The sequence below is a fragment of the Nicotiana tabacum genome, chromosome 11 (assembly GCF_000715075.1).
Source record: "Nicotiana tabacum cultivar K326 chromosome 11, ASM71507v2, whole genome shotgun sequence".
NCBI classification, from domain to species: Eukaryota; Viridiplantae; Streptophyta; class Magnoliopsida; order Solanales; family Solanaceae; genus Nicotiana; species Nicotiana tabacum.
Genome location: NC_134090.1, coordinates 150,799,160 through 150,871,248, shown reverse-complemented (window position 1 = coordinate 150,871,248; position 72,089 = coordinate 150,799,160). Strand labels below are relative to the sequence as shown.

General features: G+C 37.1%; 2 protein-coding genes and 1 pseudogene across 5 annotated transcripts; all 3 read right to left on the bottom strand.

Moving 5' to 3' along the window:
• Positions 1-13,816: 13,816 nt before the first annotated feature.
• On the bottom strand, positions 13,817-16,936 carry LOC107812224 (F-box protein At5g07610-like). Of its 2 annotated transcripts, XM_016637276.2 has the most exons (3): positions 16,679-16,936; positions 14,124-15,292; positions 13,817-14,023 (listed from the first exon to the last, which is right to left on the bottom strand). In XM_016637276.2, exons 2-3 carry the CDS (start codon positions 15,286-15,288, stop codon positions 13,968-13,970), a joined length of 1,221 nt encoding a protein of 406 aa, XP_016492762.1. In that variant the 5' UTR covers positions 15,289-15,292; positions 16,679-16,936; the 3' UTR covers positions 13,817-13,967. The 2 variants fall into 2 exon arrangements, with proteins under 2 accessions (XP_016492762.1, XP_016492760.1); XM_016637274.2 differs by having other exon boundaries at positions 13,817-15,292.
• Positions 16,937-24,377: 7,441 nt separating this feature from the next.
• Positions 24,378-32,466, bottom strand: LOC107806681 (F-box protein At5g07610-like; annotated as a pseudogene).
• A 2,514-nt stretch (positions 32,467-34,980) lies between these two features.
• Positions 34,981-38,357, bottom strand: LOC107812223 (F-box protein At5g07610-like). Of its 3 annotated transcripts, XM_075225567.1 has the most exons (3): positions 38,159-38,357; positions 37,056-37,089; positions 34,981-36,369 (listed from the first exon to the last, which is right to left on the bottom strand). In XM_075225567.1, the coding sequence occupies exon 3, from the start codon at positions 36,360-36,362 to the stop codon at positions 35,124-35,126; it is 1,239 nt and encodes a 412-aa protein (XP_075081668.1). In that variant the 5' UTR covers positions 36,363-36,369; positions 37,056-37,089; positions 38,159-38,357; the 3' UTR covers positions 34,981-35,123. The 3 variants fall into 3 exon arrangements, with proteins under 3 accessions (XP_075081668.1, XP_016492759.1, XP_075081669.1); XM_016637273.2 differs by lacking the exon at positions 37,056-37,089; XM_075225568.1 differs by lacking the exons at positions 37,056-37,089; positions 38,159-38,357 and adding an exon at positions 36,757-36,799.
• Positions 38,358-72,089: the final 33,732 nt, after the last annotated feature.

The following is a 72,089-nucleotide window of genomic DNA, read 5'->3' as shown; positions in this document are numbered from 1 at the left end:
GCATGCAGCAGCACTTATGCGCATAAGGCCAACCAGTTATCATAAAGTCTCCCCATTACAATTGGCTTTTGGTCAGGAGCCAAATATTTTCCATCTAAGAATTTTTGGATGTGCAGAATATGTTTCAATTGCTCCACCAAAACGCACAAAGATGGGTCCCCAAAGAAGATTGGGAGTATATGTTGGTTATGAATCTCCTTCTATTATTAAATATTTGGAGCTTATGACAGGAAATTTATTTACAGCCAGATTTGTTGATTGTCATTTTGATGAATCAGCTTTTCCAACATTAGGGGGAGAAAATAAACAGCTAGAAAAAGAGATAGATTGAAACGTATTATCTCTATCTCATTTAGATCCTCGCACAAATCAATGTGAACAAGAAGTTCAAAAGATCATTTATATGCAAAACGTTGCAAATCAATTGTCATATGCATTTACTAACCTTTCACGGGTTACTAAATCACATATTCCAACTGTAAATGCTCCAATTCGAGTTGATGTCCCAACTGGATAGTATGATGATGCAAATGAGTCTAGGCCACGCCTTAAACGTGGTAGACCAATTGGTTCAAAGGATAAGAATCCCCGAAAAAAGAAAGGAGCAAATGATCAAGTTGATCATAACATAGCAATTGATAAGACCTCACAGGAGGTTCTAGTACCTGGAAATAATTAAAATGAAGAGATATCAATAAGTTATGTCTCTACGGGGAAAAGGTGAAACCGAAATAATGTTGTTGTTACAACAATTTTGTGTATAATGTTGCAGTTGAAATAATGCAACAAGATGAGGATCTTGAGCCAAAAGCTGTCGATGAATGTAGACAGAGAAATGATTGGCCAAAATGGAAAAACGCAATTCAAACGGAATTGGCTTCACTCGAAAAATGTGAAGTTTTCGGACCAATAGTCCGAACACCTGAAGGTGTCAAGCTAGTGGGTTACAAATGGGTTTTTGTGCGAAAACGAAATGAGAAAGGTGAAGTCGTAAGATATAAAGCACGACTTGTGGCATAAGGATTTTTGCAAAGGCCTGGCATTGATTATATGGAAACATATTCTCATGTGGTAGATGCAATTACCTTCAGGTATCTAATAAATCTGACAGTCCATGAAAAACTTGATATGCGGTTGATGGATGTTGTCACAGCCTACTTATATGGCTCACTGGACAATGAAATTTTTATGAAAATCCCTAAAGGATTTAAAGTTCCTGCAGCACATAAAAGTTCAAGAGAAACTTGTTCAATAAAGCTTCAGAAATCCTTATACGGATTGAAGCAATCAGGGAGGATATGGTACAATCGCCTTAGCGAGTATTTGCTAAATGAAGGGTACAAAAATGACACTATTTGCCCTTGTGTCTTTATTAAGAGGTCTGGATCTGAATTTGTCATCATAGTTGTGTATGTTGATGACTTGAATATCATTGGCACTTCGAAAGAGCTTCCAAAGGCTGTAGAGTGTTTGAAGAAAGAATTTGAAATGAAAGATCTTGGAAAGACAAAATTTTGTCTTGGCCTCCAAATTGAGCATGTACCAAATAGAATTTTTGTCCATCAATCAACATACACTGAAAAGGTTTTAAAGTGATTTTACATGGATAATACACATCCATTGAGTACCGCAATGGTTGTGAGATCGCTTGACATAAATAAAGATCCATTTCGGCCTCAAGACAATTGGAGCATTGATGTATCTTGCCAACAATACTCGACCAGATATTGCTTTTGCAGTGAGCTTATTAGCAAGATTCAGCTCCTCTCCAACAAGAAGACATTGGAATGGTGTTAAACATATATTTAGATATCTTCGGGGAACCATAGATATGGGATTGTTTTATTAATGAATTCAAGTCAGAAATGATTGGCTATGCCGATGCAGGTTATTTGTCTGATCCACATAAAGCCCGATCTCAAACAGGCTATTTGTTTACATATGGAGGTATTGTTATATCATGGCGTTCAATGAAACAAACAATAGTTGCCACATCTTCAAATCATGGTGAGATAATAGCCATTCATGAGGCTAGTCGGGAATGTGTTTGGTTGAGATCAATGACTCAGCATATTCAGGAAATGTGTGGTTTTCTTATGAAAACAGATAATCCAACTACACTATATGAAGACAATGTTGCATGCATTGCTCAACTGAAAGGAGGATACATCAAAGGAGACAGAACAAAGCACATTTCACCAAAGTTCTTTTTTACGCATGATCTTCAACAAAATGGTGAAATTAATGTTCAACAGATTCGTTCATGTGAAAATTTGGTTGATCTGTTCACTAAGGCATTACCAACCTCAACATTTGAGAAGTTGAGACAGAAGATTGGAATGCGCCGTCTTCGGGAAATAAAGTGATGTTTTCATGAGGGGGAGTAAGATACGCGTTATACTCTTTTTCCCTTAGCCTAGGTTTTGTCCCACTGGGTTTTACTGGTAAGGTTTTTAAAGAGGCAGCAAATAAAACGTATTACATATATGTGTACTCTTTTTCCTTCACTAAGATTTTTTTCCTACAGGATTTTTTCTTAGTAAGGTTTTAACGAGGCACATTATCTATGGACATCCAAGGGGGAGTGTTATGATAAATATCACATTATGGTGGATGTCTACTCTTCTTCCATGATTTTCATCTCAAATGCTTAATGACATATTCAATGACATATTTTGTATGTTCAATGACATATTCCATGACATATTTTCTTTCACTTTTTATGCCTATATAAAGGCCTTATAATAGACAGGAAAATACACACAATTGAAGAAGAAAATCTCTTCCTTCTCTCTATCTCCATTTCTTGTTCATGTTTTACTAAATTGTCTTTATTTCCTTGTTCCATATTGTTACTTTGAGTTATATTTCATAATAAAGAGCAATATTAAATTTAAATTATAGCCTAATGAATCAAAGTCTTTACCACTTAAATAGAAAATTTCAGTCTCAATAAAAACGCATCTCTCTCCTTTATATTAATATCATCATGCTCGACCGTTGATGCCTCTCCCTCTCTCCTCATTCAGTGCTTGGTATTTGCATTGAAGCTCTAATGCTCATATTGGGAGGTAAAATGCTCCTAACAAAAGTGGCTCCATGCGCATGATTTGAACTCGAAACATTTGATTAAGGATAAATAATTACTTACTATTTTACCATAACCTTTGTTGGTTGATGAATCTTTAGCTCAAACCAACAACGTAACATTACATGAGAATGAAAATGCAGTTGGACCCCTTGTATTTTTCAGTTTAATCATTCGATATTCAGGACAAAATCATTCACTTATTTGATTAATTCAAATTCATACCGTCAAAAATCTATTAAAAGAAAAATAATTTTCAATCATAAATTTCTCTATTTCCAAATTTCGAACTCAAACCTATTTTAAGGGAGATGAACCCTATTTTAAAATAATGAGTGAGAGGATGCCCAAGTTGTGGGAGTGGGACCTGAAAAAGTGTATCCAACTTTAGCTGGAAACAAATTGGAATATTATAAAAATGACTAGATTCTTTTGTGTTGACTTTACAATGCAAATTTGTCAGTGTAGATCTAATTATACACAACTTTAAGAATAGACTATAGAGATAGACCCTTACTGAGGGCATCAAATGAGTTGTTCAGCAACACATATGGCTCTGCACTTTGAATCACTACATGACTACTACGTAATCATTAATCAGTGTATATCTGTATTATATTTATTAATTAGTATTAGTACCAGCACGGATGCGCGGACACTAATCATGCCAAATATTTAAGTTATTTGGATTGTATGTAAATAATCTTAAAATTTACACTTTCTCAGTAAATATAGATAATCATTGGATATTAATTACGTGGAAAAAAATTAACCATTTCTTCTATTTTTCTTCTTTGATATCATTCTTGCCGGTGTCATTGGATCCTAAAAATAGTGAGAAAGTAAAATAATAACTCTTATTTATGGCAAAACAATCAAATGTTGAGACAATGAATGACTCTTTGGATAAGACTTAACTCTTTTACTACTACTTGAACTGTTGAAATCTCTTAAAAAAATTCTTTCTTAAAATTTCAGTTTCTAAAATATTATTTTTCAATAATAATGATTTTTATAATAATATAATTGAAAATATTATTCTTAATTCAAAACTCATTTAGTTGGCTATCCTAAAATATAAAAAAATTCTTTAGCTAGTGAATTTTTGTTACTCCATTTTGATATTTGACATTAATCATGTTAGATATCAGAGTTATTTGAATTATACGTAAATAACTTTAACATGTAAACCTTCTAAATAATTATAGATAATCGTCAAATATTAATTAAGAAATACTACATGAAAAAAGACTAACATTTTTTCAATTCTCGTAATGATAATTTTATTTTTCCATTATTCTCATAGGTGTCATTGGAACCTAAAAATAGCCACAAAGTGAAATAATAACTCATATTATGGCAAAGCACAAAGGTTAACATGATATAAACGATTCTTTGATTGCGACGTGACTCTTATACTACGACTTGAACTCTTATTTGGTATGATTTTATCTTTCAAAAAATATTTCTATTTTGAAATTCCAATTTCTAAAATTTTATATATAAATATTATAATAATATTTATCTTTATAATGATGCAAGTGGAGATATTATCCTTAATTTAAAATTTACTTTAATCGGTTATCTAAAAATTTAAATGATTCTTTGGCCGGATTTATCTCAGTATGACTCCAATTTAAGTTTATCGATATCTCTAGCCCCAGAATTTGAATTTTTAATAACTTATATATACAAAAAAAAATTGAATCATTAAATATTAAATTAGTTGATTATTATTATAAAACATTGCATATATTGTCTTAAAATTGTCAAGTGGTTTATTTTTCGACACCATACTTGACTTAACCTCAATGCAACTACTCAAATTGCATTCCAATTCAAATTCAAATATCATATCCGTTTGTTAGTAATAGTGATTTTTAAAAAATGACACATAATGTAAATTAAAAAAAATAGAGAAAATACATAAGTTACCCATCAAACTTGTCCGAAAAAATCATTTGCACACCTTAACTTTACGGGCGACCTATGTCCCCCTTATTTTTATTTGAGGTGAATTTAATATCACCCTAAATGGTGACGTGGCAAAGGCAGTAATTTCACTCTCCCAAACTCGCGTGTAAGAGGGAAAAGATTAAAAATAGACATATATTTTTACCGTGTGCGTCCCTTTTTCTTTTACTTCTTCATTTCTTATTTTTTTTTTTTTATCTTTTCATTTTCTCTCTCTACCTTTTTTCTTCCCGTAACCATTTCCTTTTTCCCATCCAAGATACTAATGTATCTCCATTTTCCGTCATTGTATCTGCCTCAATCCCTCTACTTTTTTTCTTTTTTCTTCTTTTTCTCTTCTACTTTTTCTTTACCTGGGTAGAAATACTCTCCACCGCCTTTTAGCAATAGCAATACCACGTGTACTTTCTACACCCATATATATATACTTGTACTAGCTACAAAAAATCATGCCTTTTTGATTTATTTCTTGTAATATTTCGTTGAAAAAAATTGAATAAATAATGTAATCTGGCCTGTTTGGACATAAATTTTGTCGAAGCTTGAGAGATTTTAACTGACTGGAAAGTTTGGGATTTGCCGGTTTCATTTTTTCGACGAGGAATTTTCCCCTACTTTTTAAAGTTGAAAGTGTTGGATCTTCCATGGTGGTGTAGGTGGTGATGAAGATGACAAAGAAAAAAAGAGTTCAAAAAAAAAGTAACGAAATAAGTGGGAAAAAAATAAAGGAGCTTTTGACACGTGGCGCGAGTGTACTACACATCCCACCACAAGACTGACTATGTGTCACCAATGGAATATTAAATTCGCCCCAAACAAGAATATGGGGGACCTAGGTCGCCCGTAAAGTTAAGGTGTGTAAATGATTTTTCCGAACAAGTTTGATGGGCATTTTATGTATTTTCTCAAAAAAATATTCTATGATATCCTTATCTTATAATCTATGTATTTGAGTGGGAAAAAAATATTTAAAATCGATGAGATTAACTTTTAAATTTTTTATACTCAACAAAGATGAAACATAAGAAGAAATTTGTTGTCATATTTTATTTCTCGTTTTTTATCTTTCTAATTTTTTTTCAATATTTATTTTCTTTTATCTTATTTTTTATGTCACTATTTCTTTTGTTACAAAAAATTAATTTATTTCACTATAAACGGATGAGTTTTAATAAATTGTCTACATATTTACTTTAATTATATTTTTAGTCTTTGGTAAAATTATTTCATATTTTTCTTTTAACTTTATCTAATCGGCCTAAATAGGTGCTCACCCGACCACTTAAATTAAAAAATTGGATGATGTGTAATTTATATATAATTCATATAATAATATGTGTATAATCATGTGTTGTCGATATATCATCTATTTATATTAGCTATATAAAGTAAACAATAAATATGGCCGGATATTATGTAAATATTCCATAAGATTTCGGTTTTTTGAGTTTATCCATGATATAACTTCTATTATAATAATTTTAAAACTCTCTACTAATGTTCAAAAATATCTTATCTTTTTATTATCTATGAATTAAAAAAAGTAAAGGGTTTTTTCGAAATAATTTGTTACATTTTAAAAAAAAATATTTCACGTCATACCAATTTTTTCTTTATATATACTCTTTGTTACAATTAAAAGTTGTTGTAGAAACTATAAATTAAAACTAATTTCTCTCTTATTGAGTTTGAAAAAAAAATTCACATAATCTAATGATTCAAAACTAATATTCTTCAACGAAAAAAATATTATACCCTTGCAATATTGGCTTGACTACAGCTAAATGAAGGGGCCAGCTTATACCCTTCAATTTCTTGAATGTGCTAAATTGAAATTAATGATAGCAATTGTATAGCCAAAGTTTTGTTATTTGTTTGATGTCCATTTATGCAAATTGACTCTTCAAACAAATATTCTTCAAGAAGAAAAAAGAAATAATTTTTTTTTTAATATTGACTGATTTTGTGATGTTTCTTTCTCCAACATGTATGTTTACATTATTATATATGTAAATAAATTTTTATTTGGTTTTGTAAACTCTTTTTTATTATTTAGATAAACATAGGCGTGTACCTTATATATTATATTTATTTTAAAAGAATTTCGTTTTATTCAAATCTAGCTACAGTGTTTCAAAGAACTATACTTATAGGATTTTAAATGTGAAAGAGTTTTATAGTTATATGGAGTATTTTTTTTTTTTGCTAGAGGCGAAGTAGTATTTAAATAATTAGAAAAATAACAAAAGTTCCTAACATGATTGCATATGATCATTAACCGAATTAAGTATGATAACATGATAAAAAAAAGATAAATTTTATTTTTAATTTAAATTCGAATTTTAAAACTTTATCTATAAATTCAAAATTATCTTTTAATTCAAATTCCACACACACACACACACACACACACACACACACACACATATATATATATATATATATATATATATATATATATATATATATATATATATATATATATATATATAAAAAAATCAAATATAGAATAAAGTTATCATATACTATTGACATTTATTAGCATGCCACTTGGCTTAATCATAATGTCAATTATATATGATAACTTTCTAGCTTTAATATATATATAGATATATAGATTAGAAAGCTCACCTACCAATTCTCACCAATCAGTTATACAATAAATGGTCGTTTGCTATGATGGATAAGTAAAATTAATCCTAAATAAAAATTTAGTAATGTATTATTCCTTGTTCGGTTACTAATCCTGAAATTAGTTATGTCAGGATTAAAAATAGTATTGCGATAACGTATAACTATCATGGATGGAATAGTAATCTCAGAATAAAATAGTGAAATTGACAATTCCAGGATTAATACAACATATCAAATAATCAAGAAGAAATAATCTCAATAACTAATCACAACATAATTAATATCAATATAATTAATCCTAGCAAAACTTGTCTTCCAACCAAACGACCCCTTAGGCTTTAAGATAGATTTACATTTATTTGATTTACCCAGCTCAAAAGGTATTGAAAATCTGATTAGCATAAAACCAGTGTTAATGAAAAAAATCACAATAAATTAGGACACTAGAATAATAGGTCTACAACCGTAAAGTGTATGATAATGAAACAGACTACAATCTGAACTTTTTGTGCAATTATTTATTACCTTAAAATTTTGGATTAAAGAGAGCAAGAGGTTTAAAATCAATTTTGAGATAGAATATGGCTCACAGCGTGAAAGAATAGATTCTGTACATAATGATGTTGTTTAATTTAGAGATCATATATCTTAATGCTTACTTTACTCGTTTGCATCATTGACGTCATTAATTCCCAAAGTTTATCTTTTACAAGAATAGGGATCTTAAATATATTTAACAACTTATCAATTATCATTATACCAAGTTCACTTCTTCTTAGTCGATTTAACTTCTTAATTGGTTTGAGTCGACTTTAACTAGAAACGTTATGTTTGTACGTAAAGTTAAACTTATAAAGTTTAAATTTTGGATTTGTCTTTGTCATTCAGAAGAGTTTATTGCAAAAGGCCTAGCAAATTGAAAATCGTGTAATTATATTTTAAATTTTGGCCGTTTTGCTGCTAGCTATCCCGTTTGGGACTCCTATTCCTCTTCGTTGAAGACCGTGTTCTTGAATTGAGCTTGTCGTATCCTTCCCAACCCAAGATGACAAAGCGGTAACGGAACAACGGCAACCCAAAAGCTGATATAATACTCACTATTCCTGATGTTGAACTTTTCCTATTGCTCATTTGATATTTGAAATGAAATAATTACCAAAAAGAATTGGTCCAATTTGACAATTTTTTCTTCTAATTATTACGCTTTTTCATGTGCCACTTGTGGAACGTGTTCCTCCTTACCCTCAACTTATTTTATTGGCCCAATAAAATATAGAGCACAAAATGGTGCGGTTAGTCAAGCAGCCAAGCATTATTTAATTTCACTCCACACAAGAGAAAATGACATAGTTACGCCTAGTTTTATAATTAGAACTCAATCTCAAGCAAGTAAAATTTGTCGCTATGAACTTTAATAATAATAATAATAATAATAATAATGTAATGGGAATTTCATAATTGCATTAAATTGGATGTAGCCCTATGCTAATATTTTAATGAATAATTTTCAGGTCATATACTTCTTCTTTTTTCATCCGGTCTCATTTTGTGATCCCGATTAATATGTATTTGCGTCGTGTAAGACTCGTTAAAAAATAGTTAAGAATAGAAAATTCCTATACACATTTCCATAATCCTTAAGAAAATAGATCAAAGAGTACCTCTATCATATTTTCTCCGATATTATTGATGAGTTCACCTCATTTAAATAAATTATCATAAGAATTTACATGAACTCTTGTTTTTTTTTCCTATTCACTTTCTTTTAATTTTCCTTCTTCTCTTTCCTCTCTTATTCTCTACCGAAAGATGTTCTACTTGGTAGAGAAATATGGAATTAAGTACCATTTACAAAAGGATTTAAGATGCGATTTCTTATGCACTTTTTGGGTTTATAACTACGAAAAATAAAAGAGAAATTTTTATAAAGCACTATCTTTTAGTAGTAATTAGCCATCTATAGATATCATTTGCTATATTACGGATTATAGATTTTATGTGGTTATAAGTTGTATTTGATGTATTTAAGCTATTGTATTCATGAATACAGTAGTAAAAATAGGCGTGAATCAGGGAAGTCCAGCTAATCAGTTGTTGTATTCGAGTGTATTCGACTGTATTCATGGAGTGAAACATGGGATTACAGCTGGACAGATTATTGTATTCGACTGTATTCACGACGTAGAATAGGGGATTACATTGTTTTTAAAACGGGAAGTGAATCAATTAACATAATAGACTCCTAATATAACTCAACAAACTCAATTATAACACACAAATTTTGTATTTTCAGTTATAAAAACGATTTTCAACCGAAAAATATCACATAAACATAGCAATCTTCAGAGAAATTATATAATACATCTGAATACATAAATTATATTAATTAAAAAAACTTATGAATACATTCATGGCATATAACGAGACAGTGAATACGATGAAATACATAGAATACAGCAGGATACATTGAAATATAATGAAAAAAAGATAGAGAATACAATAAAATACATGGAATACAGCGAGATACATTGAATTACAATTAAAAAAAAAGACAATGAATACAATGAAATACAGCATAATACGTTGAAATTACATTGAAATATATTAAAAGAAATGTTCTTCTTTATCGCGAAAGATAAAGTTGTTGCGTTGATGTCACGTAGAATTGCTCTGGATTGATGAAGTTGATTTGAAACTGAATCAGGGGAAGGCAAATCAGATGGACTACCAAGAGAAGTATATGTCAAGACCTCAACAAAATGTGCAGCAACCATTAGAAAATTCACTCAAATGCACGACTCACTGTATATATGTCTCGGCTTTGGGCAAAAGGAAGAGTTTAGTCTTGATGAGGGCACAATACGACACTTGCAGGTGTATGTATCTGATTAAAACTGATGTAGAATGGTGCTCTAGGACTTCAACAAATTTGTAGAAAAGAATTGATTTTTCCATGGCAATTCATATGCTGAAGTGTTCATATTCCACGGAATTTGCATAAGATCTTGAATTGACACATTCCGTCATTGGCACTAAAACAGCCGTCGCAGGCGGCGAAGATAAATCCACAAATCCTCCTTCCTCATGCTTCTGCTTCACTACCCCAAGAGTCATCTGTGAAAATTGCTCCTCAAAATTTCCACCCTTTTGATTCTCCTCAACGTGAACCTTTATCGGCGGCAAATTCATAAAAGACATAGACCCAAACTGTTTGGAATCTTTCATACTTACACATAATATCACCAATAAAGTGTTTGGTTACCTTTTGAATCTTTCATATTTTGCACAAATCCGATGGAAGGAGGAGGAGATCGGAAATTTTAATGGGATGTAGGAGAGAATGGGATGTATCAAAGTAGAGAGAGAAAGAAAATAATGTATCTGATTAGCATATTTAGTGTCTTAGGGCTAGGAGGTAACCAAAATTAAATATTTTGCTATAAACCTTAAAAGGTATCTATAGAATATAATTTTTTTAAATGGTATTTATTTAAAATAAATAAGATGTTAACCTTTGCTACATGAGGTAAAAAATCTAAAATAAAACCATTTTGTAGGGTTCTTAGTATTTGAGGTACAAATAAATAGAAGGTAATAATATATCTGCGGTGATTATACCAAATGTTAAAAGGAACTTTAAATTGTAATCTAAAAAGTTAATTCATTGCTAGAAGAATTAAAAAGGGACCTTTTACTAAATAAATGATACAAAAAGGGATAATCAACAAAATTACAGAGAAAAGTTAATTATTAAATAGCCACTTTTTGAATTGGCTATTAGGGTTTAGTAAATTATATTGGCAAATAAGTCACTCATTAATGCGAAAATATGTATGGACAAAAATACCCTATCTAAAATACGGGAGAACTTCAACAATCGCTATTGGATTTCAAATATTTACAAGTGAAACTCCAACATAATATACTGAAATTCGAAAAACTCTCTACATGTAAAATTCCAAGTAGTGAATTTTGGAGCTTTTACATATAAAATTTCAGCCTACTATACTGGAGTTCAAACATTTACAAGTTCAAAGCCTAGCAACAATTACTAGAGTTCAAATCTTCATAGGTTCAAACCCCGGTAACGATCACTGGTTACTAGGGTTTTAAACCTTTATAGGTTCAAACCCCAACAACAATTACTGAGGTTCAAACAATTATAGGTTCAAACCCCAGCAGTGATTATTGAGGTTCAAACAATTACTAGAGTTCAAACCTTCATAGGTTCAAACCCCGGTAACGATCATTGGTTACTAGGGGTTTAAACCTTTATAGGTTCAAACCCCAGCAACAATTACTGAGGTTCAAACAATTATAGGTTCAAACCTATTGAGGTTCAAACAATTATAGGTTCAAAACCCAGCAACGATTACTGGGCTTTGAATCCTTTTTATATTGCTTCACTCATGATATCTTATTTTAAACTCTAGGACACAGTCGTGAAATTCTAAATTCTGCAAGTTGAAACTCCAAGATATTATCCTTGAGTTCAAGAAAGTTATCATGGGTAAAACTCAAAAATCAAAAAAAAAATTTGGGAATTCGAACTCCAGTACCGATTGCTGGAGTTGAGTTTCGTATTTTAGCTGGGAACAACAATATCAATTTAGTCAAACTAGTGGCTACTTTGCTATGTTTTTCAAAAAGCTAGCTAAAATCTAATAGCCGATCCAAAAAATGGCTAATCCAACTATTTTTTTCAAAATTTCACTATATATGTATAGCCAGAAAGTTTGGATATATACATAAGCCAGTTGTTATTGGACAGTTATTGGGGAATACATTGTGATGCCCACGACGCATGGCGGGCTGATGAGGACTAGCAGGCTTCTAAGCTCAAGCTTCTGAAAAAGGGATGCACATGTCATCTTAGGCGAATCCCACATCGGAATGGGAGAGGAAAGTGAAGAGTTTTATAAGGCATGACACAATTTTGAGGCATGACACAATTTCACATGGTACACATACTTTTGAGGCTCGATATAGCGTAGCCCAAAAAATAAATTCATGCGGACCTAGGTTCAAAGGGAACAATACATATAATGGACTTGGGTCATGACCGACATCTGCTGGACTGGGGGAATGTTAAATTATAGCCCACAAGGGAGGTAAACATAGCACCAAAGATTCTGACACTTTTATCTCCTTTAGTAGGCCTATCCGACGACCGACGTGAATCAATATTAGTCGAGCCAATGAATTTTGAATAGTAGTTGCCTAAAGTTTAAGAAAAAAGGGGGAAAGAAAAAATTAAAAGGATGGACTGCTACAAGATAAAGAAGTTTCTATGCCCATCATTCCTGGAGAGATCAAATATTTTTTTGATAAGGTAAGATTGCCTGGAGAGATCAAATGTCGTTGTAGATGTAGTGGCTAATTGACTCAATCGACAACTAATACTACATGAATAGGAAGTTTAGGGTCAGAGATAACAATTCCGTTAGGGCAGAAAGTTATACTATGCAAATAGGGCAAAAACATATCTTTTAGTTAAATATCTTTTGATAGGGGTCTTAGTGTAGTGGTAAAGAGTATCAAAAGTTCTTTAGGTCACACATCCAATTTTTTATGGACAAACGTTTTCCCAAGATAACATCCTTGAAATACACACACACACACACATAGTCTGCAGTATGGTGAGTAGAAGAGGAAACAGGGAGGGGATTACAAGGTCACAAGTTCAAATTTTATTTTTTCCCGAATTCGCTCATAAAAACTTCTGGCTTTGCCACTAAATATCTCCAATTATATATATACAGTCCGCAGTAATAGCTGATAGCAACTTATGATGCTCTGAGCAAGGCAATATCTGCCACTCTATATGCACAGACTGTAGTAATAGCTAATAGAACATATGATGCTGTGAGCAAAGGCAGTGGAGAGAGCAGAACAGGGAACAGACTTACCCCACAGTCCGCGTGTTTCACATATAAACCTTTATCACAAAAAAATTATGGTTGATGTATCTCAGTATAATATTTGAATCCTAAAGTTATATTGTTGGATTTGATGTAAACACCAGAGAATGATTCTGCCTAAAAACCAGACTATGAGCCAAGGTATCCTGTCCATTGCAGGTTATGGGTTTCAATTACAACCCGCTCATAACTACCAACAAACAAGGAACACCACAATATTCATTCACACTATAAAACTAAATAACTAAAGAGTTGAGCACAATCTTTTTGTGCAGATAAAACATTGAACTCATTTTTTCAGTAAAGGTTCTATAACATTTATACTGAATCCCCAAATGAAACTACGAAAGCTAAGATTTGAAATTTAGTTTTCTAGCATTTTTGAACAAATCTTCACATGAAATACCTGCAATATAACTTCTTTTCAGGAGAAATTCACTTTTTAACCGGAATCAAACTTTCATTATAATGATAAGCGCTAGCATGATTAAAGCGTAAAGTATCACCTATTTCACCAGGCAACTCGCGGACTACTTCAACAGTTTTAAGCACTAAGTTGTAGGCGATCAACTTCCCCGGAATAGTAAGCAGTAGGACTGAATCTTCCTCTTTCTCTCCTCGAATAACTGACAAAATGGAAAATGCATATTGTGTGCCAGATGATGTCTGCTGAACCATCTCAGGAAATGCTGAAATTAACCGAGCAAGATGAACACGATATTTTACTGACCACCTCCAGGTATCTTTGTCTAACTCAAGCACAATAAATTTCTTGGCATGTAGGCTTTGAACCTGAATAAGATGCAAATGGCCGCCCCATTCCCCAAAATACCTAATCTTTTGGGTACAATCTCCCTGAGGCCTTGCTGGCATATTTTTCATGGCAATTTCCTCTGATTTAACATCAAAGGAAATGAAGGAGTATTCACCAATCCAATGAATTGCACCATTCCAAAACACTCCACTGTCAAAGTGCATACCAAAGGGTCGAGAGAAACGACAACAAGATCTCCATGACTCACTCCCTGGCACATACACACTCACTTCGATATTCGAAGAATAGGTATTTACATGCTTAATACGCACAGCTTTGTAATATGGTGGTTCTAAAGGATCAACTATCAGATTATAACAGACCACTTCAGAATATTTGTTATCATAGGGTGTAGGCAATAAATGACACCCTTTATTTGCAGGATTGTAAACAATACCACGTCTGATATTACTTACACCGGTTTTGCAAGTGATCACACACATTAACAGGCCATTGCAAGATTGTGTAATCTTGACTTGCGTATCCTTGACTTGCAGATCCTTGAGTGTATCTCCTAATGTTGCAGCCATGTGGTCAACTAGTTGAAGAGGAGGGAGGCTAGTTACATTAGCAGTGAGTGGAAGGGATTCAACTTTTTGGAGATTGGTTAGGCAATTGTAAAAGTAGATCCCAGACGGGGTTAGAGTATTAGAAAATGCAAGAGTACGACTATGACTGAGCCTAAATTGCATACTGGTAATGATTGAGAACCAAAGTTTGCATACTGGACTGAACCTGATGAGAGATCTTGCAGGCAAATGGAGTAGAATCTGAGATAGAAGGTCTGCATTTCCAGCAATGACATCTACCGCTGCAGTAGCAGCAAGTCTTTTATGCATGTGTCTCTCCTCTACCATCAGTCTAGGATTCACATAGAACAGAACATTACTTGTATGATAACTGATAAGCCAGTCAGGGTAGGAAAGAATTTATATTAAAATTTACTTGCAGGCAGAAGCTGTAGATCAAACAGTCATCATCTATAATACCAATAAGCAGGAGGAAACGTAAAAATGACATTACTACTAAGCTAATGTTTAAACTTTGCAGCGGTTGTTCAGCTTCAAGCAAAGAATCAAAGAGCAATAACTAAAGATTAGTTGCTGGACCCAAATACTGCAATACAATTGTATCAGAGTAATACTCCAGCATATCACTTATTATCTTGGTAGAAATTTGATATCGTTTTTCCTCCTCGGCAAATCATTTTCTTTTTACACGAGGAACTGTGATGTCTTTATACAGATACTAAAAACGCCCTTTAGAGGGGAAAGAGAGATTGTTAGTGTGGAGTGTGGACATGTATAGTTAGGTTCCATGTCCATACAAGTCGAGTTGATTTTTTTTTTTTATTATAATTTAGAAGATATATTTTGGCGACTCTTGGAATTCCTTGGCATTCTTGATTGACGCCGAGCTAACTATAGCGCAAAGCAAGATGCTAGCAATCACACATTTTGGATGACTTGTTGAAACAATTTTCTTTTCCCACCAAAAGGGGAAATATGAACTCATTCACTAATGAGTTACTTACGGGCATAAGTCATTTTCTTTTACAAGTATCCCAACTCTACTCTGTATCACTTGCTTTAATCTCAACATTTCCACCACAATATAGCCAATCTTTGAAAAGGGCCAAATATACCCCTAACGTTAAACTTGGATTCAAAACTACCCCTAATTTGGACGGAATGCCACGTGGCACTTCCGGATTAAAGAGACCCACCCCAAATTTTATTTACCATACTAACCCACTCCATAACCCGACCCAGGGACGTAGCCAATGAAGAAGTTATGGGTTCATTTGAATCCAGTAACTTTGGCTTAGACCCTATATATGATCCAGCTAATTAAGTGCAAAAATAGCTTTTGAACCCAGTAAATTAGATGCGATGTGGTAGAATTTCGAATTTGAACTTATAAAATTTAAATCTTGAATCCGCCTCTGACCCGACCCAACTACTCTTCATAAATACCCTATGGTAAAACATTTGAAAATGATATAGAAACAATTTCCCAAGGTAAAACATTCTTCAGAAAAATATTAATTCATTGAAAATTAGCATATACTCCTACCATATAAAAATAAAAACCCTATCTTTTAAATAGAGACATCCTTTTTGGTACCCTTTTAGCCATCTATGAATCAAATAAAAGGAAAATTGGATAGACCCAGAAAGATTTAACACTATATTAATGTAATAAAGAGAGGGAAAGGAATTGAATAAATGAACATAGTGCTCTTACCGTTTGAGAAAAAACAGGAAAGGGCAGCAACTGAAGCAAGAATTGTCAAAGAAGCTAAATTCAACCCATTGATAACAACAAGAATTGGAGCTACGTGCCTTTAGTCGTAATTTTTATGGCTTTTTACTGAATAAAGGGAAACGAACAAGAGAAGAAATGAAGGCCGTGAAAAGAGTATATTTTTCCTTTTTACATTTCTTGTTTTGAGTTTTATGAAAAGAAGTGGGAAAATGGTGTTAGGTATTCACTTTTCGCGGTCATGCTTCAAAAAAAAGAGGGTCCCGGTTAAAATCCCATTACCATTTGGCGCTTTTAGTCCACACAATTTATATTAGTAATTGAATTTTGCTATAAATATATTATATTATGGATGTTCATTTAGTACTCTGTTGTAAATAAGCTTTCTGAAGAAGCTTATTCATATGGGACTCCACCGTAAATATATTTATCTATTTAGCACTATATTGGAAATAAGCTTCCTGAAGAAGCTTATCACTTCGGTACCCGGTTATGGATAAACATTACCCCCAGTAGAAGTTTATCCATACCGGGTATAATAAGCTTATCTTTTCAGTACCCGGTTATGGATAAACATTACCCCTAGTAGAAGATTATACATACCGGATATAATAAGCTTATCCATTCAGTACTCCGTTATGGATAAATATTGCTCTCAGTGGAAGATTATCCATATCTGGTACAGCAGCTTGTAGTAGCAGCTTACACAACAGCTTGTAGTAGCAGCTTACACAGCAGCTTGTAGTAGCAGCTTACAGAGCAGCTTGTAGTAGCAGCTTACAGAGCAGCTTCCTTTCTTCTATAAATAGAAGAGATTTCAGTTCATTATGTACATCAGTTTGAATTCGAATAATATATCAGTTTCTCTCTATACTTGTCTTTACTTTATAGTCTTTATTTCATAACACGTTATCAGCACGAAGCTCTACCATCTCGAGCAAATATTTTGAAAGTATCTGAGGTAAGAACTTTCTTTTCCTAAATAATGTCAAATCTTTCTAAACTTGAATTTTAGCCCTAGATATATCGGGCAAAAGCTACATGTCTTGGGTGCTTGATGCTGAAATTCATCTTGATGCGATGGGTCTGGCAGACACCATCAAGGATAAAAATCAGGCATCAAACCAAGACCGTGCCAAAGCAATGATATTCCTACGCCATCACCTTGATGAGGGCCTGAAAATGGAATATCTCACTATTAAAGATCCAGTCATACTGTGGAATAATTTGAAAGATAGATATGACCACCTGAAGATGGTCGTTCTTCCACAGGCACGTTATGATTGGACTCATCTAAGGCTACAAGATTTTAAATCTATCAGTGAGTATAATTCTGCTATGTTCAGAATTATTTCCCAATTAAAATTATGTGGTGATAATATTACTGATCATGATATGTTGGAGAAAACTTTCACCACTTTTCATGCCTCGAATATGCTCCTGCAGCAGCAATATCGAGAGATGGGATTTAAAAAGTATTCTGAACTTATCTCACATCTTCTTATAGTAGAGCAACATAATGGGCTATTAATGAAAAATCATGAAAGCCGACCTATTGGTTCTTGTCCATTCCCTGAAGTGAATGAGACGAACTTCCACCAAGCTAAACGTGGAAGAGGTCGTGGCCCCAGTCGTGGTCATGGCCGTGGTCGGGGAAGAAACCCCAATCATGGTAATAATAATGCACCAAAGAAGCCTCCTCACCACCAGCAGTGGAAAAGGAAGGAACAAAAGCATGAAGCGGTGCAAGCGCCAAATGCAGAAAATGCATGCTATAGATGTGGAGGAAAAGTGGCACTGGTCACGTACTTGTCGTACGCCAAAGCACCTGGTTGAGCTTTATCAAGCCTCCCTGAAGAAGACAGAGAAAAATGCTGAAGCAAATTTTATTTCTGAAGATAATTTAGACTTCATGCATTTGGATGTAGCTGATTACTTTGCACTCCCAGAAGGAGAAATAAGTCATGTAATCGGTAGTGAATCTGTAGAAATGTAAATATTTTAATTTTTGTTGTTTGTAATAAATAGTATGGTTATGTAATTGTTGTACATAAATAAAAGTTATGCTTTGATAATGATGTTTACTATAATATATTTTATTTATGTTATTTTGAAGAATATGGATAACCCTCAAATTATGTTTGGATCAAAGACAAATCATGAAGATATGTGTGTTATTGATAGTGGAACAACTCATGCCATATTCAACGATCAGAAATACTTTTCTTATTTGCATAAGGAAAAAGCAAATGTTTCAACAATTTCTGGTAATATAAGTTTGATTGAAGGCTCCGGAAGAGCCATAATATTTCTGTCTAAGGGAACAAAACTTATTATAGACAATGCATTGTTCTCCTCCAAGTCCCGAAGAAACTTGTTGAGTTTTATAGATATCTGCCGAAATGGGTATCATGTAGAGACAATAGATGAAATGAACAGGGAATATCTTTGTATTACAAAGAATATTTCTGGCCAGAAATGCATTGTAGAAAAGCTACCAACTTTATCTTCTGGCTTATACTATTCAAAAATTAGTACAATTGAAGCACACTCTATCGTAAACCAGAAGTTTACGGATTCAAATACTTTTGTGCTTTGGCATGGCCGTTTGGGCCATCCCGGATCAATAATGATGAGACGAATTACTGAAAATTCGAGTGGGCATCCATTAAAGAACCTGAAGATTCTTACAAATGACGAATTTTCTTGTGATGCCTGTTATCAAGGAAAAATGATCACTAGACCATCACCAATGAAGGTTGATATTGAATCCCCTGCCTTTTTAGAGCGTATACGTGGGGATATATGTGGACCTATTCACCCACCAAGTGGGTTGTTTAGATATTTTATGGTCTTAATAGATGCATCTTCAAGATGATCTCATGTGTGTCTACTATCATCTCGCAACCTGGCGTTTGCAAAGCTATTAGCCCAAATAATTCGATTAAGGGCACAATTCCCAGATTATCCTATAAAGACTATTCGCCTTGATAATGCTGGAGAATTCTCATCTCAAGCTTTTGATGATTATTGTCTATCCGTTGGGATAAAAGTTGAACATCTTGTAGCTTATGTTCATACTCAAAATGGCCTTGCAGAGTCATTTATTAAACGCTTACAATTGATAGCAAGACCACTACTTATGAAAAAAAAATTGTCCACTACTGTTTGGGGCCATGCTATCTTGCATGCAACATCACTTATCCGTCTTAGACCGACACATTATAATAAATATTCTCCGTCACAATTAGTTTTTGGTCATGAACCAAATATTGCCCATCTACGAATTTTCGGATGTGTTGTATATGTGCCAGTAGCACCACCACAACGTAGTAAGATGGGACCACAGAGAAGGATAGGAATATATGTTGGGTTTGAATCACCCTCTATTATTCGCTATCTTGAACCATTGACAGGAGATTTATTTACTGCTCGATTTGCAGATTGTCGGTTTGATGAAACAAATTTCCCACAATTATGGGGAGAGAAAAAGGAAATCAAAAGAGAAATTGTGTGGAAAGTTTCATCATTATCTCACTTTGATCCCCGTACCCCTATATGTAATCAGGAGGTCCAGAAGATCATCCATTTACAGAATATAGCAAATCAAATGCCATACACATTTACTGATTTGAAAAGGATAACTAAGTCACATATCCCAGCAGAGAATGTGCCTATCCGAATTGATGTCCCAGAAGGACCATCTACTAGCATGAGAGCTAGTGAACCTAAAGCACGCCTGAAGCGTGGTAGGCCTTTGGGTTCTAAGGATCGAAATCCTCGAAAAAGAAAATCGACAAATGATCAAAACGATACTATAAAGGGATCCCCTGAAGAGACCCAAAATCTGATTAGTTCTGAGATTCTTGAAGAAATCAATGAACCTGAAGCTCATGTGAGTGAGGAACTTTTAATAAGTTCGAACGGTGATGGGATTAATTTAAATCGATTTGAAATAGTGGTGGATAATATTTTTGCATATAATGTTGCACTTAATATTATGCAAAATAGTGAGGATCTTGAACCTCGATCTGTCGAAGAATGTCGACAAAGATCTGATTGGCCAAATGGTAAGAGGCAATTCAATCGGAATTGAAGTCACTTGCTAAAAGAGAGGTCTTTGGACCAGTAGTCCAAACACCTGCTGGTATAAAACCAGTTGGTCATAAATGGGTTTTTGTGCGAAAAAGGAATGATAAAAATGAAGTTGAAAGATACAAAGCTCGCCTTGTTGCACAAGGATTCTCACAACGACCTGGAGTCGATTTTGATGAAAAATATTCACCTGTTATGGATGCCATAACATTTCGATATCTCATCAGTTTAGCACTACATGAAAAGCTTGAAATACATCTAATGGATGTAGTTACAGCTTATCTGTACGGTTCACTTGATAATGAAATTTATATGAAAATTCCTGAAGGATTTAAAATGCCTGAAGCAAAATCTCAGGAAATGTATTCAATCAGATTACAAAGATCTTTGTACGGTTTAAAGCAATCTGGGCGCATGTGGTATAATCGCCTTAGTGAATATTTGTTGAAAGAAGGTTACATAAATGATGTTATTTGTCCATGTATTTTTATAAAGAAAATGGTTTATGTTGATGACATTAATCTTGTTGGAACTCCAGAAGAGCTCCAAAAGGCAATTGAATATCTTAAGAAAGAATTTGAGATGAAAGATCTTGGAAAGACAAAACTTTGTCTTGGTCTGCAAATTGAACATTTAGCAGACGGGATCTTTATCCATCAATCTGCCTATACAGAAAGGGTCTTAAAACGCTTTTACATGGACAAAGCGCACCCATTAAGTACACCAATGGTTGTTCGATCACTTGAAGTGAATAAGGATTTGTTCCGACCTCCAGAAGAGGACGAGGAACTCCTTGGTCCCGAAGTACCCTATCTCAGTGCAATTGGTGCACTAATGTATCTTGCTAATGCTACAAGGCCTGACATAGCATTTTCTGTTAATTTACTAGCAAGATATAGTTCTTCTCCTACACGGAGACATTGGAACGGGATTAAACATATATTGCGATATTTAAAGGGAACTCTTGATATGAGTTTGTTTTATGCTAACAAAGATAGTGCAGACCTTGTTGGTTATGCAGATGCAGGTTATTTATCTGATCCCCATAAAGCTCGATCTCAAACCGGCTACGTATTTACATATGGAGGTACTATCATATCATGGCGCTCCACAAAGCAATCTATTGTTGCTACTTCTTCAAATCACGCTGAGATAATAGCTATTCATGAAGCAAGTATGGAGTGTGTATGGTTGAGATCAATAATTCATTTTATTCGAGAAAAATGTGGTTTGGAATGTGAGAAAAGACCCAGAATTTTATACGAAGACAATGTTGCATGCATAGCCCAATTGAATGGAGGATTTATAAAAGGAGATAGAACGAAGCACATTTCACCAAAATTATTCTACACACACGATCTTCAGAAAAATGGTGACATTGATGTGCAACAAATCCGTTCAAGTGATAATCCAGCAGATTTATTCACTAAATCTTTGCCAACTTCAACTTTTGAGAAGATGATATACAAGATTGGAATGCGGAGACTCAAATATTTGAAACAAGGTTTTCATCAGGGGGAGTAAAATACGCGATGCACTCTTTTTCCCTTACTAAGGTTTTTTCCCATGGGGTTTTCCTTATAAGGTTTTTAATGAGGCACCTAACAATGCGGATTACTAAATATGTGTACTCTTTTTCCTTCACTAGATTTTTTTCCCACGTGGTTTTTCCTAGTGAGGTTTTAATGAGACACATTATCTTTTAATGAACATCCAAAGGGGAGTGTTATAAATATATTATATTATGGATGTTCATTTAGTACTCTGTTGTAAATAAGCTTTCTGAAGAAGCTTATCCATATGGGACTCCACCGTAAATATATTTATCTATTTAGTACTATATTGGAAATAAGCTTCCTGAAGAAGCTTATCACTTCGGTACCCGGTTATGGATAAACATTACCCACAGTAGAAGTTTATCCATACCGGATATAATAAGCTTATCTTTTCAGTACCCGGTTATGGATAAACATTACCCCTGGTAGAAGATTATCCATACCGGATATAATAAGCTTATCCATTCAGTACTCCGTTATGGATAAATATTGCTCTCAGTAGAAGATTATCCATATCTGGTACAGCAGCAGCTTACACAGCAGCTTGTAGCAGCTTACACAGCAGCTTGTAGTAGCAGCTTACACATCAGCTTGTAGTAGCAGCTTACACTGCAGCTTGTAGTAGCAGCTTACACAGCAGCTTGTAGTAGCAGCTTACAGAGCAGCTTCCTTTCTTCTATAAATAGAAGAAATTTCAGTTCATTATGTACATCAGTTTGAATTCGAATAATATATCAGTTTCTCTCTATACTTGTCTTTACTTTATAGTCTTTATTTCATAACAAATTTGCACTTCTGATCGTTGTTGCTGCGAATCTTCAAAAAATCAAATGAATTATTAAATCATTTAGTTAACATGTGTTATGTTAAATTTGTATTGTTTCTATATATATGAATTATGATATTATAATTCTTTAAGTATGGAGTAATATTTTTCCTACACAAGGGAACCGCCAAACCCACATACCTGTTCAATTTGACATTGAATGTGCTTATTATATCACAATGACCAAAATCAAAATTTGCTACTCCATTAACTCCGGGACTGTTTATCCGTAAAACAATACAGCTGGATTTATAGACAAGTGAATTAATTTGATCCTAAAATAATAGATGAATTAGACAAAAATGTAAAATTTAGCTTCCAAATTGAAATGTAATGGCAGAAATCTTAATCTCGGGCACAGAACTATCGGGAGCAGTAAGAACAGTATAAATAAACAAAAAAGTAAACTGTTATTAAGGTTTTGATAGAATATAGCGTATGCTTGTCAGAAAATTCGTCCTTACAATGATGGTAGAACTCACTATTTATAGCTACACCTAGGGAACAATGTCATAGGATCAATCCCCTCTTAAATGATAATTATGAGGGCCATTGAAGAATGTGTAACAGTGGGCAATAACTGTCATATTCTCCGTCACTGATCATGCACTTAATGCTATTGGATATTTTTCATTGAATGCTATCGGATGTCATGCGTTTATTTTGCCTATATGAACGCTATTCTCTTTGAGGACAAGCGAGATCATTACCTTCAGATTTGATTGTCTTCTGTCTTCGGCTCCACGTATCTTTCTCATGTGATCATAAAATATGAACATATTTTGCCTCATACAGGGACCAAACCGAAATTAGGTCTTTAGGATAAATACATAGCATAATAATTATTTTACATGAGTGTCTAACAATAATAAAAAACTACGTTTGCTGACGTGAAAAGCCGCCTTGGCATTTTAGCTGGCTTTTAGTGAGAGTTAATGGATTTTCTAACTAGATTTATTTTCTCAGTAACTAGCCATATAAAGTTGAGTGATTTTAAAGCGACAAAGGTTATTTTAGTGACTTTTATAATATTAAAAAAATCATAACTAGAATAACTACTTGAAAAAATAATTTATTCAATTTTTTAGGGATATTGGCCAGTAAGTGAATCTAAAAGAGAAGAGAAAAGACGACTAAAGAACAAGCACCAAGTTAGTTTAGACGTAACATAAGCACACAACCTTAAGAAGCATAAAAGTAAATAACCAAACAGGTGAGCACTATCTTTTTGTGCAGATAAAACATTGAACGCATTTTTCAGTAAAGATTCTATAACTTTTATACTGAATTCCCAAAAGAAACTACGGAAGCTAAGAATTGGCATTTAGTTTTCTAGCATTTCTGAAGAAGTTTTCACATGAAATACCTGCAAGATAACTTCTTTACAGAAGAAATTCAAAAGATCGAAGACAAATCTTTGAGAGCTGGAACCCGAGCCAAACTTTCAGTATACTGAAAGGCACAAACATGATTAAAGCGTAAAGTATCACCTATTTCACCAGGCAACTCACGGACTACTTTAGCAGTTTTAAGCACTAAGTTGTAGGCGATCACCTTCCCACTGAATCTTCTTCTTTCTCTTCTCGAATCACAGACAAAATGGAAAATGCATATTGTGTGCCATATGATGTCTGATTAACTATCGCAGGAAATGCTGAAATTAACCGAGCAAGATGAACACGATACTTTACTGACCACTTCCAGGTATTTTTGTCTAATTCAAGCACATTGAATTTCTTGGCATATAGGCTCTGAACCTGAATAAGATGCAAATGGCCACCCCATTCCCCAAAATACCTAATCTTTTCTCTACATTGTCCCTGAGGCCTTGGTGGCATATCTTTCCTTACGACTTCCTCTGAATTAGCATCAAAGTAAATGGAGGAGTTTTCACCAATCCAATGAATTGCACCATTCCAAAACACTCCACTCTCAAATCGCATATCATAGGGTGGAGAGAAACGACAACAAGATCTCCATGACTCACTCCCTGGCACATACACACTCACTTCAACATCCAACCAATAGGAACCCAAACACTTAATACACAAAGCTTTGTAATAAGGTGGTTCTGAAGGATCAAATATCAGATTATAATAGACATTACTATAATACTTGTCATAGGGGCTCGGCAATGGACACCACTCTTTATTTGCAGGATTGTAAACAATACCAAGTTTGATATTTCCTGCTTCAGTTTTTATCACGCACATTAAAAGGCCATTGCAAGATTGCATAACCTTAACTTGCATAACCTCAATTGCATCTCCTTTTTTTAAAGCAATTGGGTCAAGGAGCGGAAGAGGAGGGAGGCTAGTTACATTATCAGAAAGAGGAAGGGATTCAACTTTTTGGAGATTGGTTAGGCAATTGTAAGAGTAGATCCCAGACGGGGTTAGAGTATTAGAAAATGCAAGAGTACGACTATGACTGAGCCTAAATTGCATACTGGTAATGATTGAGAACCAAAGTTTGCATACTGGACTGAACCTGATGAGAGATCTTGCAGGCAAATGGAGTAGAATTTCAGATAAAAGATCAGCATTTCCAGCGATGATATCCACCGTTACAATAACAGCAAGTCTTTTATCTGTGTGGCTCTCCGCCATTATCAGTCCAGGAATAAAACAATGAATCAGTTTTCAAACTCAAACAGACCTGATAGATACAAGTATGACAAAAAATTAGCAAACAAGATAAGTTATTCTAGACTGAATAAGACTTTAATTTAAAATTTACTTGCAACCTAAGGTTGTAGCTCAAACGATCATCACCTATAATATCAATAAGCAGGACGAACCTGAACAAGCCAAATGCTAAAAATGACATTACTACTAGGCTAATATGAAACTTTGCAGCACTTGATTGTGAGAGTTTTTTTTTTTTTTTTTTTGGGGGGGGGGGGGGGCGGGGGGCGGGGGCGGGGGGGCGGGGGGCGTATGCCACTTCAAACAAAGACAACACTAACAAACCCAGTGAAACCCCATAAGTGGGATATGCAGAGGGTAGTGCATGTTGATTGCCAAAATTTGTCCCACATCGGTGGAGGACACAATAGGATGGAAATTTTCCCCTATAAAAGGAGGCCTAATGTTTAGTATTTAAAATACACTTCTCATTTGTCTTCTTATCTTCTTAAGACATTTGTATCTTCTCTCTTTAGTATTATTTTACTTCTATTTTTGGAGTGGAATAAAATATTGGTTGTGTCCGAGGAATTAGGCAAAATTAGCCGAACCTCATAAATTCTGGTGTTCCTTTTATTGTTGCTTTATTGTCTTATTTATTATTTGGTGGCTGTCATAATTTTTGGTATAGTAGTTGTGACTCATACACACTATATATATTTGGCTTCCGCAACAATTGGTATCAGAGCTAAAGTACTGTCTAAGTATGCTCTGTGGTTGCAGCATAGTCTGATCTTCCACATCAGAAAAGATTTATCTTGGTAACTGAGTCAAGGTTCTGTCTGAGTATGCTCTGTGGTTACAGCTTAGTCTGATCTTTCACACCAGAAAGGAAACAATCTTGATTTGTGTCGTCAGCTATTAAATAATATTTGTGTCAAATATGAGAGACAATAAACAAGAAGAATCTACATCAAGTGTCAACAATACGTCATCATTGACATCTTCGCTTATGACAAGAATTGTGTCAAATGCGAAATTTGCGGTAGAAATTTTTGACGGGTCAGGACATTTTGGGATGTGGCAAGGCGAGGTTCTAGATGTCCTTTTTCAACAAGGGCTAGATCTTGCCATTGAACAAAAAAGACCAATTGTTATTGGAGAAGAAGATTGGAGAATTATCAACCGTATTGCTTGCGGTACCATTCGATCCTACCTTGCTAGAGAGCAGAAAAATCCATACACAAATGAAACTTCTGCAAGTAAATTATGGAAAGCACTGGAGGATAAATTTTTGAAGAAAAACAGTTAAATAAATTGCACATGAAGAAGAGACTGTTTCACTTCACCTATGTTCCTGGTACCACGATGAATGAACATATCACCAGTTTTAATAAGTTGGTCACAAATTTGCAAAATATGGATACAACTTTTGATGATGGTGACTTGGCCTTAATGTTGTTGGGGTCACTTCTTGATGAGTACGAGCACCTTGAAACTATTCTACTCCATGGGAATGACGAAATTTCTCTCAGAGAAGTTTGTTTGGCTTTGTACAGCTATGAACAAAGAAAGGGAGAAAAACAGAAGGGCGGAGAAGGAGAAGCCCTGGTTGTGAGGGGTCGTCCTCAAAATCAAACGAGGACAAAGAAAGGAAGATCCAAGTCAAGATCTAGACGCATCAAAGATGAATGTGCCTTTTGTCAAGAAAAAGGGCACTGGAAGAAAGATTGTCCGAAATTGAAGAATAAGGGCAAACATAACAATGGAAAGGTCATTATGGATTCAAATGTAGCTGATTGTGATGATTCAAACTTTTCATTAGTTACAACAGAGCCATCAACATCATCAAACATATGGTTGATGGACTCGGCTTGTAGCTATCATATGTGTCCCAACAGGGACTGGTTCGTGGATTTTCAAGAAGGAGAATATGGAGTCGTCCACACAGCGGATAACAGCCCTACCTCATATGGCATTGGTTCAATTCGATTAAGGAACCATGATGGAATGATCAGAACATTAACAGATGTTCAATATGTACCGGGTTTGAAGAAAAATCTCATCTTTGTGAGAGCCTTAGAATCAAAAAGGTTCAAAATCATTGCAGAAAATGGAGTGATGAGAGTATGCTCTAATGCACTAGTGGTAATGAAGGCCAATTGGAAGAACAATAACATGTACTGTTACCGCGGTAGTACAATTATTGGGACAGTGACAGTGACAGTAACATCCAGTGACGAAAAAGAGGCAGAAGCAACTAGGCTATGACACATGCGCTTGGGACATGCTGGAGGAAAATCCTTGAAAACTCTATCAGATCAAGGATTGTTAAAAGGAGTAAAGGCTCACAACTTGGAGTTTTGCGAACATTGTGTCAAAGGGAAACAGACAAGGGTTAAATTTGGTACAGCGATCCATAATACTAAAGGCATTTTGGATTATGTACACTCTGATGTTTGGGGTCCTTCCAAAACACCTTCATTAGGTGGGAAGCACTATTTTGTAACCTTTGTTGATGGTTTTTCCCGAAGAGTATGGGTGTATACAATGAAGAGCAAAGATGAAGTGTTGGAAATTTTTCTCAAATGGAAAATGATGGTGGAGAATCAAATAAGCAGGAGGATCAAGTGTATTCGCACAGACAATGGAGGTGAATACAAAAATGATCATTTTAATAAGGTCTGTGAAAATGATGGCATCGTCCGACACTTCCCTATCAGACATACACCACAACAGAATGGAGTGGCAGAACGTATGAACCGAACCTTGCTGGAGAAGGTACGATGTATGTTGTCCAATGCTGGCTTGACCAAAGAATTTTGGGCTGAGGCAGTTACATATGCATATCACCTCATTAATCGTCTACCATCTGCTGCTATTGCCAGCAAGACACTATTTGAAAAATGGTATGGAAAGCCTGTTGTAGATTATGACTCTTTGCACGTATTTGGCTCAACTGCATATTATCATGTAACAGAGTCAAAATTGGAGCCAAGGGCAAAGAAGGCTATTTTTATGGGGATTACTTCTGGAGTCAAAGGATATCGCTTATGGTGTTCTACGACAAAGAAAGTAATATTCAGCAGGGATGTTACATTTGATGAATCTACTATGGTAAATAAGGTAACAGAAGATACCAAACAAAATGAGGGTTCTTCTAAGCAGGTGGAGTTTGAGGGAAAATTTATTTTTCCTACACAAGAAGTAAAGGAGAAAACAAATGAAGATTATCATCTGGAAGAAGAGTCAGTAGAGAGGGAGATTCCAACTCAGGAACCTCAATAACAACTTGAATCAATTGCAACTAGCAGGCCAAAAAGGACAATAACAAAACTTGTTCATCTTATAGAAACGATTGCTTGTGCCGCCTCAATTGTAGCTGATGATGTTCTTACCACTTATAAAGATGCAGTCCAAAGTTCAGAAGAAGATAAGTGGAGGATTGCCATGAATGATGAAATACAGTCCCTTCATCAGAATCATACATGGAGATTGGCCAATCTCCCAAAGGGAAAGAAAGCAATTGGGTACAAATGGGCATTTGCAAAGAAAGAAGGATTTCCTAACCAAGAAGATATTCGCTACAAAGCAAGATTGGTGGTCAAAGGATATGCTCAAAATAAGGGAATTGATTACAATGAAGTGTTTTCTCCCGTTGTAAAACATTCCTCCATTAGAATTATGTTAGCTTTGGTAGCACAGTTGAATTTGGAACTAGTTCAGATGGACGTAAAAATTGCGTTTTTACATGAAAACTTAGAGGAGGAAATCTACATGACTCAGCCAGAAGGATTCAAAATTGCTGAAAAAGAAAATATGGTATGCAAACTTGAAAAATTATTGTACGGATTGAAACAATCTTCTAGACAATGGTACAAGCGATTTGACAAGTTTATGTTACGGCAAGGGTACAAGAGAAGCAAAACAATCATTGTGTGTATTTGTGCAAGCTTAAAAATTGTTCCTTTATATATCTTCTCCTATATGTTGATAGCTTCCAAGAATTCAGAAGAAATTGATAAGTTGAAGATTCAACTGAAGAAGAAGTTCGAGATGAAGGATCTGGGTGAGGCAAAGAAAATTCTTGACATGGAGATAATAAGAGATAGACGTTCAAAGAAACTATGTTTATCTCAGAAAGAATATTTGAAAAGAGTAGTACAACGTTTTGGTATAGATGAAAAGACCAAGTCAATTAGTACTCCATTTGCTCCCCATTTTAAACTAAGTACTACTATGTCGCCAAAAGATGAAGCTGAACATAAGTATATGTCAAAGGTACCATTAGCAAATGTTGTTGGTAGCTTGATGTATGCAATGGTCTGTACGAGACCTGACATTTCACAAGCTGTTAGAGTTATTAGCAGATATATGCGTAATCCAGGAAAGGAGCATTGGCAAGCTATGAAGTGGATTCTACGGTATATTCATAATACTGTAAATGTTAGGTTAGTTTTTGAGCAAGAAGGCAATTAGTCTGTAATTGGATATTATGACTCAGATTTTGCGGGTGATCTGGACAAACGAAGATCAACTACTGGTCATGTGTTTACTTTTGCAAAGGCACCACTTAGTTGAAAGTCTACTTTGCAGTCAACAGTTGCTTTGTCTACAACAGAGGCAGAGTACATGGCTATTACAGAGGCTGTGAAAAAGGCGATTTGGCTTCAGGGATTGCTAAAAGAGCTTGGTATTGGACACAAAAGTATCACAATTTTTTGTGATAGTCAAAGTGTTATTCAATTAGCGAAGAACCAAGTTTATCATGCAAGGACGAAGCACATTGATGTTCGGTATCATTTCGTACGAGAAATCATAGAAGAAGGTGGAGTCACGGTGAAGAAAATTCATACTACAGAGAATCCTACTGATATGCTGACAAAAGTGGTGACTGCGGTCAAGTTTCAACATTGTTTGGATTTGATCAACATTGTTGAACACTGAAGATTGAAGATGAAGACACAACTAAAATTTGTTATTAAGAGAAAATTGAAGATGTGTAATTTTGCCAAGGTGGAGATTTGTTGATTGCCAAAATTTGTCCCACATCGGTGGAGGACACAATAGGGTGGAAATTTTTCCCTATAAAAGGAGGCCTAATGTTTAGGATTTAAAATACACTTTCATTTGCCTTCTTATCTTCTTAAGGCATTTGTATATGCTCTCTTTAGTAGTATTTCACTTGTATTTTTGGAGTGGAATAAAATATTGGTTGTGTCCGAGGAAGTAGGCAAAATTGGCCGGACCTCGTAAATTCTGGTGTTCCTTTTATTGTTGCTTTATTGTCTTATTTATTATTTGGTGGCTGTCATAATTTTTGGTATAGTAGTTGTGACTCATTCACACTATATACATTTGGCTTCCGCAATAATTGGTATCAGAGCCAAGGTACTCCCTATAATGGGAAGATAGAGGTTGTTTACGACAAACCTTCGGTTCAAGAAAAGTGAAAAGAAGCAGTGGCAACAAGCAGTAAGAACAGCAAGATACTAAGAAAACCGAATCGAAAAAACAACCGGTAGTAATAGCAATCTAAGAATCCACTTCAAGCAAAGAATCAATGAGAAATGACTAAAGATTAGAGCTGGACTGAAATACTGCAATACAATTTTATCAAAATAATAGTAGCATATTTGTCAGATGCTAGCATTCACACATTCTGAATAGATATGTCTGGTATCACAAAAATAAATGTTTGCTTACCTTAAATTGTTGAATTCATTTTCTTCTTCAACCAAAAGGGGAAATATGACCTCATTCACTTATAATCATTTTTCATTTACAAGTATCCCTTCTCTTGCTTTAACCAACATTTCCACAACAATGTCAATCTTTAAAGTAAATAAAAAAATCATGAAGACCCTATGATCACTAATCTATCATGCCTTGTACGATTATCAAAAGTCACTTGTTTTTGTACTTAAACCACAACAACAACAACTAGGACTCGGTTCCAGACAAATTGGGTCGGACTTATAACTCCTCATTGACCACAATACAGGGAAGATGTAATTCATGGAAAATTATACTCCTATCAACTACACCCATTATTTCAAATAATAAAAAGACCATTTTTTTTAATATCAAAAGACATCATTTTTGGTGCCTTTGATGAAACAAATAAGGGAAAATAGGATAAACCCAGTAAGATTTAGCACTATAATGTTACACAGCACAAGGAAAAGATTTGAATAAATGAACACACTACTTCTACTCATTGAATACACAGAGAAAAGGGATTTAGCACACACCCATTATAGCAAATAATAGAAAGACTGTTTTTTTCTTTAAAAAAATGACATCTTTTTCATACACATTTAGCAATTGATGAATAAAATGAAAAGGAAATTGGATAAACCCAGAAAGATTAAGCATTATAATGATAAACAGAGAAGGAAAAGAATTGAGTAAATAAACAGACTACTCTTACCGTTGGAGAAAAACAGAAAAAAGCCAGCAAATTCTCCAAATTCAATCCATTGATAACAACAAGAATTGGGGCCTCTATGCTTGTAGTTTTTATGCTTTTTTTACCGAATAAAAGGGAAACCAACGGCGAAGTGGGAAGATGGGGTCGTGAAAATAAATTGAGGGTTTATGTTTACTCTCAATTGAAATTTCTTGATTTGAGCTTTATGGAAAAGGCGCGTAAATTTTCACTCTTCGCGGTCATTTACATACACATTTTTATTATTGATGGCCACTTTTTTTTTAATATAGAATAAAATAACGCATAACTTGTACTTTTCTTTTCTAAAGTTCTTGTCCTCCTCTTGATGAATGAACAATAAGTTGCATTGTTCGTGTAGGTTATACCAATTTTAAAAGTTTATAAAAAAACCCAATGTTATATACTGATGTGTTATTTTAATTATTGTAAATCATTATTTTATAAAGTTCATTAACTTTTGTAATATGTTGTGTTTACTTGAATTTGAGTATGTTTATAGAGGTTAAGTACGCGTTTGGCCATGAATTCCAAAATAAATTTTCAAATTTGAAATTTCACTAAAATTTGAATTGAAGATGATATTGTGTTTGGTTATAATTTTTGCAACATATTTGAATATCTTTTTTTGCAAAACCATGAAATATAATTTATACCCCACAACTTGTAAAAAATATCAAATCGTCCCAATTTAATTATACTACTTGAAATAAACAATCAAAGATGCTATTGTTTAGCAACATGGTAGTCGTCACAAGAAAAGGGTTCATTATCAGTTGTAGTAGCTTCATTTGATAGTCGAGGGAAAATACGTGGGTAGTTGTAGGTTAATAATTGATGGGGTCATTTTATAAATTTTAAAAGTATAGGGTAAATTTATAAAATTAAAAAATAGTGAAAATGCATTTTCAATTGAAAAACTTGTAAGAACTAGTTTTTCAAATTTGAAAATTCATTTTCAAGTGAAATTGGAAAAATTGATAAGATATGGATAACCAAACATTATTTTCAAATTTTTTGGTTTGGAAAAAAACAAAAAATTTGTATGTCCAATCGGGCTCTAAGCCATATGTATTGATAGTCTAAAAATATCTTGCACAACCGCATCACTTAAAAGATACTAATGGCATATAATAGCATTAATATATAACTCAAAAAATGTTAAATAACATGTTAGTCCATCCATCCTAAATTATAGGGTGGTGTTTGACTGAGCACAAAATTTTGAGAAAAAAATAAAAACTTTTATAATTTGTTAATCTAAAATAAGGCAGTAGCTACATTTTAATGTTAAATTATTAGTGGTTAATATAGAAAAGTGTCATGGTTTTGTGTTTACGAAAAGTTATGACTTGTTTAGATCATAAATTTTAAAATTTCTTACTCTCTTCTCTCAATTTATGTGATATTATTTCCTTTTTAGTAGTAACAATTTAATTTTAAAATATTTATTTTACCTTAAATAGATGATTTATAGCAACATAAATATATATGACTATCATAAGTTTCAAAAGTTTTATTTCTTTTTAAACCCTGTTCCAATCAAACATCATCATATGAATTGAGATAAAATAAAAAATTTAAAAAAAATCTTAAACTACGTGAAAATTTACCACTATAACATACACGAGTAATGCAACTTATTGTCCACTATCAAGAACTTAAGCAAAGTGAAATTAAAAAGTGGGGGATTTGAATCATGCCCCAGAAAAGTGAAAAAAATTCAATTTTGCAATGAAATATCCTAAGAATGTTTTCTCACTTTTAGGGATAGATTACATGGGTATGCTATTGTTATTTTCTCACTTTTCTCATGTAGGTTTCCAAAAAATCAATGTTATGGGAATAATAATATATCTGGATGAGCTTCTAAATTTTACTTATGTTGAGAAATGCTTCTTGTCAAAATTCAAAAGTACTTTTCAAAAAAAATATTTTTAAAAAATAGTAATTTATATTTGGCTATTCAATTTGAAAAGCACTTTTCCAAAAATTTAAGCCGCACTTCTACTTGGTCAAAGATTCCAAAAGTGTTTATGGATCTAGGTGGAAGAAACTCCTTATATAGGTGATTTTGTGTAAAAGATCCCTACACTTTCTATTAACTACCTACATAACCTTTGGTAGATCTAGGTGGAAGAAGGGGTTGAAAAATTATATAATGCTAAAACGATTTGTTTTGGTTATATATTGTTAAATCCTCTAAACATAAAGGGAAAATTCTAGTGAAGACACAAAGGGAGTTCAAAATTAACTTAAGGTCACAAGCTCAAATTCCAAGTGTAACAATCCATATTTTTATTAATGTCCTTCTATAAATATCTCACTCCTCCTCTGTTAACATAACTTGGGAGTTCGGAGCCAATCAGCAGAAGAAGCCAGCTTTTTTTAGTTTTTGGATTCTCATTGCACAAAGTATCCTCCATTCCCGCAGGTTCGGGAAAGGGTCGCACCCCAAAAGGTGTGATATAGACAGCCTAACATAATGCAAGCATTAGTGGCTAATGACAAAACCAGACTCCCTTCAAACATGAGACTAGTTTAAGGAAATTTATATTTATAAAAGAAAATTAAAACTTAGAGATGCAGCGAACAAGGCAGTGGAATGACAAAACCAGACTACCAAACAACCAAAGAGTAGCAGATAGTTGCCCACAAAATATATTGTGACAATACTGAAGTAGGAAGATGAAAATCGAATTCTATTACTGAAATGATAAAATGATAGTAAAAAAAACGAAAGCTAAGAACTGATATTAAGGTTTTCAAGCATCTTTGAAGAAGTCTTCACATGAAGTACCTAAGAGATAACCTTTTCCAGAAGAAACTCAAAAGAGGAAAGATAAGTCCTTGAAAGCTGCTGTTACGAGCACTATTTTGGACGAATAGTCCAATCTTTAACTGGAATCAAACTTTCAGCATACTGATAAGCACAAACATGATTAAAACGTAAAGTATCACCTATTTCACCAGGCAACTCGCGGACTACTTTAGCAGTTTTAAGCACTAAGTTGTAGGCGACCACCTTTCCGGGAATAGTTAGCAGAAGGACTGAATCTTCTTCACTCTCTCCTCGAATCACAGACAAAATGGAAAATGCATATTGTGCGCCATATGATGTCTGCTTAACTATCTCAGGAAATGCTGAAATTAACCGAGCAAGATGAACACGATACTTTACTGACCACTTCCAGGTATTTTTGTCTAATTCAAGCACATTGAATTTCTTGGCATATAGGCTCTGAACCTGAATAAGATGCAAATGCCCACCCCATTCCCCAAAATACCTAACCTTTTCGCTACAATATCCCTGAGGTCTTGGTGGCATATTTTTCACAACGACTTCCTCTGATTTAGCATCAAAGTAAACGGAGGAGTATTCACCAGTCCAGTGAATTCCACCATTCCAAAAGACTCCACTATCAAAGCGCATACCATAAGGTGGAGAGAAACGACAACAAGATCTCCATGACTTATTACCTGGCACATACACACTCACTTCATAATCTGAAGTGCCAAAAAAGTGACCCTTAAAAGTAGTACCCAAACGCTTAATACACAAAGCTTTGTAATAGGGTGGTTCTGAAGGATCAAATATCAAACTATATCCATAAACCACTTCATAATACATGACATAGGGGTTCGGCAATTTATGATACTCATTCTTTGCAGGATTGTAAACGATACCAAGTTTGAGTTCAGATACTTCAGTTTTGGTGGAGATCACACACATCAACAAGCCATTGCAAGACTGTGTAACCTTGATCCCATCTCCTATATTTGCAGCCACTTCAAGGAATTGAAGAGGAGGGAGGCTAGTTACATTATCTGTGAGTGGAAGGGATTCAACTTTTTGGAGATTGGTTAGGCAATTGTAAAAGTAGATCCCAGATGGGGTTGGAGCACTAGAAAACGCAAGAGTACGACAATGACTAACCCTAAATTGCATACTGCTAATGATTGAGAACCAAAGTTTGCATACTAGACTGAACTTGATGAGAGATCTTGCAGGCAAACGGAGTAGAATTTCAGATAAAAGGTCAACATTTCCAGTGATGACATCCACCGCTGCAGTAACAACAAGTCTTTTATCTATGTGGCTCTCCTCCATTGTCAGTCTACGAACAAAACAATGAATCAGTTTTCAAACTCGAACAGACCTGATAGATACAGGCATGGCAAACAATTAGCAAATATGATATGCTATTCTAGACTGAATAAGACTTGGATTTAAAATTTACTTGCAGCCTAAAGCTGTAGCTCAAACGATCATCACCTATAATACTAATAAGCAGGAAGAACCTGAACAAGCCAAATGCGTAAATGATGTCACTACTAGGCTAAATATGAAACGTTGCAGCACTTGATGTTGAGGGTTTGGAGGGGGGTTCCAATTCAAGCAAAGAATCAACAAGAAATGACTAAAGATTAGAGCATATTTTTCAGATGCTAGCAATCATGCATTTTGGATGTGTCTGGTATCACAAACAATAGTATTTGCTTACCTTGGATTGTTGAAATCATTTTCTTCTTCCACCAAAAGGGGAAATATGATTTCCTTTTCTCTTTTTCTAGTTAGAACAAGAAATTGATAGAAGAGCATTTTAAGAAATGTGAATTAAGAATAGATAATTGAGGATATAGAGAATAAAATATTTCACAGAAAAAATCAGATAAATTCGATCAAATTTTTGAAGAGATACAAGATAGTTATGAAGAAACAGAGACAGAATCTCTAATAAGTTTAAAAGAATTAATGGAATCAACTAGTTCTAGCCCAAGCCCATTTCAGAGAACAACTTACCAAAGTACCATAGATACTAGCACAGGAAATGTACCTAGAAAAAGAGTATATAGAATAGATCAAGAAACAGAAATAGAAAATGTAAAACCATCAGGAAAAAGAATGCCTATAGAAGAACCTATAAGACTACAGGAAGGAGGAAGTAAGGGTAAAATATTAAATATAGCAGCTCATGATCCACAAATGTGGAACTCAGTAATAGACCTATGGAAAGGAATAGTAGTAGCAGACTTTATAAAAACTTATAATGACACAGACGCAGAAACAATGTATAAATATATGGAGACCTTGTAGCTTTGGTTGAGTGTATGGCTAAACTCTTTCTACATGCTTGGAGGCCTCTGTCGAAAATTGACAGCTGCATCTTTAATGTTTTTGTTTCACTTTATTGATTCCAGCCATAATTTATACTTAATAATCAATTGGTTTACTTTTTAGAATTCATTAATACTTAGTCGCCAACTTAATTTTTTTTATTCGTTTTGAAGCCTCTCCCTTAAAATAAAAAAGGCCCAAAGTGTAGCCCCTCTCTCCACAAGTAGAAAAATATGAACTCTTCTCCCTCCCTTCAACAATGACTTTAGACAAAGCAGCAACATTTGCCGACTTCGACAACAGCGACTGAGAGTTTGTAATTCGATGATAAGTTATCATAATTGTTACGTTTGCAAAAAGTTGCACACTAAATTTTGTCACTACTAATTGGCATATGTAAAGATATTAGTGTCCCGTCCTACTTAAATCCTAGGTCCACCTCTACTCTATCATGCCTTGTACAATTAACATATGTCACCTATTTTGTACTTAACAACGGCAACTAGGCTTCCGTTCCAAACAAGTTGGATCAGCCTTATAGATCTTCACTGACCACATTACTCCATTTAAATACAACACTTTTCAGGGAATACATAAATTCTTGGAAAATTATATCACCTACACCTTTATTTCAAATAATGAAGGAACATTTTTTTTATATAAAAAGACATCTTTTTGGTGCCTTTGATGAAGCAAATAAGGGAAAATAGGATAAACCTAGAAAGATTTAACACTATAATGTTACACAGTACAAGGAAAATAAATATAAAAAAAAAAAACATTCTTACCGTTTGAGAAGAAACAGAAAAAGGCCAGCAAATGCAACAAGAATTCTCCAAATTCAGTCCACTGATAACAACAAGAATTGGGGATTCTATGCTTGTAGTGGCAGTTTTTATGCTTTTTTTACCGAATAAAATTAAGGGAAACCAACGGCGAAGTGGGAATATGGGGCCGTGAAAGAGTAAATATATGGAAAATAAATTAAGGGTTTATGTTTACTTTCAATTAAAATTTCTTGAGTTGAGTTTTACGAAAAAGGCGCGAAAATTTTCACTCTTCGCGGTCATTATAAATACACATTTTTATTTATATATAGAAAATACACTACAATAAAAAGAAACAAATAATGCATAACTTGTGTAGTATTTTCTTTTCTAAAGTTCTTGTCCTCCTCTAAATGAACAATAAGTTGCATTGTTCGTGTAGGCTATACCAATTTTTATACTTTAAAAAAAATAATCAATGTCAAATACTGATATGTTATTTTAATTATTATTGTAAATCATTATTTTATAAAGTTCATTAACTATTATATATGCACAATCATATTATTTACAAGATATTTACTAATTGCTTGTAATAACTTTAATTAAATAACCTAAAAAATGTTAAATAACTTGTTATTCCCTCCATCCCAAATTATCTTATGGTGTTTGTCTTGGCACAAAATTAAGAAAGAAATAAAAACAATTATAACTTGTGATATAAAATAAGATATAAATATTTGTATGGCTACACATCATCTCATAAGGGTAGTATAAGCATTTTAAAGTTGAATTGTTAGTATTAAATATAAAAAAGTATTAATTTTTTGTGTTTATAAATGCTATGACTTATTTCCGCTCATAAATTTTAAAATTTCTTACTCTCCATCCAAATTTATGTGACACTCTTCTATTTTTAGTAGTACCGACTAACTTTAAAATATTTATTTTACTCTTAATGAGGTGATGAATATTGTGGTCCGTTTGATAAATATTGCAGAGAACAAAGAATTCGTCACCAGAAAACTCCACTCAAAACACCTCAATTGAATGATTTGGTAGAGAGGATGAACAGAACTCGAGTAGAGAGAGTTAGATACTTGCTTTCAGAGATTAAATTTCCAAATACTTTTTGGTTGGAAGCACTTAATGTTGTTGCTTATGTTATTAATTTGTCTCCTATTATTGCCTTGGATAGTGATGTTCCAAATAAGGTTTGGTTTGCCAAAGATATTTCTTATGATTACTTGAGAGTTTTTGGATTGTAAACCTCGTGTGCATGTTCCTAAAGATGAAATCAAATAAAGACAAGGAAACACCAAAGTTTATGATAAAGTAGTAAGTACTCATCCATTTTGACTAAAAATCGCGAGTTCAAGCACTGATTATAGAGTTGCTTTTAGTAACAAATATTTGACCTCATAAAGTGAAACTATCCCGCATGAATTCAAATTAGTCGTGCCCCAAAGTGGGGCACGGGAGACCAAAAAAAAATTTCCAAAACATTTCTAAATCCTCTTTGTTTACTCACTCTCTTTCGCTAGATGATAAAAGACTTGTTCGTGGAAAGGCGAATGCAGACAACCTTTTCTTCTTGTTAGAGAGGCTACACATTTTTCCAGAATTCCTTGTACAAAATAAATAAATAAATAAATAAATAAATAAATAAAACTTATAAGCACACATTCCTTGTCATAATTAACATGAGATGCATGAATTTCATCAAAAATTTAAGAAGAACAGATACAAAAAAATGCAAGAAAAATAACATTAAATGTCTTTTTCTTCAAGAGTATTAACAATGGAACCCCACAACAGCATGTTAGTTGTCTTTAATCCACATGCACCGTTTCTTTCGTCACCTCAACAAAAAATTTGAAAATTTTCATTTTTTTTTTTTCGTTTTTGGTTTGTTTTAAGAATGAATTCCAGTCTACAATCTTGTCAGAAACATAGGATTCTTATCCTATATTTATCCAATGTTCGCATATTAATAGTATATACATTAAAATCTACTAGTATATAGTACTTTTTTGAAGTGGTAGGTCATAAAAAAGGCAACAAACAGCAAAATATTTCTAAAATTGTAGACTTATTACTTATTTGTTTAACTTACCAGTTATACTACTAGCTCTTCTATTATTTACTTTATAACTACGAAATCAGCGAAGTATACCTGAAGATCATTTTTATTTAACTATGTGATCAACTCGTCTAATTGTTACGAGATTACACCACTTTTATTTATCTGATTAGATCATTTTTTTTAATTGGACAAACATGTGAATTCTTTTTGATGACGGGTGCCAATGATGAGAGTTTAATTCCTGCTTACTCTGATAACATATTAATTTATGTGACAAGATGTTATTAGTTAACGTCTAGAAAGTCTCCATCCAATAATTTTCCGAGTGCGTCATCACATCTTTTAGAGATTTTATTCTATGAGGAAGAAAAATAGATAAAAATAAACGAAGGACTTGAATTTTTCTTTTTAATAATTATTCAATTGTTGAGTTCAGTTTTATTATTATTATTTTCTCAACCCTTTACTTATTCATCGTTTACTGTCCAAAGTATCGGCTGTTAGAAAGTTTTTTGGCATATTCACTGATCACTCGAGAAAATTAATATGAATAGAGTTTAAGTTATATCCATAATTAATTAGCGTAAAGAATGTAATTCTTCACACTTTTTGCAGGATCACCTAAAGAATATTTATTCGTAACACAAATTGACTATAACTTATTAGTATTACTAAGAAAACTAAAATTGTGAAACCAAAATATAAATCTACATATTCATATTTTTGGTAAGATCATAGGCTTCCATCTCCTCTTTTTTGGTCTTTTTGTGGGGTGTTTTGACTTCTATTCGTCAAAATGATGCACAAATATTTATAGGTCTTTTTACTTTCTTCTTCAGTACTGTTTTGGTTTTAAATAATTATTGTTTTGATAAACTGAGTTTGTTTAAAATGACATTTTAAAAAGTAAGAATTATTACATACCAAGAAGGGTGTTTAAATCAAGCCAATAAATCTAAAACATTATATCTTATAATTATATTATAGTTGGCTGAAATATATTTTACAATGATTTTTTTATTCTTAAACACATTTTGATGAGTCTTGGATTGTTTAGTTATGTGTAAACACTCGGTACAAGTGTTTAAATACATATAATAGCCTTCGTTATACTTTACAAACATAAATTCCCCTACTGTTGATAAAGTTGTTAAACATACCCTTCAATCGTTAAACCCCTTCCACCGCAGAATGTGTCATGGGGGCATTTTTAGTCAGGCCAAACTCACTCCTGCGTGGCAATCAAGTTACGCACTTGACACAGCCTTCCCAACACTTAGCCAAATTTTCAGCAAAGTTTGTACTTAGAATTATTTTAGGCAGCAAATATAACGAGAACACAATCAAATACGGAAAATCCCCAACCTTTGTATTAATTCAAAAACTTACAAATGAAACTCTTACTTGACTATGATCTCAAGTTGATTAAAGCCCCACTTTGACAAATAACACAAATTGTTCTTTAGCCAATACTAAGACCCGCCTAATACCTAGCCTTAGTCACTTTTGAAACACTTAGAAACTCTCACGTTTCACTCATGTTTCCCTCTTGAATTTCACATGAAATTCCACACACACATCTCACTAAATTGAAAGGCACCTATTTATAGCACGCAGGCAGCCTTTGGCACTTGACAGCACATTGACACTTGTTGCCTACAGCTTTTGACACTTGGTGGGCTAATACTAAATTTGTTCCTATCTTGTAGTTGACATCCTCAACTATATAGGCCATAATCTACACGAAATTATAGTAGATACAAGCATAAGCAGTCATGGGTACAAGTAGTTACAAAAAGGTAACCGCCAACTACTTTGGCATGTGGACTCAATGTGATCTTTGACTTGGTCATTTGTTGCACGCCCAAGGTTGGCATCCTTGGTCCTTTAACATTGCTCCGCACCAATGCCTTGCTTGCAACCTGCCGTCCTTGATTTTTTCGGCACACACAACGCCACTATCACCCCCAAATGCCTTGGCGGAGTTTCTGCCTTGTCTATGTCAACCCCTATTTCACCCGTGCCATTGCTTGTATTTTGCTTCACATAGCCTTGTCTTAGCTATTAAAATTCTTCGCTATCATTCTGCATTGCTTTGCTATATCTTAGCCCGGACTTGACACTGCCACAACCCAAAGTGCTAGTACCACTGGCTCTGGCGCACATGCCATGCCGCCCCAACTTTCCCACACTGCCTTGTCAAACCTTTGCCAGGCATGTCTTACCTGCCCCAAGACCTTGGCCAATACGCCAATGCATATGTTATACTCCATGATTATTAAGTAGTATTTTTTACAGTAATATGCCACACGCTTTTCTACACGATCTTTTTTTTGTTGTGCATGGTTTAACTTTTTTAGAATATTTGTTTTCTTCTTTTACCAATTTCAGTTGTCCATCAAACTGAAAGGCCAAAGTAGTGACAATTATTAGAACTCATCTGATGTAATAAAACTTTATAAGGAGAAAGTCTCAATCTAAATAGTTTTCTGTGCGCGTTGTCACGTCTTTTAGAGATTGTAATTCTATGAGGAGAAAAATGGATAAAATTAAATGAAGGACTTGAACTTTTCTTTTTAATAATTATTCAACTGTTGAGTTCAATTTTATTATTATTAATTTCTCAACCCTTTACTTATTCTTCATTTACTGTCCAAAGTATCGACTTTTAAAAAATATTTTGGCATATTCACTGATCACTCAAAAAAATTAAAGTGAGTAGAGTTTAAGTTATATACATAATTAATTAGCGTAAATAATATAATTCACCACACTTTTCGCAGGATCACCTAAAGAATATTTGCTGGTAACACAAATTGAATATAACTTATAAGTATTACTAAGAAAACTAAAATTGTGAAACCAAAATATAAATTTACATATTCATATTTTTGGTAAGATCATAGGCTCATACCTCCTCTTTTTTGGTCTTTTTGTGGGGTGTTTTGACTTCTATTCATCAAAATGATGCGCAAATATTTATAGGACTTTTTACTTTATTCATCAGTACTGTTTTGGTTTTAAATAATTATTGTTTTGATAAACTGAGTTTGTTTAAAATGACATTTTAAGAAGTAAGAATTATTACATACCAAGAAGGGTGTTTAAATCAAGCCAATAAATCTAACATATTATATCTTATAAGTATCATATAGTTGCCTGAAATATATTTTATTATGATTTTTTTATTCTTAAACACATTTTGATGAGTCTTGGATTATTTAATTATGTGTAAACACTCGGTACAAGTGTTTAAATACATATCATAAACTTCGTTAAATTTGTAAACATAAATTCCCCTGCTGTTAATAAAGTTGTTAAAAATACCCTCTAACCATTAAACCCCTTCCACCACAGAATGTGTCACGGAGGCGTTTTTAGTCAGGGCAAACTCACTCCCGCAAGGCAGTCAAGATACGCAATTCACACAGCTTTCACAACACTTAGCCAAATTTCATCATGTTTGTACTTAGAATTATTTCAGGCAGCAAATATAACGAGAATACAATCAAATACGGGAAAATCCCAACCTTTGTATTTATTCGAAACCATAGAAAGGAAACCCTACTTGACTATGATCTCAAGTAGATCAGAGCCCCACTTTGAAAAATAAGACAAGTCGTTCTTTAGCCAATACTAAGATCTGCCCAATGCCTAGCTTTAGTACCTTTTGAAACACTTAGAAACTCTCACATTTCATTCTTGTTTCCCCATTGAATTTCACACGAAATTCCCCCCACACATCTTATTAAGTTGAAAGGCACCTATTTATAGCACGCACGCAGCCTTTGACACTTGACAACACATTGACAATTGTTGCTTACAGCTTTTGCCACTTGGAGGGCTCTTGTAATTGACATCCTCAACTATATAGGCCATGATCTATACGAAATGACAGTGGATACAAGCATAAAGCAGTTATGGGTACAAGTAGTTACAAAAAGGTAACCGCCAATTACTTTGGCATGTGGACTGCATGTGATCTTTTCTTGGTCATTTGCTGCACGCTCAAGGCTGGCATCCTTGGCCCTTTGACATTGCTCCACACCAATGCCTTGCTTACAACCTGCCGTCCATGATTTTTCGGCACACGCAACGCCACTATCGCCCCCACACACCTTGGCCGAGTTTCTGCCTTGTCCATGTCAACCCTTGTTTCACCCGTGCCACTTCTTGTATTTTGCTTCATATAGCCTTGTCTTAGCTATTAAAATCCTTTTCTATCATTCTGCATTGCTTTGCTATAGCTTAGCCCGCAATTGACACTGCCACAACCCAAAGTGCCAGTACCACTGGCTCTAGCGCGCATGCAATGCCATGCCGCCCCAACTTTCCGACACTGCCTTGTCAAACCTTTGCCAAGCATGTTTTGCCTGCCCCAAGACCTTGGCCAATACGCCAATGCAAATTTTATACTCCATGATTAGTAAGTAGTATTTTTTACAGTAATATGCCAAGCGCTTTTCTACACGATCTTTTTTTTGTTGTTCGTGATTTAACTTTTCAAAATATTTGTTTTTTTCTTTTATCAATTTCTGTTGTCCATCAAACTGTAAGGCCAAAGTAGTGATAATTATTAGAACTCATCTTATAGTAATAAAACGTTATAAGGAGAAAGTCTAGCAAGTCTCCATCCAAATAGTTTTTTGTGCGCGTCGTCACATCTTTTAGAGATTGTAATTCTATTAGGAGAAAAATAGATAAAAATAAATGAAGGACTTGAATTTTTCTTTTTAATTATTATTCAACTGTTGAGTTCAGTTTTATTATTATTATTATTTTCTCAACCCTTTACATATTCTTCATTTACTGTCTAAAGTATCGGCTTTTAGAAAGTATTTTGGCATGTTCACTGATCACTCGAGAAAATTAACATGAGTAAAGTTTAAGTTATATACATAATTAATTAGCGTAAAGAATATAATTCTTCACACTTTTTGCAGGATCACCTATCACGACCCGGATTTCCCACCCTCGAGAGTCGTGATGTCGCCTACTAATGAGAGCTAGCAAGCCAATCCTTAACTGCTTACTTCATTACCAATTACTTCTTTTAACAATTATCAACGATAGCATGAAAGCAACGAAATTAAATAAATAAGCGGAAGACTTAAGTTTAAAGAAAGTGAACAATAATGCGAGAATCAACATATGCGTCTACCCAAGAATTAGTGTCACATTACTCACGAGCTTCTAAGAGTGCTAAACACAACCGTTTGAAAGAAAATATAAATTGTTTGTCTCGAATATATGAGTTAACAGACGGAAATATAAGATAGAGAAGATGTCGGACTTGCAAACGCCTGCAAGGCTACCTCAGTGTCTCACTGGACTGAAGGCTGGCTCCCGCACTACTATTGCTATCCAAAACCTGGATCTGTGCAAAAGAGCACAGAGCGTAGTATTAGCACAACCGACCCCATGTGCTGGTAAGTGTCTGGCCTAACCCCGGCGAGGTAGTGACGAGGCTAGGACCAGACTCCAGATAAACCTGTAGAGTTATATAATATATGGCAGAAAAATAAACAAGTAATAAGCAGTTAAAGCTAGGGAAGGGGAAACATGCTTCGGGGATAGCAGTTAAAAGAGAATAATAGGGAATAATAAGGAAGCTAGCACTATAACTTCTATCACAAATGAAGAAAATAAAGGTAACTTTCACTTTCCTCTTGTTGCAGGCGTGCAACCCGATCCCATTTCTCATATCTCGTGGTAGGCGTACCACCCGCTCCCATTTCATTCTATCTTGTGGTAGGCGTACCACCCGATCCCATTTCATAATATCTTGTGGTAGGCGTACCACCCGCTCCCATTTCATTACCTAATTACAAGAATTCCCGGCAAGGGAACATAAGTAATATAATAACTTCCCGACAAGGGAACAAAGATATCGAAATAGTCATCCCGGCAAGGGAGAATCAGCTATAACCAATCTCACTTTGCTAGTACTCAGTTCAATTAATGGAAATACTTAATCATAGAGGATAATTAATTAAAGTATACAAGGTGTCATTCAAAAACACAACAACTTTCAAGTTAAGACCCACGGTCATGCTTGACACCAACGTATAGATACTCGTCACCATGCCTATATGTCGTACTCAACAAGAAGCAAGTAGCAAATATGACTCAACTCCTAATACATCAAGCTAGGGTTAAACAAAACACTTACCTCGATGCCTTGAACACCACTCAAGTCTCAATTATAGCTTTACCTCTTGATTCCACCACCAATCCGGTCGAATCTAGTCACAAGTTGCTTAATTACATCAATAAATGCTAAATTAGTCAACCCCAATGCATGAAAATGAGTTTTCCAAAGTTTTACCCAAAAGTCAAAAATCATCCCCAGGCCCACGTGGTCGAAATCCGAGGTTCGGACCAAAACCCGATTACCCATTCCCCCACAAATTCAAATATATGTTTTGTTTTGAAATCGGACCTCAAATTGAGGTCCAAATCCCCAATTTTAGAAAAACCTAGGTTCTACCCAAATCACCCAATTTCCCCATGAAAATCTTTGATTTGAAGTTGAAATCATGTTAAAAGATGTTTAGAAGTGAAGAAAATAAGTTAGAAATCACTTACCATTCGTTTCGGAAAAGAAAGGTTGTTTGGAAAATCGTCTTTTATCTTTTGGGGTTTTGAAAAGTGTAAAATAACTGAAATTCACGTGTATTTATACCCCTCTGAAGTTCCCACCGCGGACCACGTAAGAAGGACCGCGGCCGCCCGGGCTTCCTGAAGTCCTGCGAACCTATGCCCCGTGCGGACCGCACAAAGCCGACCGCGGCCGCGCAACACCCACCGCGGACCGCGCAAAGGTGACCACGGCCGCATGCGTTTCCTCGCGGGCCACGCAAAAGGGTTCAGAGACCTGTCAAAATTCCTGAACCTGCAATATCTGATCTTTTAGAGCCTAAGGCATCCCGGAACCTACTAGAAACTCACCCGAGCCCTTTAAACTCTAAACCAAGCATGCACACTACCTCAAAAACACCCTACGAACATATTCGTGTGATCACATCACCAATATAACATCATGAACATCGAATTGAGCCGCAAGATCCATGAAATTTCTTAGATTTCCTTTTAAACATCATTTTTCCCAATTTGGGTCCGGATTACGTCAAACGACGTTCGTTTTTTACCAAACTTTACATGAGTGATTCAAAACATATATAAGACTCGAACCGGGATCCAGAACCAAAATACAGGCCCGATACCATTGCTTTCTAATCAGATTTCATTTCAATTCTCTTTAAAAATATTCAGAATACAATTTCACCTAAAAAATTTATAACTTGGGCATGAAACTTCGGAATTCGATTACGAGCATACGCCCACGTCCCATAATGTTAGGTCCGGGTCTGTTTACCCAAAATGTTGACTGAAGTCAAACTTATTCATTTCGAGGTCAAAACTTAGCGATTTTTCACAAAATTTCACATTTCAGCTTTTCGGCTACGCGCCCTGACTGCGCACACAAATCGAGGCAACTCTAAATGAGGTTTTCAGGGCCTCAGAGACACAGATTTCAATTAGAAACAGGTGATAACCCTTTTGGGTTGTCATATTCTCCACCTCTAAAACAATTGTTCATCCTCAAACGGACAGAAGAAGGAAGTACCTGAGTCGAGGAAAAGATGGGGATACTGGTCCTGCATATCGGACTCGGACTCCCAGGTCGATGCCTCAGGGGGCTGATCTCTCCACTGAACAAGAACCAAAGGAAAGCTCTTCGACCTCAGCTGGTGAACCTGCCGGTCTAGAATAGCCACCGGCTCTTCCTCATACAACAAATCCTTATCCAACTGGACACTGCTGAAATCTAACACGTGGGATGGATCGCCGTGATATTTCCGAAGCATGGACATATGAAACACTGGATGCACGGATGATAAGCTAGGCGGCAATGCAAGTCTATAAGCCACCTCTCCCACTCGATCAAGGATCTCAAATGGACCAATGAACCTAGGGCTAAGCTTGCCCTTCTTCCAAAATCTCACCATGCCCTTCATAGGCGACACTCGGAGCAACACCCGCTCACCAACCATAAAAGACACATCTCGAACCTTACGATCTGCATAGCTCTTTTGCCTGGACTGAGCTATACGAAACCTATCCTGAATGATCCTGACCTTATCCAAGGCCTCCTGAACCAAATCTGTACCTAACAACCGAGCCTCTCCCGACTCAAACCATCCAACCGGAGATCGACACCGCCTACCATATAAAGCCTCATAAGGAGTCATCTGGATACTCGACTGGTAGTTGTTATTGTAGGCAAACTCTGCTAAAGGCAAGAACTAATCCCACGAACCTCCAAAGTCAATAACATAAGCTCGGAGCATATCCTCCAATATCTGAATAGTCCGCTCGGATTGTCCATCCGTCTGAGGATGAAATGCTGTACTCAACTCAACCTGGGTGCCTAACCCTCGCTGAACTTCTCTCCAGAAATGCGAGGTGAACTGCGTACCTCGGTCCGAAATGATAGATATAAGCACACCATGAAGATGAACAATCTCCCAGATATAGATCTCAGCTAAACTCTCGGACGAATAGGAGACTGCCACAGGAATGAAATGAGCTGACTTGGTCAGCCTATCAACAATGAACTAGACTGCATCGAACTTCTTCCAGGTCAACGGAAGTCCAGTAACGAAGTCCATAGTGATTCTCTCCCACTTCCACTCGGGAAGCTCAATCCTCTGAAATAGACCACCAGGCCTCTGATGCTCATACTTAACCTGCTGACAATTCAAACACCGAGCCACATAGGCAATGATATCCTTCTTCATTCTACGCCACCAATAATGTTGTCGCAAATCCTGATACATCTTCGCAGCGCCTGGATGGATAGAGTACCGGGAACTATGGGCCTCCTCTAAAATCAACTCTCAAAGCCCATCCACATTAGGCACACAAACTCGACCCTGCAATCTCAGAACTCCATCATCACCTAAGGTAACCTGCTTGGCACCCCCACACTGCACCGTGTCTTTAAGGACACACAAATGGGGATCATCAAACTGCCGATCATGGATACGCTACAATAACGAAGAACGAACGTCTGTGCAAGCTAATACTCAACTAGGCTCAGAAATATCCGACCTCACAAATTGATTGGCCAAAGCCTAAACATCCAAAGCAAGCGGCCTCTCACCGACTGGAATATAAGCAAGACTGCCCATACTGGCTGACTTTCTACTCAAAGCATCGGCCACCACGTTGGCCTTTCCCGGGTGATATAGGATAGTGATGTCATAATCTTTCAACTACTCCAACCACCTCCTCTGCCTCAAATTCAACTCCTTTTGCTTGAACAAATACTGAAGACTCTTATGATCCGTGAACATCTCACATGCCACGCCATACAGGTAATGCCTCCAAATTTTCAATGCGTGAACAATGGTTTCCAACTCCAAATCATGCACTGGATAGTTCTTCTCATGAACCTTCAACTGCCTCGAAGCATAGGCAATGACCTTGCCATCCTGCATCAACTCTGCACCAAGTCCAATGCGACATGCATCACAATAAACGGTGTAAGGCCCTTAACCTGTGGGCAAAACTAACACCGGCGCCGAAGTCAGGGCTGTCTTGAGCCTCTGAAAGCTTGCCTCACACTCGTCCGACCATCTGAACTGGGCACCCTTTTGGGTCAACCTGGTCATCGGGGCTGCAATAGATGAGAACCCCTCCACGAACCGACGATAGTAGCCTGCCAATCCCAAGAAACTCCGAATCTCTGTAGCTGATGCTGGTCTAGGCTAGTTCTTGACTGCCTCAATATTTTTTGGATCAACCTGAATACCCTCTACTGATACACCGTGACCCAGGAATGCCACTGAACTCAACCAGAACTCACACTTCGAGAACTTAGCATATACCTGACTATCCTTCAGAGTCTGAAGAACCACTCTGAGGTGTTGCTCGTGCTCTTCCTGGCTGCGGGAATATATCAGGATATCATCAATAAGGACTATCACGAACAAGTCCAAATAAGGCATGAACACTTGGTTCATCAACTACATAAATGATGTTGGGGCATTGGTCAACCCGAATGACATAACCAAAAACTCATAATGCTCGTACCGAGTGCGGAAAGCTGTTTTAGGGACGTCAGATGCCCTAATCCTCAACTGATGGTAGCCAGATCTCAAGTCAATCTTTGAAAATACCTTGGCTCCCTGAAGCTGATCGAACAAATCATCAATCCTCGGCAGTGGATACTTATTCTTGATCGTAACCTTGTTCAATTGCCGGTAATCAATGCACATTCTCATCGAACCATCCCTTTTCTTCACAAACAACACCGGCGCACCCCAAGGCAAAACACTGGGTCTAATGAAACCCTTCTCAAGCAAATCTTGCAACTGTTCCTTTAACTTTTTCAACTCCGGCGGGGCCATACGATACGGCGGGATAGAAATGGGTTGGGTGCCCGGAGTCAAATCAATGCAAAAGTCGATATCCCTGTCGGGCAGCATACTCGGCAGGTCTAAAGGAAAAACCTCAAGAAACTCCTGAACAATGGGTACAAAATCAATAGAAGGGACCTCCACACTAAAATCGCGAACATAAGCCAAATAGGCCAAACACCCCTTCTCGATCATACGCCGAGCCTTCACATAAGAGATAACACTACGGGTAGAATGACCAGGGGTCCCTCTCCACTTTAAATGAGGCATACCCGGTAAAGCTAAAGTCACAGTCTTGGCATGGAAATCCAAGATAGCATGGTACGGGGGTAACCAGTCCATCCCCAATATAACATCGAAATCGACCATATCTAAAAGCAACAAATCAACACGAGTCTCAAGACCTCCAATCACTACAATACAAAAACGATGAACTCGATCGACCATAATAGAATCACCCACCGATGTAGACACATAAACATGCATACTCAACGAATCACTAGGCACGACCAGGTACGGTGCAAAATAAGTTGACACATACAAATACGTAGACCCCGGATCAAATAACACTAAAGCATCTCTATCACAAACTAGAATAGTACCTGTAATAACTGTATCTGAAGCCTCAGCCTCGGGCCTAGCTGGAAGGGCGTAGCATCGGGGCTGGGCCCCACCACCTTTAACTACCTCTCTAGGACGGCCTGCTGTGTGTTGGCCTCTACCTCTGGCGTCCTGAGCTCTACCTCTAGGACCTCTACCTCCACTTCTAACACCTCTACCCCCACCTCTAACTGGTTGGGTAGGCTGTAGAACACTTGGTGCCTGTACCATAGCACGAGAACCCTGATGCGGAAAACTGCTCGGAGTTCGAGGGCAATACCTAGCAATGTGCCTCGTGTCGTCACAAGTAAAACAAGCCCTCGGCTGCTGGGGCTGATGACCCTAGAAACTTTGAAGCGGCGGTGCACTGATAGGTGCTGATGGTGCACTGTAAGACTATTGATCAGAATAGTGCGTCTGGGAACCACGACCACCTGGAGTACCATGGGAGACCTGAAGAGCTGACTGAAAGGGCATAGGAGGATGGCCTCTACCATTTGAATCTCTACCTCCAGACGAGGTACCACTGAATCTGCCCGAATGACGGGGCCTCTTATCCGACCTATGACCACCTCATTGTGACAAAACCATCTCAACTCTACGGGCCACATTGGCCGCCTCCTGAAATGTAATCTCACTCCCGGCCTCCTTGGCCATCTGAAGACGAATCGGCCGAATAAGACCATCAATAAACCTCCCCACCCTCTCTCTCTCTCGGTGGGAAGTATGACAAGAGCATGGCGAGCTAGATCGATGAACCTGGTCTCATACTGGGTAACAGTTATGGAACCCTGCTGGAGGCGCTCAAACTACCTCCGATAGGCCTTTCTCTGAGTAACGGGGAGAAAATTCTCTAGAAACAACACTATAAACTACTCCCAAGTCAAAGATGGTGATCCGGCTGGTCTCGCTAAGCAATAGTCCATCCACCAAGTCTTGGCTGATCTAGATAGGCAAAATGCAGCAAAATCGACCCCATTGGTCTCAACAATGCCCATGTTCCTGAGAACCTCGTGGTAGCTGTACAGGAAATCCTGGGGATCCTCAGAAGGAGCTCCGCTGAAAGTAGTAGTGAAGAGCTTGGTGAATCTGTCCAGTCTCCACAAAGCATCGGCGGATATAGCTGCTCTATCGCCAGTCTTAGCCACTACACCCGGCTGAACTGCCACCGCTGGCTGAACCGCTGGAACCTGAATTTGGGGAGCTACCTGCTCCGGAGTGCAAGTAGCGGGAGTCTGAGCCCCTCTTCCAGCCTGAGAAGTGGCTGGTGCTACTGGAAGCAAACTTGTTCGGGTGACACTCTCCATAAGGCCCACCAATCGAACCAGAGCATCCTGAAGAACTGGGGTAGCGATAAACCCTCTAAGACCTGAGCTGGGCCCACCGGAACTGTTGGGGCCGGAACCTCCTCCTCAAAATCAACTTGAGGCTCCGCCACTGGTGCTGCTGCTCGAGGCTGAGCTCTGCCCCTACCTCGGCCTCGCCCTCTACCCCTAGTGAGAGCTGCTGCAGGGGGCTCGGGTTGCTAGCAGTAGATGAGGAAGCACGTGTTCTCGCCATCTACCAAGAATAGAGTAGATGTTCAATTAGCATTTGAGGAACAAATCCGCACGACAAGAAAGAACAAAAGTGAAGTCTTCCTAACTCGGTAGCCTCTGGGGGATAAATACAGACGTCTCCGCACTGATCCCTCAGACTCTACTGATCTTGTCCATGAGTTGTGAGACCTATGTAACCTAGATCTCTGATACCAACTTGTCACGACCTGGATTTACCACCCTCGGGAGTCGTGATGGAGCCTACTAATGAGAGCTAGGCAAGCCAATCCCTAACTGCTAACTTCATTAACAATTACTTCTTTTAACGATTATCAGCGATAACATGAAAGCAACGGAATTAAATAAATAAGTGAAAGACTTAAGTTTAAAGAAACTGAACAATAATGCGAGAATCAACATATGTCTCTACCCAAGAAGTAGTGTCACATTACTCACGAACTTCTAAGAGTGCTAAATACAACCGTTTGAAAGAAAATATAAACTGTTTGTCTGGAATATATGAGATAACAAACGGAAATAAAAGATAGAGGAGATGTCGGGCTTGCGAACGCCTGCAAGGCTATCTCAGTGTCTCTCTGGACTGAAGGTTGGCTCCCGCGCTACTGCTGTTGTCCAAAACCTGGATCTGTGCAAAAGAGCACAGAGCGTAGTACTAGCACAACCGGCCCCATGTGCTGGTAAGTGTCTGGCCTAACCCCGGCGAGGTAGTGACGAGGCTAGGACCAGACTCCAGATAAACCTGTAAAGTTATATAATATTGGGCGGAAAAATAAACAAGTAATAAACAGTTAAAGTTGAGGAAGGGGAAACATGATTCGAGGATAGCAGTTAAAAGAGAATAACAGGGAATAATAAGGAAGCTAGCACTATAACTTCTATCACAAATAAAGAAAATAAAGGCAACTTTCACTTTCAGTTTCCTCTTGTTGCAGGCGTGCAACCCGATCCCATTTCTCATATCTCGTGGTAGGCGTACCACCCGCTCCCATTTCATTCTATCTCGTGGTAGGCGTACCACCTATGAGCACGTGATTTTTGCCTCACGCGAACCACTCCTAAAAATTCAAAATGAAATAAATCTTTCTTTTTTTGTGCAATTTTGTGAATTTTCGTGATATTTTCTGTAATTGTTTGCATTTGTGTGTGTGTGTTTTTTGGTTAAATTAATGAAAAATACAAAAAATATATGTTGCATGTGCATTTAAGATTTAATTTTACGATTAGGATTAACCAAGTAAATATTTGTTTACAAAAGTGAAAAAAAATCACAAATAGCGTACTTCGCATTTTAGTGTTTAATGCCAAAATTGTGTGATTTTTCTGTTAATTTGGTATTTTAACTACTTAGAGTTAATTAATATTTATAGGATAATTTGGCCAAGGTTAAATTTAGGCTTGTATTTTATTTTAATTATAAAGAAAATCGGAAAAAAAAATTAAGAAGAGGAAAATTTGGTTTGGGCCAATTTGGTCAGAATCCCAGGCCCAAAACAAAAAAAAACCCACCCCAGACCCAATCCAGTACGGCCCAAAACCCGCCACGACCTGACCCAAACCCGTCCCCGACCCGGATACCTCTTAAAATAACCTAGACCTACACCCTTCAGTAAACAGCCGCAGGAGACCCATCACCCCACCCCCTCAGGTCACCTTCTTCGAACCACCCAATCCCTCAAACGATTGTCCTTGATCTCTTCAACAATCGACGAACTAGACCACTCTTCAACTCCACCTCTCATCAGATCGACAACCAAACGATCCCAGACCCCGTTGCAGCCGCTCCCTCTACACTCAACGACCTCTGAAGCTCGTCTTCTTTGGCGAGGCCAGCCCCACCAGCTCCTACATTCACCAGGTCTTACCGGAAATGGCAATCAATAGTGATGAAAGTCCATGGACGTGACTAAAACCTTCGTTAATCGTTTGGGTTTTCCGGCAAGGCATTTGGTTTTCGAGTCGAAGTCCTAGCCGCCGATTCAAGGTACGATTCGAAGTCCGATTCAGTTACTGCACGTGTTTTGTCTTCGTCGCTAGGTCTTGCGCACATTTCAGTCCGAACCCATCTTTGTAATCACTGATTTTACTCATTTAAAAAGCCATCTCAGGTTCAATATCTTTCTCTTTTTTACATTTGTTTGATTGTCGATTGGGAAAATGTGATAAGAGTTATGCTAATCCATCTATAAACATAGGTCTGTGAGTAATTTCAGTTGAGGTTGGATTCAGAGTTAGCATTTATTCTTGATTCATGTTTGAAAATTGTATTTGATATGTCATTTTGCTATTTGGAATCCTGTATTCACTGTCCTGATTTGCCTCGAGCACGTTCAGATAACAAAAGGCTAATTTGAATGTTCGTTTTCTATGTCTCGGATGCCTTTAACTGTTTATGGTGTTGAAATATCTCTTGGGATTTAAGTTTTCTCGAGTTGAAATGGACGATTTGTCCGGCTTCAGGATTTGTTTGAATAAGTCTGAACCAACGACGCATATTCTCATGGTTTTCTGTTTGGTTCTCTGTTTGATTCTCATCATGCCTAATCGTTCTATTCTTTTATTTGGGATATGCATAACAGTTTGTGTAGAGGGTCTGAACTAAGTTGAGGATATTTATTTGTCTGAAAGAATTCAAATCCCAACTGCGTTTGAAATTAATTAGGAAGCCTTTAAGATAGCCTAAGAATTGTTTTATAAAAAGGTGTATCTCACCTACTTAAGAAGTTGCTAGCACATGGTAGGATCAGTCTAGGGATTAATTTAATAAAAAGGGGATCAGCAATGCAAAGGACACCCTATTCAATACTTTTAAGAGTTGGAAAGTAAGACAACATGGGGGGAACATTTCAAAAAGCTGAAATAATACAATTATAAAGAAAAGATGAGCTGGAAAGTGGGGAGGTTGAAAGTTTAAAAAAAGGAGAACAATAGACTTGAAAAAGGAAGGAGATAGGCATTGAGAGGGGGACAACAGTCTAGTATTCTGAAACTAGGGGAGAACCCGAAAAAAAACTCTGAAAATAACAAAACAGTTGAGGATATCCGACAAAATACTGTTTCATTTGAGTTTTTGCTTTGCAAATTGCAATCTTCACTTCCTGAACCAATTCTCTGATTGTTTGGACATCGAAATGGTTTGAGGTCTATTCATTTGAAGTCGGGCATTGTTGTTTGCTAGGTTGTTTGTGTGTTCGAAACTGGAATTTGGTTTGCTAAACTTCAGTTTTTTTTTGGGTTCAAAAATTGGTTGGCTGGTTTACTCCTAGTACTGGAATCTGGAACTCTGTTTTGTTGTTGCTGCCTTTTGATCCCTCATTTCTTCTTTCTTTTCTTTATTCCCAGGTATTCTTTTGAAACTATCATGGAATTAAAGTTTGACTAAAGCTGTGCAAAGATCCGAAAGTTTGAGTTGGAGTTCAAATGGAAACTTTAAACTCTTTCTGTAATGGCTGTTGATTTCAATTGTCTTGTGTGATTATAATTCTGTAGTGATTTAGTTTATATTAAACACCTCGATGTTTGCAAGTTAATTGTTGAATTGAAATCATTTGGAGTAGGGATTTAAGGTATGAAAACGGTGTATAGAGAAACATGTGATAAATGTATACTGACTTCGAGGGAATCCAATTAAAAAGAAAAAGAGCATCTGCCGTGGAATTGTTTATCCACTTGAATTTGCCGTTTGAATTTTTTTATCAAATCAATCATCTTGAGTGTTCACAAATATGTAGGAGAATTGACAGAACAGGGGTGGTTTTGTTTGCTCTATAAAGGAAAATGTCCACTTCTTGCTTTACTGTCATGTTTTAATTATGGACGTTTACCTTATAGTACAAAGGTTTAAAATTGCAATCATAATGTTCCAATCGATTTGGGAAAATCACGCTAGATACGTTAAAAGGGGGGAAATAGAAGGAATTTTATTTGATATCGAGGTTGTCCGCTCGAGGTCCTATTCAGTGAATCAAGATTTTGTTAAATTTGTATCTTCATTTTGCACTTCTCTGGTACTGATTTGTGTCAAGCTTGAATAAAACAAGATGTATTAATATGGTCTTGCATGTCCGATTAGCTCTTTGGTTTTGGAAGCTTTGAATTTTAAATTTTGCATACTCTGCTCATTTGCGTTGAAAATAGTTAAAATATCTAGGATTTGGATTCCCCTCTTTTATATGTTGGTTGATTCTTAAACAAAATAAATTGTAGTAACAAAAGAACAAAGTTGTTTTCTTAAGATAAGGTTTGCGCCATTGGAATTTCAAGTGATATTAAAATTGAGTTGCTGGCCAAATACTTGTTATAGGGAATGTTGGAGTGATTTTATATCTTTTCCTAGCACATGTTTTTCTGGACAGTTTACACCCGTACCGAGTAAATGTTTTTCTTGGGCCATTCATTCATGTTGTCCAAAGTTGAATTCTTTTGTCCTCCTCTAACATGGATTTCTTCGATATTGAACAAGACTAGTAGATTTAATGTGCCCCTTTAAAGTTCTTTTCTTAGTTGCTTTGCCTTCATTATTTGAAATTTGATTGGTTTTAAGCATAGCTGGTATTGTTCTCCACATAATATGATTTTAATAATTCATAACCTCTCAGTAATCTCAAAGATTAGGAAAATTTAAACAATGTAGTTGCTTTAGGCGCCATTTAAATTAATTTCCTTAAACTCGGGTGTTCATTTATGTGACCCAAATTCAAGTCTCAACGGTATTAAAATATGTCAAGGACCGCGAGTGCATTTATGTGACGTGGTTCGGAACGTGTTTTAATAACGTTGCAATTTTTTTTTTAAATTTAAATAAAAGCAGTTAAAAGGTTAAAATTGCGCATAAGGTCATAATTGTTTAAAATCAGATAATTAAACTAAATATAGCAGTTAAGCGACCGTGCTAGAACCACGGAACTCGGGAATGCCTAACACCTTCTCTCGGGTTAACAGAATTCCTTACTCGGATTTCTGGTTCGCGGACTGTTAAACAGAGTCAATTTCCTTGATTCGGGATTCAACCGGTGACTTGGGACACCATAAATCTCCCAAGTGGCGACTTTGAATGAATTTTTAATAAATAAAATCCCGTTTCGATTGTCCATTAATTGGAAAAACTCCTTTATACACCCTTCCGGGGTATAGGAAAAAAGGAGGTGTGACAGCTCTGGCGACTCTGCTGGGGATGATACCCATAATCTCTGGTTCAGGGTTCAGAATTCGAGCTTTAAATAATTGTTATAATTGGCTTGTTTTATCTGATTTTTTACATGTTTGGGCCTAATGTGCTAAGTGATGCTTTTTACCGCTTTGATATTATCTGAACTGCATATAAATTGCTACGAAGCCCTTCTCTTCTCATCTTCGGTGATGTGCTCGCTGGTCGAGACTCTCTATTCTGTTAGTGTCATACCTTGAAATAAGAAAGAGACTCGGACAAGTTACTAAGCCAAATGGCCTTTTGGTTCCCGGTACGTAGCCCCCTCCTCGACTCGAGTTGTCCGCTCGAGTACACAGTCTAGAACAAATACCCAGGTTATGAACCTAGAATAACTTAGCTTCATGTCGGATCCCTAGTAGGAACGTTTATTTGCATCACGTGCATTTGACTTTGGAGGCTCAACACAGGGGTTGGGTCTGTCTAGGACAGGTGTACCAAAAATGACAAAAGACCATCCTGATGCATCTTACTTGCTACTTGTGCATTTGTTTGCTTCAGACTTGCATACTGACCGGCTTTTGAATATTTTGAGGAAAGAGATATAGAGGTACGAGGGTTAAAGAGAGTTAGTCGCCTGTTTTGAAAAAAAAAAGAAAAAACCAATGTCCAAATAGTGTCGAAACTCTGTCGAATTTTTGAGAAAATGAAAAAAAAAGAAAAAAAAGAGGAAAAAAATAGTTTTATTTGCCGATGAAAAGAGTCTTGTTTTCAAAAGAAGTTTATTTTATCGGCCCGAACTACGCCAGTTTGATTCTCACAGAGTGTGAGATACGTAGGCAACCCCCATCGGGTCCAACTTCACTTTTTGCGAAATTAGCCAAAAGAAAAAAAAATTTATTTGAAAATAATTAGGGTGATGCCATTCTTGCTAGAAATAGCCGAATGTCCCTAAAAAGGCGCCGGAAGGCTATTTTTGTAAGAACAACCTCCTGTGGTCATTTTTTTTAGGCTTTCACCCGTTAGCCGACACAACCTTAAAGTCTTCGACCCCGAGGTACTGAAAGGCCGTAATGGCAAAATCGGGTTTTATTTTAAATGAAAAAAAGAGAGAAAAGTGTCCATGTTATCTTTGAGTCAATGGAATCGTGATTTTTGCTTAACCACCATAATAAATGTGCAGAATGAGCACAAGTCAGAATTTGCACGTAACAATTGTGAACAAGATCCCTTTGGAGTTGCACATGTGGTGGGATGACTTGGGCGAATCAGGGCGCGACACAGTCAATGTATACCTGGGAGGCCTCACTGGGTTGCTGAAGATTAATCTTAGAGGGGATATCATAAAGGCCTTGGTCGCATTCTAGGACACGGCTCACAACGTATTTCACTTCTCGGATTTTGAACTTACCCCAACACTGGAAGAAATAGCCGGATACATCGGGAGTCCCAAAGTTCCTCTGAGACACCAGTACCTGATTGCTCCGAGGGCCGTAGCCGTACACAGGTTCCTAGACTCTTTGAAAATAAGCAGGGGGGTCCACAACCCAGACTTGGCAGCTGGCTTTTGTACTTTGAAGTTTATATACAATAGATATGGTCACATAGGGGAGTTCAACAAGCCAGAGAACAAAATCTGTAGCAAAGGAAACCGCCTTAAGTGGGAAGAACATATGTGTTTTGCATTCATGGTAGCCTTTTTGGGACTCCTGGTGTTTCCTAGAAAAGATGGGAACATTGACATACGAGTATCTGGGGTTGTCAGCACTTTACTTACTCAGGCCAACAACACCCTCGCACCCATAATAGTAGCTGAAATCTTCCGCGCTCTCACAGCCTGCAAAGCCAGGGGAAACCTTTTTGAGGGGTGCAACGTGTTGCTGCAGATGTGGATGATCGAACACCTATGTCGTCGTCCTCAATTTATGAGTTATGGGTTGACGGAGAAAACGTGCATAGAGGAATTTCCTACGAGGGTTGACGGAATCAGCTTACTAGAAGGGGTCATAGAGTGGGCAGCGCGCCTCCGTTCTGTCACTCCAAGCCAAATAGAATGGACATTTGGGTGGTTGTCTGTGGATGAAATCATATATATGCCAGCCACTGGACCCCATTTCCTTTTGATGGGACTCAGGAGTATTCAGCCCTATGCCCCATATCGAGTATTGAGGCAGTTGGGGAGATGCTAAAGAGTTCCGAAAGATGAAGATCTTAGCGGCCAAGTGGTCGAGATCGGGCCTAACGGACAATTTCATGAAGCAGCAGTCCGACAAATTTGGAGCGAGTGTCAATACTTAACAGTAAATACATGTTTATATGATCGATCCAAAGGTGAAGTTTCGCCAAGATACTTTGCTTGGTATAGGAGAGGAATCGAGTTTGGGAGACCGGCCAAAAGACCCCATCTCCAGGAGTTCGTCAAGGCGTCGCAAGAACAATGGGATTGGTTGACTAAAGAACATGGGTACAGGGTTACAATAGGCAAATTGGAGAAGCAAGTCATGGATTTGCAATTTGAGAAAGATCTGTAGGCCGCCGCAGATGAGGGCGAGAAAAAGAAACTAGCTAAAGAAAATGAGGCCCTCCGAGCTCAAATTCAGAAACTAAAAGTAGCGGCAGAAAATCCAGTCCGAAGTAACAGAGATGAAAAGCTCATAGCTAACCTAAGGCAGAAAGTGAGTAACTATAGTTTCTATTTGAACAAAGCAGAAAGTGAACTGGCCGGGGCTCAAAAACAATTAGCCAAAAATGCAGATGAACGGGTATGCCTGGTTAAGCAGTTGAGAGAAAGGTACGACTATGAGGTCACGGGGTTGAAGAAAAGGGTCATCGCCACGAGAAACAAAATGATCAAACAGGCAAAAGACTTCAAGGTTGAAAGGGAACACTGTCACACGACATTGGCACAGTTAGAAATAGACTTGCAACAACTTCAGGAACAAAACTATGCAGCCAAGTAAACCTTGAAGGCCAGGGCCCAGCAGATTGGGCGTTTGTTACAAGAAAGGGGCATCATAAGAGAGAAAATTAGAAACATCGCTGATTACATCATTATGAAGTGCCACATTTGTGAGGGTATGACCCGCACTACATTTTTTGCGGCAGTGATGACCTTTGTTTAACAAATAATGAACAATTTGGACCGACTTCAAAGGGATCTTGCACATAGGCCTGTGGCAAGACCGAATGATGTCCCACGGACACCAGTAGCATTGATGTACTCATAATTTTCCGTTTGAATCTGTATTTCCTTTTCTGTCAGAGTCTGTGAGTCATGTTAGGTTTGCATTTCTTTCTGTTCCGAGTCTGCATTTCTTTAGAGTATGATAGCTTGATTTCAGAGTCTATTTGTCGCCTTTACGTCAGAGTCTGTTGGTCTTTTTAAATTTGTTGATATTGAGTCTGTGTAATCGAAACATTTGTTTTATAAAAGCTAAAAATTCAAAAAATGTTTTATTTACTTGTACACTTATCTGACAGAACTACGCACGGTCTGATTCATGCAGGGACATAATACGTAGGCAATCTCTATAGGATTCGACCACCACTAAAAGGGAAAAGGAAAAATAAAGAAGGATAGAATAAAGTTTAAAAGAAGAGGCACAATTGTGAGAGGCTGGAATGCCACATGGAACCGAAGTAAATGCATGATAGAAATGGTTAATTGCCTAGGTGTATTGCATCCCAACGTGTAATTGCATATGTGTTAAACTCTAAAAAACTAACAAGTTGGTTGATTTCCAGAGAATTCAAGCAGTTAGTTTATTTAGAGGATACTGGCACATTATCATTACCAAACCAGATTAAAAGGATCAATACCAGAAATCATGTCTATCCCGGAGGCCGACACTAGTGTTGAGGTAGAGGAGTTGGACGTCAATAAAATGAAAGAGGAGATGTTCAAGTTTAAGCAATAGATGGCCGAAATGTACCAGGCTTGGTCCCAAGGGCAATCACCACCGTCTTACCCAACCAACCCGACTTTTACCCCACCATTAGCTCAGTCTCAGGATCATCCCGCCACAATCCAGGTTTTCCCATTTATCAACACTACCATGGCACTACTTCTCATATGCCGCAAGCTCCACCACCAAAATTGATTCCATGCCCTCCTCCGCCAGTCACCCCTATCTTTGTGACATCTCCACCAGCTGCACTCCATAGATCCCTGAGTGAACCCGTGTTCCAAGCTCAAGACAACCAGTATTATCCCCCGGAACCCACCTTCAAAGCTCCTGAAACCTACCCCTACGATCCACGTTCTGATCTCTCGAGAGAAGCTGAGAGACCAGCCAAAAATTCCGAACATGAAGAGATGTTCAGAAAAATGAAAAGCATAGAACAATCCTTCAGGGATATGAGAGGGATAGGAGGTTAGGTAAGCGTGGCTTACAAAGATCTGTGTTTATTCCCAAATGTACAACTACCGGCAGGGTTCAAAATGCCCAATTTCGACTTGTACAACGGAAACGGTGATCGGGTGGTTCATTTGAGAGGTTTTTGCAGTAAGATGAGGGGAGCCGGAGGAAAGGATGAATTGCTAATGGCTTACTTTAGTCAGAGTTTGAGCGGAGCATCATTGGAATGGTACACCCGCCAAGATCACGGAAGATGGTACACATGAGATGATCTGGCACAAGCATTCGCTTGTCACTTTCAGTATAATCTTGAGATCATTCTAGACCGACTATCTTTGACTAAACTAGAGAATAAGCACAGTGAAAGCTTTAGAGAATATGGTTTCTGGTGGAGGGAGCAAGTAGCAAGGGTAGATCCCCCAATGAAAGAGAGCGAGATGGTCGATTACATTTTGCAGGCTCTGGAGCCAACTTACTTTGGTCATTTGGTGTCCGCAATTGGCAAGTCTTTTAATGAGGTTGTAAAAATGGGAGGCATGGTCGAGGAGGGGCTTAAGTCCAACAAGATCATGAGTTATTCAGCGATCAAGGCAACTACCCAAGCCATTCAAAGCGGCACTGGGGGTGTGCTTGGGAAAAAGAAGAAAGAAGAGGTCACGACTGTTGAATCCGAAGCTTGGTTCGGATCTAGAGGCCCGTCACCCTACTATATCCAATCATGACCCTACCACCAAAATTACCCCCTCACTTCATATAGCCCTCCACAGCAATACTACTCACCGCTAGATCCCCATTTTTCCGTCCACCATGCACAAGCCTATACCCAAACCCCGACACACGCACAATGGCGTGCGCCGGCTCCACAAAATCCATACCCAGCTCCACAAAACACATATCCACCCCAAGGGCCTACAGAAATCCCCCCGGGACGGGTTTTCCTGACCAAACCAAGCCCTCAAGAATGAGAGGTCACAGAAGCAAAAGACTTTTACTCCACTGGGGGAATCATATACCAGTCTTTTCCACAGATTGAGGCAGTTGGGCATGTTGAATCCAATTGAGCTTAAAATGTCAAATCCTCCCCCTAGAAATCTTGACCACTCGGTGAGCTATGAGTACTGTTCAGGGGTCCCTGGGCATGATACAGAGAAGTATTGTAAATTAAAAATAGCTGTGCAAGAGCTTATCGATACTCATCGGATCGAGGTTCAAGCCTCAGAAGCACCAAATATCAATCAAAACCCACTACCAACTCACCATGAGACACACATGATTGAGTTGATACACAAAGAGGGGGAGCCCAGGAAGCCCTCACAGACGGTAATGATGATCCGTTCCAGCGAAACCAGCTCAAAGGAAAAAGTAACCAGTGGGAAATCAGTGGCCCAGTGGAGAGGGGTAGATGATAATCCTGCTGTGGTAGCCGAGAGAGGGTCGTCAAGCATTGTTGCAGTGAAACCAGAAAAAGCTAAAGTGGTAGTGCCAGGGGTTGCAAGTAAACATGTTGTGGTCATGAAGGGTGCTCGCGCAAAGCCTGTTATTATAAAACCAGTAACTCAGCTTCCAGTAATCAACAGCAAGGTTGTTCCTTGAAATTATGAACGGGTGACGGTGATTTACAAGGGGAAAGAAGTCAAAGAAGAAGTTTGTGAAGCGCAAGGTTTGACTCGCTCAGGAAGGTGTTTTACTCCCGAGGAATTAAGAAGAGCTAAACATAATTTAACGCCGGTAAAGAAAGCTGTAACTAAAGAAGAGGCAGAGGAATTTTTGAGGAAAATGAAAGTGCATGACTATTCTGTTGTAGAACAGTTGAGGAAAACACCCGCTCAGATCTCATTACTCTCGTTGCTAATCCATTCAGATGAGCATCATCAGTCACTGATGAAAATCTTGAATGAGGCCCATGTTCCCGACAAGATCTCGGTAAACCATATGGAAAAGATAGCCAACAAGATTTTTGAAGTAAATAGAGTCACTTTTTCCGATGACGAATTGCCGGTAGAGGGTACTGAGTATAACAAAGTCCTTTACCTGATAGTGAAATGCGAGGACGCCGTGGTTACCCGGGTATTGGTTGACAATGGTTCAAGTGCAAACATCTGTCCTCTCTCCACTCTAAACAAGCTGAAAGTAGAAGAGGAGTGGATCCATAAGAACAGTATCTGTGTGCGGGGATTTGACGGCGGAGGCAAATCAACCGGGGACATAATGTTGGAGCTGACCATAGTCCAGTAGAATTCACAATGGAATTCCAAGTGCTGGATATCGTTGTTTCCTACAATTTGCTGTTAGGGCGACCGTGGATTCACGTCGCTAAAGCAGTGCCATCAACACTCCATCAGATGGTCAAGTTTGAATGGGACAGACAGGAAATAGTGGTGCACGACGAAGATAATTTGTGCGCTCACAACAACACCATTGTGCCATTCATTGAAGTGGAAGATGACAAGGGACCATGGGTCTACCAGGTTTCGGACGCAATGTCAGTCGAGAAAGTTCCAGAAGGGAAATGTATCCCGAATCCGAAGATAAACACTGCATCACTCATGGTAGCGTATGAAATGTTGAAGAATGGTTTTGTACCAGGAAAGGGTTTGGGATCAGCGTTGCAAGGCATCATACAACCCGTGTCTCTTCCTGAAAACTTGGGAACATTTGGTCTGGGATTCAAGCCCACAGCCGCAGACATAAAAAGAGCCAGGAAATTGAAACAGAGGACATGGGTCCTTCCAAAGCCAGTCCCACATCTTTCCAGATCATTTGTCAAGTCCGGTACAAAGAGTCGCCCAGTGACAACAATTCCCAGTTCCGCGATTAATCCTGACAAGGAGTTGATTGAAAGATTGGAGCAGTTGTTCGACAGTGTGAATATGGTGGAAATTGGAGAGGGTTCTAGCAATGCGGAAGTGCAATTTGTCGGGCCAAAAACAAAGGTTAATAATTGGAAGGCTACTCCTCTCCCTACTCGGAAGGAGTCTTGGTAGTTTGCTTTGATTTTCCTTTAAGTTTGTACGGATTATTCCAGGGTTGTAATCCAGATTTCATTTCTTCAGTTTGTTGAGTGTGCAAACCTTGTTATCTTTTATCAATCAATGAAATACAATTTCCTTTTCTTCATCATTCCTTATGGTTTTCCTTTTGTTTTGTTTTCTTTTCTATACAGTTCTTTTTTCACTGGTTCTAATGACATGGAGTGCATAAGGAATTCTCAGCCCAATCTTAAAAATCAATCTGATTCTGAAATGTTAGTTCAAGAAGTAGATTGTGGTTGTCACACCTCCTTTTTCCATACCCGCGAGGGGCGTAGGGAGTTTTTCCAATTGAAGGACAATCGAAACGGGATTTGTTTAATTATTTCAGAGTCGCCACTTGGTAGGTTTTAGGGTGTCCCAAGTCACCAATTTTAATCCCTAATCGAGGAAAAGAATGACTCCATATTACATTCTGCGTACCAAAAATCCGGATAAGGAATTCTGTTAACCCGGGAGAAGGTGTTAGGCATTCCCGAGTTCCGTGGTTCTAGCACGGTCGCTCAACTGTTATATTCGGCTTGATTAATCTGATTTTATACAAATATGAACTTATGTGCAAATTTTAACTTTTTACTGCTTTCATAATTATTATTATTTTTTATAAGGACTTGCAACGTTGTGAAAACATGTATCGAACCACGTTACATCAATGCACCCGTGGTTATCGACATATCTTGACTCGGTTGAGATTTGGATTTGGGTCACATAAATGTGCACCCGAATTAAGTAAAATAAATTATTAAAGGCGCACCTAAAGCAACTAGCGTATTGTTATTTTGGGGAAGGCCGTAAAATTCGCTAACACGACCTGTCCCGAATTCTAAGTATTTTAATATATACATTTAGAGGGCCCCGCAGCTTGTGCATTTTTCTTTTGTTTGTCGAGGCTCGTCTCATTCATTATTAAAAAGAATTTACAATGTCAAGTGAACGTCTACGAAAAAGCTATCGTAAAGTTTCGTTCTTCGTTCCGTCGTCGACCCTATCTATGTTTCTATGATGGCCCAAGAACACGCTCATTCTTCAGCCGTAGAGAGACTTTTGAATTGCGAGGTACCATTACGAGCTCAATGATGGTAGTAGAGTAGTCGATCTGATCTCGCGCGCAGGCGGATAGTCTTGGGCCTACCTATCCCGATAGGACCCCATAAAAGAACGGGAGTTGTTGAGAGGTTCCATATTGCCGAGACGAAGGACATCACTTCTGTACGTGATCGTAGTATGTCACGTCGTCTCGTCCCCGCTGCAAATCACCTGAACTTTTAGAATTTCATTTAAACTTTTATCTCTGCTGTCGCAGATCGGCTGTTGATTTAAGCCATATCTTTCAATGTCTCCAAGTCCGATTTCCGACAAGTCTTTCTGAATTGGAAGAGCAAGAAGCGGAAAATGCATCTCAAATCACGTCACAATCAATGTACCCGTGATTAGAGACACATTTCGCTCCCGTTGAGATTTGGATTTGGGTCACATAAATGTGCACCCGAGTTTAAGAAGATAATATTATTAAATACGCGCCTAAAGCAACTAGCGTGTCATTATCCTGAGAAGGGCCGTGAAATTTCGCTAAAACGGTCCATCCCGAAGCCTAAGTAATTTTAAAGCAAATATTTACTGAGGACCCCGTAATTTCGTATTTTTATTTGGCGAGGCTCGTCTCATTTTTATTTTTAAAAGGATATCTTAAAGCGGTTACGTTCTTCTATTTTTGTCCGTCTCTAGAATGAAAGAGAGAAAAAGATCCTAGTCCCATTACATACTTAAAGTTGTTATAGTCGAACTCCAAACAAAAGACAAAATTTATGAGGTTCCAAATACAAAGGCACGTGTGGGCCATCCGTTTGCCAAAGCGTGGGCTTGGGTCCAACGCATATGGTATTATACTGGGCTTGGGCAGTCCTTATTCCGATATTAGCCTAATTGCTTGTTTTTATGCCTATTTGTGAGTTTGCAAAACTGGAAGATAAAATGATACTATATCGTTTAACAGTCTATTGTAAATGTAAAATAGGTTATCTGCTGTCATGAAAGAACATTAAGATCAAATTTTAGTCCTAATTCGAATCATTTGCATACTGAGATTAAATTGTTACGACAATCAGAAGTCCATTTACCCGATTCAAGTCTAACATGCATCTTTACAAGCGACTGAAATAAGCGGGGTGATTTCTAGCACCATATCCCTTTAAGGACTTACCTAGGGAGTTCATAAGCTAAATTATACAGTTCTTTGGAAGGAATTACATATTAGTGGTACACAAAATGGTTTAAGTACAATCAGTAAAAAAAATAAATTCAGTTTATAGCTACCACTTCTTCATGTGTGTATTCATGCTTCAAACGTCAACTTCAAACATGGAATTACATCGACTTAGTATGTGTACCTGGATACAACAAGAACAAGAAGAAGAGGAAGAATATCAACAGCAGGCAACCAAGCAGCAGTAACACAGCAGTGCAAACAACAACAATTTAACCTCTAGCTCAAGAACACCCAACAGCAGTTCAATAACGATAACCCACAGGTGGTCGAGCACCACAAAACAAGCCCAGAAACAGAGTAGCAAACCAACAGAAAAACCCAGAATACTCAATGCAATGGCAACAGTAGTTAAATAATCACAAAAGCTCGGCAACATAGAGAAGCCCGGAATAGTAGTAATCCCGCAGAGAAAATCAGAATATCCTAATGGAATAGTAACATCCCAACTAGAGTAACTGACTTGGCCAAGACAACCTGACCAACTTAATCTCTTATGCAATTTTCAGACAGTGTTTAGTTACAGTGTTCTGAAATTTCTTTCTGTTTTTCTTTTTCAGTTTTCCAACCTCCAACCGTCCAGCCCTTAGCCAAAAATAGCCCTATTTATAATCTAAAAGAGACCCCCCTAAGGTCTGCCTAGAACTTCACAGCCTCCAGGTCTGCCCATACCCTTCACTTCCCATGCCTAAGCATCTTCTTGATGCAAGTCATTTGGTTCCCCATGCTTGGCCTATTGCTCTAATCAAGAGTCATGGGTTCATTTAAGTATTCATTTTAAACTCCCATGCTCTTATGTTTTGTCCCCATTAATACTAGATTAATAGTATTTTTTGTTTAAACAATTGATAGCCCGTTAATCCTGAACATTTAATCAGCCTTTGCCCAACCAAAATTACCCAACAGACCCTTGATCATTACTGCCCTGCCCCCCTTTTCCATTCTATTGAATCTGCCAGTTATAACCATTTGAGAACTAGTTCGAACCCCCACATCTAACAAACCATAACCTATATAATCAGTCCAACACAACCATTCAACAAAATCAGCCAGTAAGAGTCAAGTCGTTGCCATTTAATACTGCAAAACAAATGACAACATGTGTCGAGTCGACTTCGCGAGTTATAACGTATACTAATTAGTCGCTAATCAACTAGAATCAAAACAGAACAACTGAGTGATTCAGGCATTTTTCGGACAAAATGGAACTTACGAAACTTAATTATTTGACGACGTTACTCAGGTCGACTATACGGACTATTACACATAACAAACAATCGACAAACAACATAGACTAAACAGGGCACCAATTTATTTCAAAACTCGGGACATTTAACATGGAGTTTACGAAACTTAACTAGTCGACAACATCAATCGAAGCGAATAGACATCTTATAACACTCAATTAACACTTAAGAAAAAAAGAAATTGACCAAACAAAAGGGTCTTTGAAGATGGGGGGAATTGACAGAAAAATAATCAAAAATCCAGAACAAATCTACGAACATATGCATAATACATAAACAAAAGGAAAGAAAAGAAGATTACACCGGAAACTTACATCAAAACGAATCAAGCCTGGCTTTTAGGGTTCTTGAGCTCAGATTTGGGGTTCGAAGGGTTCTATCTATATTTGACCGAAACCAAAGGCATCTGGGGTATGAGGGAGGCCCGGGGGTGTTGTGGTGTAAGTTTGGAACTCATCCGGTGACTTAGGGTTTCGGCTCGAATCTTTGATTAAAGATTCGAGCACCCTGGAGGGGATTCGAAGTTAAGTGGCTAGGGATTTGTGTTCAGGGTGGCTTGTAGGTCCAGTGGTGTAACTATGGTAGTCACCGGCGTCCTTGCCGCCAGGTTCAAGTGAAAGGGGAGCTATGGCGGCTGCTAGGGTTCGGGGTATTTTGGGTTCCTTTCTGAGGGAGACGAAGGAACAAGGTGAGGGCTTGGATAGGGGGGCGGGGTAAAAGGGTTAGGTTTATATACGGAGTAAGGGTTTAGATCCTGGCCGTTGGATCAAGTGAGATCGATGGCCAGGATCTATCCATTTAGGAGGGACGACGTCGTTTGGGTGTGATGGTGGGTGAGACCGGGTAGGGGAATGGATCGGGTCAGATTAACGGGTCTAGGGGAGGGCCTGGATCCGTTGGATCAATGGGGTTGGACAGCTCAGATCAAACGCCCTAAAACGGCGTCGTTTGGGGCCGTGCTTGGGCAGCCTGGGTTGGACTGGGTCTGTTTGGTTTTGGGCCTAAATTTGGGGGGTCCAATCCGATTTTAACACCTCTTTTCTTTCCCTTACCAAAATTAAACAAAATTCCCTACAAAATAACAATAAAATTACACCTATATTATTTAACACTCATAATAATTAACACACCATTTAACATTAAAATAAAAATCGCTCAATGTCTGGAAACACCAATGCATATATTTTTTATTTTCTTTTCTTTTTTGGTGTAATTTTCGTGAAGCAAAAATCACGTGCTTACAGCTGCCCCTCTTTGCCCGAATACACGAAGGGTTTTCGTGCAAAGATAAAGCGAGCGATTTTTGCTCGTTCGAATACTCCGTGTGAAGCATTTTCTGAAAAAGATTTGACCGAACCTTTGTTTCAGAGGTTTCCTACATATCCTGGGCTGAACATGAATCAGGTCAATGTAGTTCGGGAAGTTTTGGTAGCTGGGACTACCATGTGGCTGTAACGTTCGCTGTTGTTGTGTGTTGTTACATGCTGCTGTATGCTGTTATTGCTTACCGATCTCCTTGTTACATCGTGCTGAAAAAGAAAAAACAAGAAACTAGGCTAGACTACGGATCATAAGATCTCATCTATCTTCAACTTGTTCTTGTTGCCTTGCTTTCTTGTCGTCTTGTGCTTCCTTTGGTGCTTTTCTTCCGTGAATTTGGGAATGACACTGGCCCTTTGCTTTTCTGAATACCGTTTTTCATCATTTTGCTTGGTCCGCTGGGGACATGGCTTTCTTCATTAAGCTTTTCGGCGGTTCCTCTGGGGGGGTATGGCTCTCTTCATCAGATTTGTTATGCTGGGCATAATTTTAATGTTCACAAGCCGCTTCTTTCAAGACACGTCTTTTCTCCCTTTGACTCAGGCGCTTGAATTTATGCTGGGACCTCTTGTTGCAACCTCCTGCTTCCCGGTGCCGGGGATTTTTATCGTTTCCTGCTGGAGATTCCTGTTGTAACCTTCTGCCTTCTGGTGGGGTTGCTGATCTCAAGATTTGAAATATTTAAACTAAGACATAGAAGGTATTCCTCTCATTATACAGGTGGGCGCCTATTTAAACTAAGACATGAAAATTATTCCTCTCGTTATACAAGTAGGCGCCTATTTAAACTAAGACATGAAAATTATTCCTCTCGTTATACAGGTGGGCGCCTATTTAAACTAAGACTGAAAAGTATTCCTCTCATCATACAGGTAGGCGCCTATTTAGACTAAGACATGAAAATTATTCCTCTCATTATACAGGTGGGCGCCTATTTAAACTAAGACATGAAAATTATTCCTCTCGTTATACAGGTGGGCGCCTATTTAAACTAAGACTGAAAAGTATTCCTCTCGTTATACAGGTGGGCGCCTATTTAAACTAAGACATGAAAATTATTCCTCTCATTATACAGGTGGGCGCCTATTTAAACTAAGACATGAAAATTATTCCTCTCGTTATACAGGTGGGCGCCTATTTAAACTAAGACATGAAAATTATTCCTCTCGTTATACAGGTGGGCGCCTATTTAAACTAAGACTGAAAAGTATTCCTCTCGTTATACAGGTGGGCGCCTATTTAAACTAAGACTGAAAAGTATTCCTCTCGTTATACAGGTGGGCGCCTATTTAAACTAAGACATGAAAATTATTCCTCTCATTATACAGGTGGGCGCCTATTTAAACTAAGACATGAAAATTATTCCTCTCGTTATACAGGTGGGCGCCTATTTAAACTAAGACATGAAAATTATTCCTCTCGTTATACAGGTGGGCGCCTATTTAAACTAAGACTGAAAAGTATTCCTCTCGTTATACAGGTGGGCGCCTATTTAAACTAAGACTGAAAAGTATTCCTCTCGTTATACAGGTGGGCGCCTATTTAAACTAAGACATGAAAATTATTCCTCTCGTTATACAGGTGGGCGCCTATTTAAACTAAGACATGAAAATTATTCCTCTCGTTATACAGGTGGGCGCCTATTTAAACTAAGACTGAAAAGTATTCCTCTCATTATACAGGTGGGCGCCTATTTAGACTAAGACAGAAAAGTATTCCTCTCATTATACAGGTGGGCACCTATTTAAACTAAGACTGAAAAGTATTGAATTTGTTTCCTCGTTCCTCCGAGAGAATCTTTGACAACGGTAGAAAATTTTCTGCCCCGGTTTTGGTGACCTTTCTGGCATCACGTCCTTCTGCCATCATCAACCATTATTTTCCTGCAGCAGACAAAAGGATTTTGTTAGTTTTAATCAT

Bases quoted from the DNA above. Each gene is read 5' to 3' on its own strand.
- LOC107812224 (XM_016637274.2), bottom strand. From the start codon at position 15,288: ATGGTAGAGGAGAGACACATGCATAAAAGACTTGCTGCTACTGCAGCG.
- LOC107812223 (XM_075225567.1), bottom strand. From the start codon at position 36,362: ATGGAGGAGAGCCACATAGATAAAAGACTTGTTGTTACTGCAGCGGTG.